Consider the following 72,089-nt stretch of genomic DNA (forward strand, 5'->3'; position numbering starts at 1 on the left):
ATAATGAATATTAGAAAAAATATCATTCCAAAGGATATGAGAAGAAAAACAATCCCGAAAGAGATGCATATGAGACTCCTCAAATAAATCACATCTAGAGCACATAGGAGTGACAATGGGAAGAAAGGAAGCAATTTTTTGGGCAACTAGGAGAATAGAATGCATGCAATTCCATAAAAGCATTTTATATTTAGAGGGAGCTTTGATTCTCCAAATATTCTTCCAAGAAGAACAAAAAGAGGAAACAATACAAAAATCCTTGATGAGGAAGTGGTAAGCAGATTTAATATCGAAAACCCCATTTTTAGATAAAGTCCAAGTAATAAAATCTTCCATATTACCCGATTTAGAGATAGGGGTAGCCAAAATCAAATCAACTATAAACAAGGGAAGCAAATGTCGAATGTCATCAAGATACCAATCCCCATATCTAATGATATCACAAACAAACCAATGAGCTTTGGAGTTAGGAACATCCACATCTAAGTAAAGGTAAAGCGGTTTCTCCCCCACCCAATGATGATACCAAAGAGAGGTAGTTTTCCCATTACCAATACCAATTCTTAAACCGGAAGCAAGAAGATGCCTACCCTTAAGAATATCCCTCCATATAGGAGATTGAGAGGTGCAAGGATTGTAATAAAAAAAAGCAGAGTTTCTCAAGTATTTATCATTGAAAATCCTAACCCACAATTTATCATGCCTAGTAAGCAAAGTCCACCCCAACTTGGCCATAAAAGCAATATTCCACTCCTTAAGCCTTCTAATCCCTAGACCACCAATTTCCATAGGTTTAGTGACATGACCCCATCTAATCCTAGGCGAATAATTAATATTATCCACCTTATTCCAAAGAAATTTTCTGCACTGTTTCTCAAGAGAATTAGTAACTGAGCAAGGGAGAATATTAGTTTGCATATGATACACAGGGTAGGAATTAAGAACTGCTTTGATTAAAGTGTTCCTACCAGCCAGATTAAGAAGCTTGGATTGCCAACCTCTAATCCTATTCATAGATTTATCAAGCAAAGACATATAATGCGCACCCTTAAGCCTGTTAGGACTAATCTCAATACCAAGATACTTACCAAAAGAAGTAGAAGCTTTAAGATTAAAAAAATCACTAATACTGCTTCTAATCACATGATTCATCTTTGAAGGAAAAATAATAGAGGACTTAGAAAGATTAATTCTCAAGCCAGACAAGTCCCCAAACCTGTTCAAAATATCCATCATCACCTTAACATTATCAAAAGAAGCATAACCAAATAAGAAAACATCATCGGCATAAAAAATGTGAGAAATATTAATAGACCTAGAAATCTTAATTGGTTTCCAAACTCCATTATTGACACTAGACTCGATCATATAGGAAAGTCTCTCGAGACATAAAACAAAGATGTAAGAAGACATGGGGTCACCTTGTCTAATACCACGAGAGGGCCTAAAATCCTTAGAAATTTCACCATTCCAAAGCACAGAAATATTCGGGGTGGTAATACAAGACATGATAAGATTAACAAGAGAAGCAGGGAAATTGAAAGCAGTTAAAGTTTCCTCAATAAAGCTCCATTCAAGGCTATCATAAGCCTTGGATAAATCCAATTTTAGCGCAGCAATATTTTTCCCTTTTTTCGCCTTATTAAATAAATGGGCAACTTCCTTAATCACAATCACATTATCCTCAATACCCCTACCCTTAATGAAACTCGATTGGAGTGGATTAATAAGTTTATTAAGATAGGGCTTGAATTTATCAGAAATCAGCTTCGTGATAAGTTTATAAATCGTATTACAAAGCCCTATAGGCCTAAATTCTGAAATATGGGAAGGGGCTTCAATCTTAGGAATCAAAGAAATAAATGATTTATTAATAGAGGAAGGAATGCAACTATCATTAAAACATTTAATCACAAAATCAGAAATAGAATTCCCAAGATTATCCCAAAAATGCTGAAAAAATTTTGCTTGGATCCCATCAGGACCAGGACACTTCATAGGATCCATACGAAAGAGACACTCCTTAATTTCATTAAAACAAGGAATTCTACTCATACGAATTTTATCATCTTCAAAAATACGGTTAAGAGGATTGAAAGAAATATTAGCAGAAATATCCCTTAACCTAGACGAAAATAAATCCTTGAAATAATCCGAAGCTAAATCTTTCAGTTTATTTTCATCATGAATCCAATTCCCATCATTATCTTTTAGAGAAAAAAATTTTCCTTTTGATTTTTTTATTTTTGCCAAAATATGAAAATATTTCGTATTATGATCTCCAAATTTACGCCAATTAACTCCAGCTTTTTGAGCCCAGATTATACGCTCTTTCCTATATATAGAATTAGTATGAGTACTAATTTATAAACACACATTATATATTGCAATTACTGCACACTTTTATTTTTATAACTATATAATGTCATTTATTTATATATTTAGGTATGTAGGGATAGATAAAATGAAACAAAGAGCTTCTCGATCTAAAGCAAAAGGAATGAACAATATAATGATCTATTCATTTACTACTCCACATAATTTTTTTTTAGGAAAAATGTTTACTTCGTATTTATTTTATGTTGCAAGGTTCTAAGTTTCTTATTCGTTTGTGTTTCGTTTAATTAAAAATTTGCACCTCACAACTCTGCATGAGATCAAGTTGGATGCGCCTTGAAAATAATGTTCTTATATTTCTAACCCATTATTCTTAGGAACCTTAACTTGCTATACTGTATATGATGAACGTACTTTTTCTTGAGATAAGCAAAACATCCATGATATTTGATACCATGACCTCTCTCAAATTTTTGTTTTACTACCTTTGACCTAAAGTAATTACGTGTCTTGTGTTTTAGTTTAACTTATTGTAGAAAAGATAAAATAAGATAAAACTAGTTCAAATAATGTATGTGCAATTAAAATAAGTTCAAAAAATAAATTTTTCTTTACCCCATTCGAATAATTAAGTTTGGATAAAAGTTAGTACAATTACAAATAAATTCAGACAAAATAATATAAGTTCAAATTCTACAACCCCAATACTCTTTAGAAATCTCAAATTGATATATAGTGGGCGTACTTTCCCTTGAGATGAGCAAAGCAACCATGATTTGCAATACAACCTCTCTCAAAAGTTTTTTTATACCTCCGTCCTAGAATAACACCTTAACTTTTTTTTTTTTTCTCCACTTAGCAATGTATTAAAATTAAATATTATATTTGTCAGCTATTGTCAGACACGTATTAATATAAAGTTTTGTAACATAAACTCTAAAATAATTTTTCCTCAAAAGAAAAAAAAACACTACAATAATTTTGATAATTGTGTCACATTTATCTGTATAAGCTATTTTAGAGCATGGAGAACGCTTTATATAAATAAATAAAAAAAAAACTAATTTTTATATTACTTAAAATAGTATTAAGTTCGGAATGCATATTAAGTTTGGAATGCATGACAAAATCTCGCGTCAATGGGTGTAATTAATGTTAATTTTACTTAATTTAGGGCATGTTCACATTTACTTAATTTCAGTTCAGTTCCAATCAGTTCAGTTCAGCCCCTAATTTCCCTCTCTCATAAAATATTAATTTCAGCTCAGTTCAGTAAATGTGAACAAACCTTTAGTTTTCGTACCTAACATCCTTGGAGTTGAAAAACAAGGAGAGTACCTTGTATAAATAAAATATTTAAGCTAATACTTAGGGCCTATTCACATTTATTGAACTGAGCTGAACTGAACTGAAATGATTGGAGCTGAACTGAACTGAACAGAATTGAATTGAACTGATTGGAGTTGAACTGAACTGAACTGAGATGAAATGAATATTTTATGAGAGAGGGAAATTAGGAGCTGAACTGAACTGATTGGAGCTAAACTGAATTAAACTGAACTAAACTGATTAGAGCTGAAGTGAACTGAAATTAAGCTGAAGTGAATAGGGCCTTGGTGTAAAAAAAAAAAATCAGAGTCTCTAAAATAGATAAGACTCCTACGGAGTAGTATAATTTGTAGATTACTCTATTTATCTCATTTATTTTTTTGAAAGGACAGGACTATCACTTAATTTTTATTGAAATGAACTATTCAAATTTCCACTTAAAAAAAAGAAAAAAAAAAAAGAAAAAAAAGTACAAACAACAGAAGAAATTAGTAAATAAACAACGTTGAAAATAAAATAAAATAATAATAACAAGAAAAAGAAAAAACCAAAAACAAAAACAAAAACAAAAAAAAAGAAGATGACATGCAGCCGCTTTTATTTGGAGGCAACTCTTTTTCCTCTTCGCACCCCATTCTCTTTCTCTCTCCTTCTTCACGAGAATTTTTTCTTAATATTTTCTCTATACAATTCCATAATTTCCCATAATTTCTCTATTTTAATTTTTTATTTTTACATTAAAAAAAAAACAATTTATCAATTTATTCGTATTATTATTATTATTATTATTATTTTTTTATTATGTTTATTCAATCCATGGAGAATCCATTTTTATGACCTTTCTTTTCTCAAATTTTTATGGGATTAATTTATTTCTCTAAATTTTTTTTGGGTTGTGTAAAGATTTGATTTTTATGTCATTATCTTATTGTTATTAACATTTTTATTAATTTTTTTTTTATTTAATATGATAAGATCCCTGTTCAGAAAAGGAAATTAATAAATGTTGGTTTGGTGAGGTGACCTGCTACCTAGCTGTTGATTGCAAACTTTGTTATTATGAATTCTTCAGCTTTTGATGGTAAGTATTCTAATTCTTTCTACTTTCATTAAATTTTATTCAATTTTTGTATTTTTTACCTTTGTTTTTAGATTATAATGCTGTGTTCTTTTAATCGTAGTGATTAATTTGATGATGGGGTTTTAGTGTAATGTTTTTATACGATTTTTAATTGATCTATATAGTTTGTTTTTAGTTTTCTGATGAATCTAGCTGTTGAGTTTCTGGGTTTGTTTTGTTGGGTAATTCTTTGTTTTATAAATATGGTTGTTTTTACTGAAAATTTTTTCAACCCTTTTCCCCAAATCACAAACACCACAAAAAAATAAAGCAGGAAAAAAAAAAAAAAAAATCTCATATCATTCATGATGTTGGTGTAAGTTGCATTTTAATTGCCTTTTGGGTTATGTTTGTATGTTGATAAAGATGGTGAATCATTCTAGCATCCAGGATGTTCATGGCCCCACTTAAAATTAGTCCAAGTTGTTACATGGTTATGTAACTGCCTAACCATTGGTATCTTGAGGTCAACGAGGTTAGGCCTGGTTGCTAGATTGATTGACCTTTTCTGTACTATATTGTCATGCCATCTTGTTTGGATGTTCTTTTGCTTTTTCTTATGTTGTGTTAATTTGCAGCTGGTACAGCTATGGCGTCGTCTAATGTTAATTCGATGTCGTGTTACTAGTCAAGTTTTTACTTGACTCCCAATAAGGGTTTTAGGATTTTCATGGATTAATCAACGGAAAGTCCTTACGACTATTCTAATTGTAGTTGGTTAATTGCCACTATGCCCGGTCAATCTTCCTATATTTAGATGACTAGTCTTTGATTGAAAAGTTATTTGTCAACATGTAAAGGTTCTTTGTTGTTGCTGCTGGCATTTACTTTTGCTGTATGTTATGATCACGACACTACGACTTATTTTTTTTTGCTTAATAAGCTAATCCTAAATTATGCTGCCTTTGTTTGATATGTCTTTGATTTAGGGCCTGTGCTTGATCCAGTGAAATGCAGTAAGTTGAGTATGGAGGAGAGAAGAGAAATAGTGTATGAATTAGCAAAGTGGCCGAATGGTGCTGCTGAAGTGCTTCAATCTTGGAGTCGTCAAGACATTTTACAAATATTGTGCTCTGAGATGGGAAAGGAGAGAAAGTATACTGGTTTGACTAAGTTAAAAATCGTAGAGCACCTCCTAAAAGTAGTTTCTGAAAAGAATTTAGTAAATCACGACAGTGGAGTTCATGGACAATTGTCTTCACCTGCAATCGTCAACAAGGGTTCAAAGAAGCCAAGGAAGCCTGATAATCCTTCTCATCTTCTTGCCTCTGCTACCAATATCTCAACATGCAACAGTGACAGTGATTTAGGTACTGCTAAGTACTGCAAAAATTCTGCTTGCAAGGCTAGACTGAGCAAGGAGGACAAATTTTGCAAGAGGTGCACGTGCTGTATCTGTCACAAGTATGATGATAACAAGGATCCTAGTTTATGGTTGACATGTAGCTCAGAGCCCCCTTTTCCAGGAGATTCATGTAACATGTCATGTCATCTAGAATGCGCTATCAAACATGACAGGTCCGGCATTGCAAGAAATGGGCTTGTTTCTCAATTGGATGGGAGTTTTTACTGCATTTCTTGTGGAAAGATGAATGATTTGATGAGGTAAATGCTTACTATTTGTTCTGTCTTCACCATTTCTTTATAAAGGTTCTCATCATCATACATTGTAGTATAGTAGACACTGTAAAATCTACTAAATACCCGTGCTTGCTTTCATTGTTATCTGCCCCTCTTTAGGAAAATATATTCTACTTTTAAGCGTTTTTCTATCATGTATGATGAATTTGATAGCCAGGCCGAGGCATGCTTTTACTGTCTGATGGAGAAGTCCTGCTTTCAGACATTTGATATAAATTATTATTTAGTTGACCTTGCTGAAGGAATTATGAGATTTCTGCAAAATTCTTCCCCATACCATACAATACTGTTACACTTACACTCAACCCTTCTAGCTTAAAAAAGGGGGGTGGGGGGGGGGGGGGGGTATGGGAATTGTTGTTCAGATGTATTAGTTGGTCTTAGCCTTGCCCCTTAACCGCGAACATGCTTCAATTTCATAATTGCCAAATCACATCTTACTGTGATCAGTTGGACTTGAAAGATTCAATTTTCCTGCTCAGCATTTACTTGAAGGGTTTTAAAAGCCTTAATTGAATAGACTCTATTTGGTCTGTGAAAGCTGACGATCCATCTTCTCACACATTTTGCTGCCTGTCCAAAATACCCAAACGTGGTTTTGCTTGATTATAAAGGGACCATTCATTTGAACCTCACTTAAAAACAAAAGTACAATTGAATGAAAGGAAAGTGTGAAACTGATGCAGTTAATCAAATTTGTTTGTTTGTATTTTCTGTAGTATATTAAATGATTCATTGCATTACCTTTCCAAGATGTCATTTTGTTGCCACTGCTACTCAAAGTAGTGAAAATTGATTGCGTTAGATCTACAAGAGTGCCAGGGTGTTGAGAGTTTTCATTGAATAAGGCCGTAAAGATTTTCATAGTTAGGTTTAGCGCTCTCGGGTTATGGCCATCTCTAGGCTGTTGATCATGGAAGGTCACAGTGTTTTTTTTTGTGATGGATGATTTGAGCATGGATAGGTTGAAAAAGATCTAATATGCTGTCCTCAACTTTATACGTTTCTGTACCACTTTTGCATCTCATGTAATTCCAATTAATAATTATGTTCCATCTGGTCTACCCCGCTTACAAAGATAAAGGAATCGGGCCAACTTTACCTTATTAGATTACTTACCTAATATTCGTTGTTTGACCACTATATAAAACACGGTATTTGGAATTTTTCATGGATGATACTTGATCTTTAGTTTTAAATGCTGATTCAATGGACTTTTTTACTATTTCCCTGGTGCTATAGATGTCAATTCACTTCTGCCAATGTATGCCTTTATTTGGACAATAAAGGGGCATTTGTGAAGATGAGCAAACCAGAAGAATGCTTTAGTAGGCTGCCTGCTAGAAAGATACAGGCTAGGCAAAAAAGTAATACTACCTGTTGGTGGAGCGGTGGAGGTTCATTGGAAGAATGTAGGTTATGACTTGTGGCGAGGTGGTGTTTGATGGCTATAGTGAATTTGTTTTTGCATTATTCATTAAAACTACAAGCTGGTGAAATAATAAGGAACAAGAAAGTTATGCTTTGAAGGCATCACTTAATCCAGTCGAGCAATTAATCCATGGCACTTCTGTTAGTTCTGTAGCATCACCTACAAAGGGAAGGTTAAATTGAAATGTTTGGTGAATTGTCGAGGAGTTGGCTAAACTGCAAACTTTGTTGTTGGCAACAGCTATATTTCAATTTATGGCTTGAGTTTTAACTTAAGCTCCATTTTCATATATTTTATTTTCTTACTTTTTGATAGAAGAGAGACTAATATGTTAACAACTGATAAAAGATTGAGCAACATATGTGACTCTTGTTCCAAAATGATGCACTCCTGCTAGGCTGCTACAGATATTGAGCTTGCTGTAGTAGGTTGCCTTGCTACTATTAGTGGTTAACTCAAACTTGATAAGGTTGGATGCAACTTTGCTGGCTTCTCTAGGATGAATTTTCTATCCATCATTTTGCTAGGTGTTCTCATGAAGTAATTTGGAATTAAAGATCTTAGGGTCTCATGATTGGACTAAAAACTAAAAGCACCATGGATCCATCCGATTATATTCTTGATAATTTATGCAAATTTGGAATAGATTGGCATTTAGTTATGGGGATAAATGTCGTGAATTCTCTCTGTGTTCACTCATTTGTTATTAGGTGAATAGTATTCTTTGCAATTTTGCCTTAACATGGTAAGAAATCGGCTTTATTATTGCTGCATCCCGGTAGCCTTTTTTGGGCTGATAGTTGATCACATTTAAATGTTTGCTTAACCGCTGAAAAGGTATCAGTTTTGTCATAATCATCTGGAAGGACTTTTATGTCATTGACAGCAATAAATTTTCAAGTAGAATGTATTGGTTTCAATTGTTATTGTTATTTGCTTGTCATCGTTATTTTCTCTACAACTGAACAATATTCTGTGAAAGTTGAGGTGTCTAATTGTTATTGTTATATCTAGCTGTTGGAGAAAACAATTAACAATTGCAAAGGACACTAGACGAGTGGACATATTATGTTATCGTATCTCCCTGAGCCAGAAGTTGCTGGCTGGAACAAAGAAATACTTCAAGTCTTCTGATATCATTGATGACGCCATAAAACTACTTGAAGCAGAAGTAGGTGCCTTAACTGGTGTTCCTGTTAAGATGGGTAGAGGTATTGTTAACCGACTATCATCAGGTCAAGAAGTTCAGAGACTCTGTGCTTCTGCTGTGGAGCTGTTTGATTCAATGTATCATCAAACGCCATTGCACCTAGGTAATCCAATATGGTATACTGTACTTTTGAAGAAGAATCCAATATGTTATACTCTTATTCTTTTGATGGTGGTGATGCGAATTCCTAAGCTTATCTGCGGTTGAATTCTGATGACTAATTAATCGATTTCATAGTAGGCAATGACGTCTTTCTTCCATTGGCAGGTTCAAGAAAAATAGCTTCTAGTATGATCAGAGTTGAAGCTGTTAATGCGACATCTGTCACTGTGATCTTGGGTCCTGATAGTTTATCTGAGAAGAATGTGGGTTACACATTGTGGCATCGGAAGGCTAATGACAGGAAAGGACCAGAACAGCCAACTTGTACATTGTTTCCTCCACAAACAAGGTTCATAGTCTCAGGTCTTTCCCCAGCGACAGAATATATTTTTAGGGCTATCTGCTTTGATAACACCAAAGAGTTGAGCTCATCAGAAGTAAGACTAACTACTAGTATTTCTACCGATGAGGTTGCCAAGTGTTCAACAATGGAAAGAATTCAGAGCCCAGCAACCAACTGCAGCACTCTTTCTAATCCGTCTTCTGTTGAAGATGAAACAAACAATACTGCACCCTGCAGTAATTTGAACGAGAACAAAAACGAGAACTATTTTAATTGCAGTAATGATCAAAATCCTTCTACTGCATCAGATGAGGATAATGCAACAGGGAAATTTGACTCTTCTGATCAATATGATGCCTTGAAAGTTGATATTAAACACTCACCTGATGGTCAAGTGGGAGAAGCCATGAGCATTGACATTGGATCAAATGGTCCTGAGAAGACCAATACACCTTGTGTGAGGCCAGAAACTAGCTTGCCGATAACTCCTTGCAGGCTAGAAAGCTCGAAAGAAGGCAGTGGGAAAAAGTGCCCCCTGAAATCCCATAACAAGGATCAAGATGGCAGGCTGAATAAGGAAGAGGCAAATGAAAGACCTTCATCCAAGAAAAGGAAGGTGGAGCGAGAAAAGGAGGAATGTGTTGGAGACGACTCTTCTGAGAGTAACTTAGAGTACTACATTAAAATGATTCGTTGGCTCGAATGTGAGGGCCATATTGACAAAAGCTTCAGGCAGAAGTTTTTAACATGGTACAGCATTAGGGCTACCCCACAGGAAATTAGGATTGTTAAGGCCTTTGTCGATACCCTCAATGATGACCCTGCTTCCCTCGCAGAGCAGCTTCAAGATACGTTTGAGGAAATCATCTCAAGCAAGAAGTTGCCTGTTGTTCCCCCGGGATTCTGCTTGAAGCTTTGGCATTGATCTGCATCGTGCAAATAGGTAACTTGGGATGAAGGGTCCTAATTTTAGGGTTACCCATTATTTTTGACCTTGAGCCCAAATGGAAAGTCTCGGGTCATACTAATTCTTTTGGACCTCTAGGAAGCATGCTAGCATGCTGCATCCCCTGTCCCTTCATTATTATTGTTATTATTAACAGCCATTCTTCCATTGATGAATTATTTAACAACATTTGTCTCTCATTAATAAAATTATTAGCATTTCTGATTCCATTATGTAAATTTTCCTTTGTAGAAAATTGTACAATTTCTGATGATTCTATATAATTCTGTACTTTAAAAAGTCAACCTACGCAGAAAACTTGATATTCTTGATTTTCAAAGGCTTTTACATACCTTTCTTCCTATTTCTCTCTTCAAATCCCCCTTATCTCTCCAATAGAGAACCTGAGAGCTGCAATGCAGTACAATGCATATATCGAACACCCAGGTGCGCTGGTGTTGGTCCTTCTATAGTTCCACGCCACTGCATGAGTGGCGTGAGTGTGAAGGGGTTCTTATCTTTTACATGCCGGTGTTTGATGTCATGTGCCTGAGATGGAACATGAAGGCAGGAGTTGGATTCACGCACTGCACGCTTCACCGAGGAAATAATCCTCATTGTGCATGCAATAATTATCAATAATCCATCTTCATGAGGCGTAAAATGTTCATTTGCATAAGTTGGCAAGTTGTAAATCAAGTGATTATCATGTTGAAAAGTAAGCATTAGTCAGTTGTAATGTCATGAAAGCTTCACAACCTTGGCCATATAATGTGCTCAATAAGTTCTTCCTTTCAAAGTTTCAAGTCATTTGATAACGGAGTAACGGGTTCCCTGTGAGGGTGCTTTGAAATATTTCATGACGCGAATTACATAACTTTTTATTCCTCAGCAACATACACGAATTTATATTAGCTTTACCTTGACTGTCATTTAAACAAACTTTATACTTCGTATATAAATTCATATACTCTGTAAAATAAAGTCCATATATATATATAATTTGAAGTAATACCAACTAAACACTATGTAATATTGTTTCATGCTAAAAACAACATAATTATTTCGAAGGCAAATACCTGCTCACAACATATTATCTAATTTATATACATAAAACAAGATATCTACTAAAATCATAATATAATTCATATCTATATCTATATTTATATATAAACCAACAATATCCTAGAATGAAAATCCAAGAAAAAGCACAGGAGAAAGACGCTAAAACACTAGTAGTGAAAATGTTTATGTCCTATTGTAAAATAACAGACAAAAAACACTAAAATGTCAGCTTCCTGTCAAAAGCAATATTGTCAGTCTTACCAAAATATTCATATTCAAACTTTCAAACAAACCCATAATTTAACCCAAATTCACCTGCTTTTTTTTGCACTGATTCCCTCACATAACATCTTTTCTTTTTTTCTCTCTCCTAAAATCATTCATTCTATGCCAAAAATTGGTGTCTGCATCACTGATACATTTTGTTTGGGGTTTTGCATTGTATGCATATTTGGTGCAACAATGTTCCAACTATTATTACTATTATTGCTAATAATATTACCACCACTAACATCACCATTATTGTCATTATTGTTGCTAATGTTACTTATACCTTCGTACCCGTCATACCCATTAGTCGCGGGGCTAACACCGTCGTTGCCATTGGTTTGTTGCTGAACATACCCGTAGTTTGTGTACCCTAGTGCACCCTCATTGTTCTCTACTTGCCCAAGGGCGGGCCAATTGTAATTTTGCGACGATGAGTCCGGCTTTAATGGTATCCCTATAAAGTTGTGGTTGTAGGTGGTTGACGATTGGTGGTGAGGGAGGGCCGGTATTAGTGGCAACTCTGGCTTGATGCCTTCGGGGGTTTTAATTTCTTCGTGATCAGGTAACGATTTTGATTTATTCGACAAACCGCCCACGGGAAGGTTGCTCGAAATTATGCTCTTCACGTCGTACCGGCTTATGTCGAAATTTGTCACGGCATTTAGGCCCCGGAATTTTATGGCTGCTATGTCATAGGCTTCAGCAGCCTCCTCTTGAGTACCTAGCAATGACAAAGAACACAATCACGTAAAAACGTGTACTTTGTATCATGTATATACAAAATAAATTGTAAATTAATTAGAGGGCGTATTATTATGTATGTACAAAAAATTCGTAAATTAATTAGAGGGCATATCATGTATGTACAAAAAAAAATTATAAATTAATTAGTTTCGCGAGCTTACTAAAGGTTCCAAGGTACAAGTCCTTGTTTCCGGCTACCCTTCCGATCCTTGCTTGCCATCTTCCATGCTGATGATGCCTAGTACATACACGCATGTTACACGGGAGAAAATACGTACAAATAAATAAACACAATAAATTGTACGTATCCAAATAATCCAATTACAAATATCATATATGTATGGTGAACGCGCGTGCTCTAATGCGTAACCATATTTATAATACTGCGTTTTCCCTAAATGATGTCACATTTTTGTAGTAGACCGTCCAAAAAACAGAGTTTAAATTCTAAATTGAGGAAAATTTGAACTTTCTCATGTTACGCATTTGATGACACCCTCAATAATATCTTATTACGTATATATAAAAATTATAGTTTTATAAACATAAAGGTTATTATAGCTCTAATAAGTAGAACGATATTTAACAAAATGTAACGTATTATTTAGAAACGAACGAAGATGAAAGAATGATTGGCTAATAGCCTAATGCAGAGACAAACAAAAGATGCTAAAAAATATTCATACCTTGTGACTCCTCTGTACATTGATGCTCCTCTAGAGAATCCACTACTTTTCCTGTAAACAAAATCACAATTGGTAAAAATGAGAAAGATCATATGAATTCCTCATTAACACTTAAATCACATAAAAGATCAAAATGGCTAAATTGTCACCTTCTCAGTGAAGCCACAAATTCCTGCCTGCTCATATCCTTCATTTGCTCTAGCTCCTTCTCATAGTCCGATATCTAATTTCAAAAATAGAAAAAATACACAAATTCTTGTATCAGGCGGCCAGTTTGATAGGGATTGTTGTATTCACTCGAGCATATGGTGTAACCAAGGGTATTATTTACTCATTTCGATGATTATTGCTCATTTTATCATCAAATGAGCAAATAAATATAAAAAAATCTTAGGTCTACCGTACACCTGGGTATATATAATAATCTCTCTCAGTTTGATGGACACATCAACTACTCATAATTTAAATTAAGCAAAATAAGTATAAAGTCTTTTGGCCCAATTTATAATGTTATATTTAGTAGAACAAATTGAAAAAAAGAAAAATTCAAGAAATAGGTAACCTCTTATGTATTTCGCCTAAATTATAATGTTATATTTAGTAGAACAAATTGAAAAAATAAAAAACTATGTGATAACATAGTACAATAATTTTTTTAAAAAAATGTGCATACTGGAAAATTTGTGGTTGTAGTTGGACCCCAATATTTAAGGGCAGCTAAATCATATGCTCTTGCAGCTTTCTCTTCCTTATCATATCCACCTAATAAAAATAGGAAGATAAAAGATCAGATAATTCAAAATCATAAGTTGTTAATAAGATCTTATATATTCATTATTCAATTAAAATAACTGAGATTTCATAAAGATTTTGCACTACTTCTTTTGCAGGAAGAACACGCAAAGATTGCTGATCCATGCAAAATTATAATAACTACTTGCAAGCTAAGATACACTTGAAAAATTGATTGATGAATTATTTCTAAACTAAATTATTGAGATGATACAGATTTACGCAACATGCCTTGACATGATCTTTTTCTTTTTAGGAGAATACATAAATCTTTACATAAACGTCAAAACATGTATAGATGCCAATATTGAACTAAAATGCCAAGTATACACTAGTAAATATCCGTAAGACAGAGTTATTACAATAAACCCATATATTAGATTAAAAAAAAAATGATAAGAGACGTAAAAATTTAATTTCCTGTACTCTGTAATTTAATTTTCTTTCAAGGTAAGTCAAGTTCATGTCGTGTCATATCTTCTACTCGGTATCATTCTTAAAGATGTGTTAGCCCAATTTATACCTAAATTAGTAATAGATGATTACGTAATTGAAAGTAAACATTATTATTAACATTATTATTAATGAATATAATTCAAAATGGCAAGAATTAATCTGAACAAATATAAAGTAGAGAAAATAAACTCACCTAAGTAGACTGTAACAGGAAGAAATGATGAAACATGTTCGCCCATATCAGCAATCATTTGGCACGTAAACCACGGCCCCATAAATAGAGAAGCAACCAACAGAAATTAAATAAATATCAGAAATTAAATAAATAATTGAAAGATATTTAGAGATATTTGATTCACATTTAACACAATTGGATCATGTATAGGATAGCTAGCCATTTAATTATTAGGGGTACCACAAATACTAGCCTGAAAAAGGCAAAAAAGATGAAGCCTTTTATTTCCTCAAATCTTTAATTTATTTATTGTATCAATCAAATTAATTTAGCATGTGTTTTGTACTTTGTACTCCGTATATAGTCCATATGATTTTTTTAGTACTCGTAAGTTGTAACCAAGTCATCAAATGGATTGCAAATAATTCTTCATAAAGAGTATTTTCAGTAAATTATACGAGTATAACCTTTTATGTATTTAATTATACTAAGGGCCTGTTTTGATTGACTGAATTGAGCTAAGCTGAGCTTTATGAGAGAAAGAAATTAAGAAAAAAAATTGAACTGAACTTATTAGAATTGAACTGAATTGAAAATAATATGAAAAGAACATACCCTAACATATGATATGGTATAAGTTGTGTAGCCAAACTTTTGTGATTATTATGAAACGGAGAAAGTAACATTTACAAGTACTCCGTACAAATTTTTGACGAGCAAATTAAAGCCAGTTTTCATATTCAATTGTGGATGGGTTAAAACTGAACTAAAGTGATCTTGAGTAAAAATAGGGTTTGGGTTCCAATGAATCGATTTTGCAAAATCCAAGACTACAAATGACCAATCTTGGTATTACTTATTACTCATTATCTTACACACGGTCATGATTTAGATATTACTCATACAGTCTTACTCGTACTCCATACAACTCAATTACACGGTGTAAGTTAGGGCTTGTTCTGATTTACTGAATTGAGCTTAGTTGAACTGAACTTATTGAAGCTGAGCTAAACTGAACTGAATATTTTATAAGAGAAAGAAATTAAGATAAAAACTAAACTGAACTGATGGGAACTGAACTAAACTGAAAATAAGCATGATGTTCTCATGTTCACATAAAATGATAAAAGAGTGCGGTGTATTTCGTGATTATGTCACCTTGATTGTTAATGGCCTAATGAAGAAATTTGAATAACTAATTGAGATTTCTATAACTGGAAATTAAAATGTTTGGTCAAAACACAAACAGGATATAAGCCTAAAAACAATGTGGTCAAAAAAGTACATGCAGAAAATACCCGCTTTTATGCACACAATTTCCGACACATGAAACATAGATTCGGGCTTATTCACCACTTTCATGTTACTTGTACTCGTACTTTTTTTTAAGTGGATTTGTAACAATTATTTATAAATTATACTCCCCTCCTTTCTAAATTTTTGTCCCATTGCAAAAATTTGGATCAACTTTTATAAACTTTGACCATAAAATACTTTTAATCTATAAGTGATAATATAGTCATGTGAGATCTTGTTTGATGCGTCTCATTGTACATTTTATTGATAATTAGTTTTTATAATTTTTACACGTATGAAAATGGAGGTATAATTGTTTTAAAATGTTTATTGGAGACCGCGAAAAGTCAAATGGGGCAAAAATTAGGGACGAAGAGAGTAGTCGATAATTGATTGAGTTAAGACTTATTCTGATTTACTAAACTGAGCTAAACTGAATTGAACTGATTGAAGCTGCACTGAACCGAACTGAAATGAATTGTTTATGAGAGAAAGAAATTAGGAGCTCATCTGAAATTAACTAAAGTGAAATTACGCTGAACAGAATAGCCCCGAATCGTAATATCTTTACTAAATTTAGGATACAAAAAGAAATCGAGAATGACTCAACTGTTACTAACTTACTATACAAGGAGTTTAGAATAAAATCGTACTTCATATAATTTTAAAGGTGAAGGTTGGGACAATATGATAAAATATTTTCGAAAGATGGGAGAATGAAATTACCTTGACGGCCTTTCCTGCTTTGGCCTTCTCTTCTGCAGCTATTATCCCACAAATGAGCTTCATATCTCCCTGTCCACCTATGCCTATAACAAAATATCCAAATATTATCCCAACTCTAGTTTAGCTACATCTAATTTTAACTGTCACATTACTAGTTCAAACGGACTATACATACCATCAATAAGATGATATGCCGTGATTACGAGTACTACAGCGCAAGAATTAAGCCGACATGACTAGGTGTTCACATAAGACACTTAAACGTTTTGGTCCAATAAAACAATTTTGTACACTTATTAAAATGTCATACTTATTAAAATTCAAGATAATGCACCCTCTCCACCAAAAAAATAACCCACTTAGGTAAATTGTAACACACAATTTTAGACTTTTAGTAGAATTAGTTACCGAGTTACCCCACGGTAAATGGAAGTTCTTTGGCCAAACCCTTCAACAGCTTTCCTATTACTTGAACTCGTAGGAGGTGCAGCAGCAACTACAGCAACTTGTTTATTGCTAATATTATTGTTAACTAGGCTATGATCAACTTCTTGCACTTGTTGCTGTTGTTGCTCGTAACCGCCTCCGCCACCGCTACCGGTACTAGCAACGGTCACCGCTTCCGTAGTTGGAAACAACCCCACTTGCAACAACCCGCCACCCACGCCAAGGAAGGATAGCTCGTGGTGATTATCGTTCGTACGAGCACCACTTGCACCATCACCAACTAACCAAAAAAAAAAAAACACTAGTTAGTAAAAAAATTGGATGTAGTCTAGTGTTACAGTAACACCACGTGATACCGGAACAAAGTTATACCACGTTACACGGTGTTACTGTAACACTAGATGAAATAATACTCCCTCGTCTATCAGTCTCATTTTACTTGCCCCATTTAACGACATTATAAATAGAGTAATAGACGAGAGAGTAAAGTTGTTCCGAGACATATATTACTAATTACTAACCAGATTGAGGAGGTGGGATAAAAAGATGAGGGTGTTGTTGAAAAAGGGAAAGATGTTGTTGTTGAGATTGAGGATGATGAGAAGAAGTTGAAGAAGGAGGTGGATGATAATATTGGTTGGAGAGAGAAAATGCAAGCCAACTATGATCTGGGGATGGTGTGCCAGAAGAATCCATTTTTTTTTTTCTTGGGTTGATGTAAAAGTGTTTGTCTTCCCAAAATCTAAATTTTTTTCTAAGTAGTACAACAAATTTTTATAAGCCCTTTTAGTAGGTGAATTTTTTTCTTTTTGAAAATATAATAAAATGGTTTTTGTTTATTGATTTAATTGTATATTCTAGGAAAATGAAGTTGAAAAATGAGGAGAGAGAGAGAGAAAGAGGGAAAGGGGTGAGGTTGAAATAGAACACAGATATTGAGGCGGTGGACTGGGAAGAAGACTGAATTTTTATTTATTTATTTATTATTTTTTTTTTAAGTTGGTTTTGTAAAATGAAACTTTGCAATTGTATGTAATTAGCTCATGCTTCGAGATTATTTCTTCTTCTGCCTTTAGCTTGTTTTTGTATTCTTGTTACTCATATATGTTTATCATTCATAGGCTAAAATGCAAATATACATCCATTTTGTTTGAGTAATTTTTTAATGGAATAATTTATTTAACACGTAGTTAAGGTAACTGTATTTGGCAACAAGAGGTTAGCCATTACTTGTAGTTGTTTGTATGAGCTGGTTTGACTGATTGATTAGCGGTATAAATCAGTTTAACTAATAGCTAATTGTTTGTATTTATTGTCAATTATAACTTACTACTCTCACTTTTACAATAGCAAAAATTCGTTACTATATAAGTAAATGTATTTACTTAATAAAGTAAGTCGCCATATACAGGTATGCAATCTTCAAAGAAAAGAAATTTAAATACGGATTTGATTTTTGAAAAATTCGAAATTTTTTGATTGTTTAGTACTCCGTACTAATATAAGTTCAATTCCTTCATGTTACAATACATGCACCACCATTATTTTTCCACTATTTACATACTAACTTTGACTTCATTAAATGTCATTATATTAATTGTTTTGAGTTACTCGGTACTATATTATTATGTTTAAATATCGATTTTATTAAATACGAAGTAACAAATTAAACTTATAAAGGGTCAAAGATATTTCGTTGGAAATTGTCACACTCAAATTAAGGGCCTGTTCTGATTGACTGAATTGAACTGAAATGAAAATAATCTGAAGAGAATAAACCCTAAGTCTTGTATTGTGAAACAGAGTAAGTACTTCATAACTAAGTCATTTAGATTTTTTTTTTTATTTTATTTTCTTTAGGAAATCATTTAGAATTATTTAAGTACACTACATGTACATCATCTACCCATTATTCAATAAATTAAGCTTTAAATATATTAATCATATGCGAGTAAAATTTTTGCTTTTTAAAAATTAGTTAATAGCTTCATATATAGACCATTTTTGCATGGTTTGAATACACAAGTACACAACACTAAATTCTAAACAGTTCTATTACGTGGCTCCTTACAATGTTAAACTATAGTTGAATTGAACCCTATGTTTGCTCTTTGCACTACATTATACATGCATGATCTCACTTGTTCAACGATTGACCGTATTAGAAATTGGGTGTGTATTCTCACTTTTTTTTGACTAGATTTAATTAATAATTTATACGGTGTATATATTAAGCATCCATCACACAATAACATTAGACATGATAAAAGTATAAAACTCATGTGCAACCTGTATAATTAAACAGCCAACAATAATTAATACTAAAATGAAGATTAAATATTGTTTTACATATATATGTGCTTTTAGCATGACATCAAGAGAGCAAATTCAATCCTTTGTAATTTAATTTGCAATTACAGTATTATTTCTATAACTGCATTTAAAAAAAAAAAAAATTGTATTAATTCTATAAACTATTGAGTAACATATACGGAGTAAATTTTATAATATTAAGACGTGTTTATTAGCATGTAACAAGTGTGTATATATAAGCTAAGTACTGTATATAATTCTTATTTAAGAAGTTGAAAATGGCTTGAAATTTCGAGTAGCATTCCAAAACCAGGAGCTGAATTTTTTTATCAAATAAAATGATTAGTAAGCACTTTGTATATCCTAATTTTTTTTTAATTTTTTTTTTTTTATAATAATTTCAATTGCTTATTACAAGAGTAAATAATTAGCTCAATTTATACATTTAATCATAAACTATTTCATGTTAATTTTAGCTGCTACGTTTTCATATGGTAATGCATCTATTGAGGACTTGCCTCTATATATATAGCTGCTACGTTTATTCAGTTTTCATGTCCACATATAAATATTTATCTCAACAACTTTGTTATCCTTTTAATTTTTTTTTCTTCTTTTAATCCTTTTTAACTTAGAGGTTATTTTATTTTATTTTATTTTATTTGAAAAAAATAAATAAATAAAAATAAAAGAACATTGTCTTGCATGCGGCATATACCTATATACTCCATTTCTTCCTCATGCATGTTCGAGTAAGCTTTGACTTGAAAGGATTCACTTTGATACTCTCGAGATTAGCTTAAAAAAATGTCTAATTAATACATATGCATTCTATTAACCTAAATTGAATTTAATAGAAGTTATATTTCTAAACATCACTTAGTTGAACTAATTTAAATTTATTTTTCCTAATTACTAAACATAGGTATAGTTATTTAGTTTATTTGCAAATTGATTTTGATTAGCCATTATTTTTCTAAAACTGAACTTATTGTAACTAAACTTAACTTATACTACATTATACTTGTATAAGCTTATTTTTCCTTAAATAAGTGAAGAGGCAAAGACGTACAATGGCTTGTCGTTAGGCCGAGGCAAAGTAAGGCAAAACAATAAACAAGGCGATCATGGCAATGCAAGCTAAGACATGATTGTGAGGGAAAGACATGAATGTGATGATTCAATTTTCATTTCTGAGCACCAAGTAGGCCTCTCGGGACCCTTTGGGAACCCGACGAAGGACCTGAATGCAAAATTTTTTTCAAACCCGAAATGTTCTCTAGAGGCTAAAAGTTGAAGACTATATATATGTAATTTGACCATTTTTGGAGATTTCAAAATCTAGTGTCAAAATCTCAAGTGATGGTGTCTAAGAGCCTTTAATGTTGTTTTAAACCATACCATCACTATTCAGTCACATAAAGACCCAATGGAAAAACTTTGGTAGCCTTGAATTAATATAGGGAGGTGTTTATGTAATTAACTGGCTAATTGAATTTATAGGCAAATTGGAAGGTTTTAACGTACTCAAATGGCCTCCCAAGGTCTCATGAAATTTATGGAAAATACCTTATCCTTTTTTTTTTTCGAGCCTGAAAAGGTCGGAAATTGTCTAAAATTGAAGTGAATGGGGGTGTCCCCTTATAAGTTCATAAAAGTTTGTTTGAAACCATAGTAGGCCTACCAATAGGTCTATAAAGTCTCAAGAATGAGTTTGGTTCAATTATATGATTATTTTAAACTTTTGTTGTATTAATAGCCAAGAGAAACAAGAGATTATTCCAATTACCAATTTGGCATCCCGAGGCCATATTAAAGTGTCGTGAATCCTTCACATCAATTAACATTGTTGATGTATGCATGAGGTGTTTATAATTAAATTGGTATAACACACACCATTATAATCAACCCATGACTAAAAGTTTTGACTTCAATATAGTTTTACGTTAATGGGAGTCAAAAAAGTGAAGAATCTACTCAATATTGGACTCAATTGATGATGATTAACAAGTAATAAATTAAACAAACAACTTACAAGTGCTTGATATAATACTCATAAGACTTAGTTCCTACTAATTACACTTTTTGGTCAATTTCTTGTAAGACAACATAATTGATTGACAAAGAAATTACTAAACTTTCTGCTGAATGGGTATTGTGGGCACATGAACTCTGTTACATCCATACGATTTAGCGGCCAAAATGTTTGACAACTCTCGACTATATAAGCAATTGGATAATCTTATTAGACCCTTTTAGGGGACCAATAAATCAATCATAGTTTCCTTATTTTGTTTTCTTTTTTAAGGAAGCACTACCAATAATCATTGAATATTTAATTTATACACTTCTTAAACTTTTTGTTTGATTTAATTTGTAGTATTGGGCCGCTAGCCTACATGTAAATGGGGTTTTGTTAGAATTTTAATTTTAATCTTCACCAAAAAAAAAAAAAAAATAAAAATAAAATAATCACCAAAAAAAAATGAATTTTAATGTTAATTTCTCACTATCCATTCCTTAAATCTATTCGCTTTCCGTGATGACATGATGCCCCTTCTCGTTAAGAATATATTTTATTAATCTTATTTCCACTTATTTCAGAGAAATAAATGCATATAAAGATTTATAAGTTCATATAAACTTTAATAAGCTTGACATAAGTTCAATTTATAACTAAAATAAATTTAGATTAGTTCAAGTAAGATGAGGTAAGATAACTAAAAAATTATATGAATAAATCGTACTCCAACACACTAAAAATCGTGTTAGATATGTAAGATGTATTGGCCAAGGGCTAGAGGTTGTTAAAGTTAAGCGTAGATAAGGGTTGAAGAGGTAAAGGCGTGATTACGTGAAGATTGTAGGCCTTGTATGTATCTAGGGGCAATATTTTTTGTGTTTTGTATATTTACTTTTCACCTGTCAAAACTTATTCAAATTTGTATCAACTAGACTTTACTTAATAGAACTTAATATTTTATCAGAACTTACCTAATTTAAATTTATTTTTCTCCAAATAAGAAGATTAAGGTGAACAGAACAAAACCTTAGTCCGACGACGACTATAGCTTTAAGTATCTCACACACACATTGGAGGATTGGCCTAGACCTTACTGAAACTGGCTTCTCCTGGTCCAACAAAGAGAAGGCAGAAAAGAGAAAAAAAAAAAAAAGGTGAAGAATTAAGGGCAAATTGACAAATGCAAGTGGGCTACTAAATAATGAAGGTTGATCCCATGCATATAACACCCAATATACTGGTCTATTGCAGCGGTGGCATGCTGTATTGCACGTGACGCCCACAATTTCATTCATATCACAATTTCACAATATTATCACACGTATTACCTCTTTTATTTGCCATTACCTCCCAACTCTTTATTTCACACCATTATTTGGACCATTCAACCTTAACCTACCTAATAAGTTGAGTGAAATCTGGTATGTCTTACAACTCTCTTATACTATTGACTCAATATAACGGTCTATCATCTACATAGATTATCAGTTTAATGTAACGAGTTAATTAATATTAACCTAGTTTGTGTTACATGTCAGTATTAGATGGGGAGCGTTAATTAATCACTTTTTAAAGAAGGAAAAATACACAAAAAATTAGGACAATCTTCTCTTAAACTAGACATGTCAAATTAAGGGATACAGAGTAATATTTATGTCACGAGAATGATTAATACATTCCAACTCTGCTAATCCGTGAACAGTCTGCCCGACTCTTGATAATTCTATGGAAAACTATTGTACGAACTATGTTAAAAGAGATTGTTTAGAACAAGATTTTCATATTATAAACCAATTCTCAGTTTCTCACCAATGAAAAATGTACTCTTATAATCTTGCTAATACAGTACTGCATTAATTTTTTTCACTATTATATTTACCTATTAAGAAATATATTTTGCATCAGTCATGCGATTATTGATGCTGCAACATAAACATCATTAACAAGTATCAAGCATCAACATTCAGAAACACCCTTGCAGATATACCAACTGTTAGGGAGAAACATTTATAGGTGAATAATATAGAACTAGCAGTACTTATCATCATACTGAAAACTCGACTGTAAGTACATCTTTTCCCATATCCATTTTTACAACTAGCTAACCTTGAACTAAAATAGGTAAAAAAAAATGTTTCAATGACAAATTTACAAGGCGATATGCAGATAAAAAAAGGATAAAAGCAAACCCTTCAGACTGTTAGAACCCCCTTCCAGTGTGAGCATTCAGGGATATCAAGCATTTCCAGTTGATTTGTAGTGTTCATCATCAACAGTTGAGTAGACAAAACCTTCAACCTCGAGAGCCTTTATTGATCCCCTGTCAGTTGCCCATTATGCAAGATGTATATGTTAGAAATTTTACAGGAGCAGCAAATCACATTTTCTGTACATTGCAAAAAACAAAAATATAGAAACAGAAAAAGAACACAGTACATGATCTTATCAAGTGGAAGATTTAGTCGCTGCATGAGCTCTTTAACATGCACCCCTTTTTCCTGTGCCCTGAAACGAGTAAAGTATCAATGGATCAGCCATAGACAAGTCAAATACAAACATGAATATTGACAAGGCAGGTTAAAACCTACCGGCTGCCAATATTCTATCACACAGAAAAAATAGTAAAGAAGCACATATTAGATAACATGATGTAGCTTAGACTCTACTGCACCTTCCGGATACAAACTTCAATGGCATGAGCAAGATCCTAAAGTTCAGATAGCATGATGTTCTTATTATAAATTACCAATCAAGCACTAATTGGAGCACAAATTCTCTAAATACACGTGTAAACTTAGACTCCACTGAAGTAATAACAACCTTGAAAGTCAATTTCGGTATCACATCCAAAATTCCACTATAATTATCAACAAACCACACTGTGAAGGACTACATTACTTCGATGAACATGGCAATATTTCTTCTGAACATCTTTTTCAGACATTGAAAATAATCTTACGAGGATAGCTATACAGGGCAAGCTAAGCATTAATAAAACTTCTCATAATGTTCTGTTCCTTCTGTAATGATTAATATAAAGAGAACCTAATCTTTTAGCAGCCATCCTGCACCCATACAGCTGATTCTTACAGATTGGGATGTCCAAACCACCTTGACAGCACAGTATTGAAAATCTAATTCAGGCAAAAGCATGGTTGCTTAAATATGCTTTGCAAGTGTAACAGATTAAGTGTTGCTGAAAACAAACAAAATAGTATTTCGGCAGTGAATGATGGCTGTATACACTGCAAATGGAGAGGCAAAACCCACTCAGAGACAAATTTTCAGACTACAGGAAGTTACATAGATGCATTTCTATTCCAAATAATGTATATTCCTTAGCTTGCTTGTCATGTAGTCACAGGTGTGTTTGATTTATGTGTTATACATATTACTTATTGATGTGTTCATGGACATGTAAGCAATGCCAGTAGAACATGATGTTAAGCTTGGGAGAACATCCTTCCTAGAAAACCAGTCTCCCGAGCTTTTAAAACTATTTAACTGGAATACTTGTGAATACTTTCGAGTTTCGACTGCATAGGGCTACTGTCAATGCCCTTTGTCCAAAATGTCCATTTAAAGACTGATAAACTGATAGTACATAAATCAATATTGGTATGTACTTTTTTCAATTACTCCCTATGCTTGCTTTTTAAATCATAGTCAGGCCATTCTGCCCCTTTCAGTCACACTTAAGACAGGATTTTACACATCAACACAGACAGAATAAAAGGGTGAAAAGCAGCATATAATGGAACAGAAAAAGTGAAGTAGGCAATAGATGATATTATGACAATATGGAGTGATAAAGAAAAGGTAGCTAAATTCCAAGTTGAACTCACAGGCAAGCAGGTTGCTGCAGATACTCCATCACCATTTGGTCAACATCCTTTAATTCGGAAAATTGTCCAGGAAACTGTAACACGGCAAATAGAAGAAACTTAGAAGTTAAAAAAAGAAAAAAAAAATTCACAAAGATCAGACTATCCAGTGACACTGAATTATACTTGATTTTGCTGGGTACCCTGGTATCCTCTGATGGGCGTACCATTTACCGAAGACATCATTTGAGCATCAGCAGGAACACCAGTTGCCTGCAATGAGAGCATAGAAATGAGAAAAAATACAAGTGTACTCATACAACCTTAGAAACAATAGATATAATACGCCATTACCTGCAATTTGGTACTGTACGTGTGAACATACATGCACTCTAGGTAGTGATAAGTAAGTTCATTGAAGTCAGTAACAGGTCTGCAATTACAGAAACACCACAGTTCAATCAAGGATTCAGACTTCAGAGAGAGCATGATGAGATGAAATAGCAATCATAAAACCCTTTATGAAAGATGAGGAAATTGTTGTGTACAAATAAAAGTCTTCAAAATCTTGTGCTTGAGACTTGCCATGCACCTTTTAACATCAAGAATCAATCGCACAATCCTTCCACCCACTCCTCACCCATTAAAAAAAAAAAAAAATGCAAATTTAAAAAAAAAAAAATCATATTTTATTTAAAGGCACCTTACAAAAGCAGAAAAGCATAATTGGTTGTGAGGCAATTTAGAGCACAGAAGCAGAAGAAAATGCTACAGATCAAATGAAAAGACATACATATAATCTGTTCTTCAACATATAAGGACAAAGCCCCAAAGGTGGCAATATAATTGTTCAAATTGACTAGACAAAATCAAGGCTAGAAGTTAAGTGACAATAACAAAAAGGATAAAATGATACGGGCCCTATGTAATCCCTAGCCTCTTCTTTATGTCTCTCCAGCCTTTTTAACTTTAAAACTAATTAAAAAGGGCAGAAATTAAAGTCAGCTTGCCCTAAAATTTATTTCCTATAGTTGACTAAAATACATCTAGGATTTCCCAGATAAATCCTTGATCTGAAGATCTATATGGGAGTTAGAAATGACTGAATATCAAATACGGTATTTCAAGCCATCGGTAAGAATTTGTTTTTCTTTTCATTCTTGAGGCCTATAAATCTATAATTTGCAGATATGTTCTGTAAATCTCAGTCATTTAGACAATGTTTTGTACCATTATTTTTGGCATTTTTGTATGTATCATGAATCATAGAAATAACTTACCAGCTTACCACGGACCTATGTGAAAGAACCAAATTAAAAATGAGCATGTCAAATAGGTCACTTAGGTATAATCCAGTTGTTCCAACACATGTATATGTTAGAGGATAAAACATATTTCTGAGCTTCAACCATCAGCTTAAGCTTTTGGTTGAGTTGGTCTACTAACATGGTATCGGAGCCAGCGTGACACAAAGGTCACAGGTTCAAATCTCATCCATCCCCCCCCCCCCCCCTTCACACTTTCAAGTGGAACATTTTGCGCTAGATATGAGGAAGGCTCATGATGCATCCACACTTCAAGTCTAACGGGCTTAAGCTGCTTTTGGTTGAGTTGGACCTAAATAGTATAGTATTTTTTTTTAAAAAAAAAATTGGAAATAGTTACATACCTTGTCATGGTTTCAGGTTAGTTTAGAATAGAGATGGCAATCTAATTTGTATCCGACCTTGTCCGATCCGATACGATCAGAAGAAAAAAATCCAAGCTTGATAACATTTTTATGTACTTCCATATTTTTTTATCATAAAATTATGGTTTTATAGGTCTTTAGCATTGGCTAATGATAATTGGGTCAGAATAATATTAAAAGTCGGAGTTAGATGCTGGAATTTTTAGTCGGATCGAGTCAGATGTCAAGTCAGATGTCAGAGTGAGGCAAACCAGAAATCTAACAGCTTATAGGGTAGAAGTTGGATTATGCATAATCCGATCTGAATCCCACCCGTTCCTAAAACTCCAAATGAATTTTATTAAAAAATAAATAAATAAAAAATAAAAAAAAATATTATGCAGCAATAATGAAATATTAAGCTAATACAAAGGTGTCATCCCCATAACTCCATGCGTACCTCACAGAGATCATTCAACTATTCTAGTCCAATACAATACAATCCAAAGACTGATGCTTCCATCTCAATTATCTTCACTTTCCTATATTTAAATCAGGGCCATGTTATTGTTAGATACAATATCATACACCACAATCGATTTGCTTTCACCTAATTTTACACAACTATCATTCCAACTCTAAATTGAATAATTTCATCATAGATTCTAACTCTTCTTGTATTACTAGTATTAACTACACATCCACCTTTCAAAATTTTATTTTCGTCACATATATCTTCCAAAAATGATCTTCCTAAAGAGCCCAACATATCCGTATAGCAAAGTTGGCTGATTGTGGTCAAACTTGATTCTAAATGCTCCTTTCCAATGTAGTTGAGAAAAAACATCTGGGTAAACCACTGATAAGCAGTTCTCTACCACCTTGTTCACAATATTGAAATCAAAATCCTCATCTGTACAAAAATCACACCCTAAATATACCATTTACTTCATCTCAAGTCCAACCTTAGGTCACTACTCATGAGCTTCCAACCCTACTCCTCACAGTACCAAGAATACTTATCAATAGTACTTGCTCTAGATCCTTCCATTAGAACAATCTCATCTACAAAAACATATGACAAGGATCTCATAGTGTAAAAACTGCCAACTCATCCATCATTGTGGAAAGATAGAAATAGAATTTAATGCAAATTGGTGCAACCTAATGGTAATTAAAAATTCTTTTTAACACTTCTGCACCAAATTAACATTCCTTCTCACACATCTATATATCCTTTCATCATAATTGCATCATACACCCTCCTTTGTTAATGCCTCCTAAAGTACTTAGCCTTTAATAATAAAGCAATGACTAGATTTAAGAAATTGATTTCCAAATTCCAACAATTTTTGGAGCACTAAGTTAGTGTTATATCATATTGCTTTCATCAACCAATACCTAATATATTAAAAAAAAAAAAAAATCTTCAGTCATTAAGGTTAACCCAAAAGAGCTTTAGACTACGGCAGCAGTTCACACCTTGATTACAAATATCTATACCTCCTGTGCTGCTGTGCATACCCCACAAGATATATCATTCGGAAAAATAATTGCAGGCACATTGACAAACTGCAGCCTCAGCCAGTGCTTAAAACTGTCAGCAACTAAATCATTATAGGCTATGATCAATTTGTTTCAGTGATGACATTACCTTTATGAACAAGCTAAAAGATCAGCCAAAGGACTGAGAATTTAATAATTTCTTGTACTAATCTTAACTGAAATCTGAAACCAACAGCATGACTTCAACCATAACAAGTCTCAACTCTCTCAAGCTTTGTGCAATTGTGCCTTTTAATTTGAAACTGAGCTAGGCAATTGAACCAAATAATGCAAGAAGCACACCCCAAAATGATCAGAACCTGGACAAAAAGACTTTAATTTCGAGTTGTTGACACTAAGGAAGCTCTGCCCAAAATGATCAGAACCTGAATCCATTTATATAAGAAATCAAAAAAAGAAAAGCTAAACCAAATACATTTTAGTGCCCCTATACCCTAAATACTTAATAAACAGACCTGCATTTATTTAATTAATTTTCAAATACATTTTAGTTTCAAATTGTAATTGTTCATATTTTCAAGTGTATCAGAAAGTCTAGCTGCTGGAAAGAGGCCTAGTTCACAGGGGGTATACAGCATGGAGGCAAAGACTTAATCCAGAAAACAAACATCGTCAAATACCATCTTAGTCAAGCATCATTTGTACCTCCAGCCTATATTTGAAAACTCTCCAGCCCAGTAACCTTACGAGAGGAAATAACTGATCCATGAGAATCCATCTCTCAACACTATGACAATGAAGATATGAGATACTCAGTGCAGAAATGAATCATTAAATCCACTTCTTGTACTATATGGAGTATATTGTAAGAGCAGAAAAAAAAGGCAGCACACCAGTACCTCTGTGCAGTAACCATACTCTATACACGAACCAATTTCAACAAAATAACTGTATTTTTCCAGTGTTCCAAAATAAAAGTGCACATGCCTCACTGAAAGCTTCAAAGAATAGACAACATAGATATCCAAAAGTAGAACTTGATCACTTCCAAAACCTAAAACTATATCCAAAACATCTCAGAACTAGTCCAAATGCTACTTCCACTCAATATCAATGCTGAAAGTACATGATTCCAAATTTCTTGAGAAAATCAGCCAAAAAGGATAACTACACTCTCATTTCCACTAATTTTGATATAAGGTTAGCATCAATAACCTAAATACTTAACTTGTCAAAATAATTTTGACACAAAAAACAAGATTCATTATGTCTCACCCTTCCATCAAACCATGAATATATCTCTTTCAGCTAAAACTAAAGGGAAAACTAACATACACAAGATCTCATGAGCTAAATTCATTTTTCATCATTTACAACTTCATCTGTCTATTAAGTGTTAACAGTCCCCGAGATGACTCATGGTTCACCACAATATACCACATATACATCACAGAATTGGATTAACACAACTTTCCAGCAAACTAAGGAGTTCCGCTAGAAACCTGACCACTATACTCCCTCCATCATTTTATCTTTTCATCTATCTCTATAGCCTCTACCTCACCCTCACATACTACTTCCCCATGAAAAACCAGGGAACCCTTTCAAACTGTCACAAAGATGAGCAGAAATGAGAACAACTGCAAGTCAAAGATTTTTTGCATACAACATACAAGTTCCAGAATTTTTTTCATATTTAATGAAAAAAGAAACAATAAGAATTTTATACAAGCATACCTGACAGAAAAGGCCATCAATTGCTTTTTACCTTGAAACCCTTTCAAGTTTGCATAAATACGTACATACATGCCATCCCTGTTATATAAAAGAAAAAAGTGAACAACTACCTATTGTGTTACAGCAACCAATGTCATTATCAGATAGAAAACACCAATCAGGAAGCTAAATCCAAAACCATTTTCCAAAATAAATATTCCTACAAAGTTGGCAACACTATACAATCATACCTCCAAAGAGAATGGTTTCAGCTTTCGTAACACTTGAAAATAGAACAGCATAAGGGAACATGTATATTGTCTTGACTATCACAATAACTTCTCACGTTTTTTTTTTTTTTTTTTTGAAACACAATAACTTTTCACATGTATACAGCATATATCAATATATGCATAACTCAAATGCATAAAACAAAATTTCAGGACACCAAAATTAGGAAAAATGTTTCACGCTTCATGAAACGGAGGGAGTGCTACGCAAATTACAAGCAGTCAAGCAGTGCATGTCATTAAAAAAACGCATATGACCTCTCATAATCTAGAATCCTAACGAAAAATACTGCAAGATTTAAAAGATCAAGTAACTCACGTAATCTTTTCCATTTCCTTCGTGTCGTAAGGTTCATTAACCCTGTAAAGCCACAGATACAAATCCATAAAATTAAATTCATGCTGTCATACATGTCAAAACTCACAGAGCTTACAAATCAAAACCTCACCATCTGTGAACATTAATTCTCCCAGTTCCATCATCGAGGGCAAAACCGACATCAGTAACCCTTTCAGTCTTGTTAAACACCAGCCCAATTAGCGTCACCTAAATCAGCCAATTGTCCCAACTTAACACTCATTATTAAACTCAAAAATTCAAAAACTTTAACAAAATAATCAACAAAAAGAACAACATACATTGTTAACATCAACACCATCAACAACAAAATTGTTGATATCATTTGAAGCTAAAAGCGCTTCGTTAATCTGCTTCACCGTTAACGGCACTAATGCCTGAGCATCACGAGTCTGTAACAAACATTAATTGTTTCAAACAAAAGCCCTAATTAGTCAAAAATCCCAAATTTTCACCAATTAACATCATAATTAAATAAAATAAAAAAATTAGCATAAAATTGAAATCAACAAAATTAAGGAAATGAAAGAGAAAGAGTACTTTGGAAGTAGTATAAGATGGGTCGGCGGACTGAGTAGCTTGAGAAGGCATGAAACCACCGCCGGAAAAAGCGGCATTGCCGTCGAATTGGCCGGAATACATTATTGCCGTAATCGGAGAAATTGAAATCTGGAAATGATGCAAGAATTAAATACCCTAGAAAATTGATTTGATGAATCGGAGGATAGAGAAAATGAGAGGTTTTAGCAACTGTATGTGTGAGTGAGTGAGAGTGAAATTAGCATTTCCCGCCTTCTTTGAAGAGGGAAGAGGGAAGTTTTGGGCTTGCCCAACACTACAAAACCCTTCAATTCGTGTTATGCAAGTTTTGTAAAAGATGGTTGACAAAAATTTTTGTGCAAAATATGTATTTCCTCAGCGGATTTTTCACCGAATACCACTGAGTTAAATCTTAATTTATCATATACCATCGAAAACTTTCTAATACATTATATACCATTCAGTTTAACAAAAATGTCAAAACTTGGCATTAGTGACTAAAGCCTTATTTAGTTCGCCTTATATTTGCTTATCTGAACTTATCTGATCTGGTCTGGTCTGATCTGATTTGATCTGGTCTGATCTGAATGTCAGATTTGACTAAACTTTAACCTTAAATATACGATAATCTATACTAAAAAAATGTATCAAGTGGGGTCTTGTTAGATTCGTAATAGTGTGTATTTTATTGATATGTGATTTTCAGAATTTTTTTCATTACGAAAATAAAGATATTTAGCAATAAAAAACTGCACATAAAACGATGATATGATCTGAACTTATTTTTTCTGATCTGATCTGATTTGAACTTATTTTTTCTGATCTGAACTTATTTTTTCTGAAATAAGTAAAAATAAGGTGAACTAAACAAGGCCTAATGGACGTTAACACCATTAGTCATTAAGGTTAATAATGCCACGTGGCAACTTGTGATTTGTTCCCTTCTAAATAATTTAATTTTAAAATAATTATCTAATTACTTATCGAAAAAATAAATAAATAAACCAGCCACCACCAACGTTCCCCCAGCCAGCCACCACCAACGACACCCCCTGCCAGCAAGGAAGACCAGAACCGCCTCGACGGTGCAGAATCCGACCAGGACCTCTGCTAGCGCTCCTTCCCTTCCCCTGAACTGTCGTTCCCGGCTGCCCGCATCTCCCTCGAAAACCCCCTACCTTAACCACCGTGCTAGCATCACCTTGAAAAACCCCCTACCTCCCTCGAAAAACCCTCCCCTGAACACCGGCCGACGCCGAAACCCCTCTCCCCCGCGTCGGCGAACGAATTCGCCTCGTCCCGATGCCATCTCCACCCCCATTGAACCACCACGAATGCCGAAACCCTAAAACCAAAATCTAGGGTTTCGATTTTGGTGTTTTGGGGTTTCGTTGTGGTAGTTTTTGGCAAGTTGGGCGACGACGACTTGTGAGAGAGGGTTTGGGCTGTGGACGAAGGGGTTTCTGGGTTGGGTTGGGTTTTCGGCTAAGGTGGAAAGGTGGGGAAGGGTTGAACTCGGCGAAGGTGATGTCTGGAAATTTCGAGTAAGGTGGTGGTTGGGCTCGGAGTTGTCGCTGTCAGGGGAGGAGGATGGTCGTCGGACAGCCGGAAATGGTCGGGTCAAGATTATTGTCGGTTGGTGGCAGCGGTGGCGGGGGCACTGGTGGTGTTTTATTTTATTAAAATTTTTAAAATAATTTTTCTAAAGTTAATTAAATAAATAAATAAATAAATAATAATAATAATAATAATAATAATAACCAATTACAAGTTGCCGTGTGGCACAATTAACATTAGTGACTAACTAAGTGAAAGGAAAGGGCATGTTGTGACAATTTCATAAAATTGAAGGTTATATGGTGTATTAGAAAGTTTTCGATGGTATATGGTGAATTAAGCTTTAACTTAGTAGTATATGGTGAAAAATCCAATTTCCTCAGTTTTTTTAACTCGTATTTTGAGCACTTTGACATTATTCACAAAGTTCATTTTGATCAGCTTTAGTGATTTATATTCTGTAATTTTTACTTATTGGTAACTCATGATATTTGTAATTGAAATTTTACATTGACAAGCGTGAAATAAGAAGTGTTGCTAATAAGGGCGAAGTCAAGAATAAAAACCTAAGGGGGCCAAGACTCGATAAAGTTAACAAAAAAAATAAAAATAAAAATAAAAACAAAAACAAAAAATAAATGCGCTCAAGTAGCCAGTGGGGAGTTGAACTTGAGACCTCTCTCACCATGCAAAACTCAAACAACCAACTAAGCTATCATTGGCAACATAGTGTATAAGTTAAATATTTGCTATTTATTAGTTTCTTTTGGGGGGTTAGACTAGAAAATGCACATGTCAACAAATGGGCCACAGGGGGCCGGGCATCCACCAACCCCTTGGCTCTGCCCACGGTTGCAAATAAAAAAGAAATAGATATATATTCTTATACCATGCAAATGACACATTGATGCCCTAAAGTCCTACATATGAGTAGTATGGGTTAAGACTTACGACCTTAAACTTGAGCATGCCCAACAAGTTGCCAAAGTGTTGGTCATGAGGAAAGAGACGTGCATAGAGGCGGGACTACAAGTACTAAAACTAAAAGTGGTCTGGTGCAATTTTGTTAAATTGGGCCCTAGAACCGAAAAATAGATTATTGATTAACAAGTTTTCTCTTTACTTTGTATAAATAAATTTCAAAATCTGGGGACCCTTTTATAGTAGTGTCACTTAAGGGCCCTGTGCGATCGACCACTCTGCACATATTCAGAATCACCCCTGCTCGTGCATATTAGCATATATTGAAAAGAAATAAAAATGACGAGATTAGGCGATGACCAGGGCTTGGCCATGACCAAAACCAAGCTGTTAGAGCGCTACGTGGATGTTGAATGGCTTGCATCACCAAGTTGTCAGGGGACTTTGTGGTAAAAGACAAAATGACGATAAAATGCATGGGGTAAAAGTAGGAGAGAGAAAGTTCATGACCAAACTTTCTTGGGTAACCATTGGGGATATTAAAATGAGAGTGATCGTAAACTTCGGTCATTGGTGAGGTGAAATAGAGAATATAATAAAAAATTTCACGACCAAAATATTTTGGTTACCTAATGGCCTTGCTCTTAGGAGCTCAATCCCCATTATAGACACTTTGAGAATAGGGATTTTCCTTACCCTTACCCTTCCCCCTTACTCTTAAAGTGTCTAGGCCATAAAATGAATCAGGTTGATTTGTGAGAGGTTTCAGTTCAATAGAACACTTCATCGTATTTTTTTTTTTTAAATGCGTTTATTTTTTGACATATATGAACATTTCCACACAATATTGATTTTATCAAACAAAATAGAGAGCAGGATTTCAACACTTGAATTTTGTAGGCAATGCCTCTGTAAACTTGTGCTTGACCTACAAGATATTGACATCATTCTTCTATTGTCTATATCTTCAATGTTGAATCTTGATTTTGCTATAATCTCCACTTCATTATGTTTTAGCTGTCCATATGAAGTATAATTTGAGCACGATATTTGACCTTTAAGGCTTCAATTTCTTTATTGCTATAGGTTATAGTGTTAAAGAAAATGCAATTCTTCTATGTGAACAAATAGATGTTTCAATGATATAAACATAAAGCATAATAGTGTATTAGTGTGTACTAACTTATCATACAAAACCAAGCAGTATTAACATGCATGAAAGGAATATATAAATCAACATAATACTTATTCTAAATGAACATACATGATTTATAAGGAGAATATACTACATCAATAATATGAAGAAAAGAATATGTAAATCAACATAAACTTGATGGATGTAAATTCATTCTTCATGAAGTCCTATGATTATTCAACATAATTATCCAATGGTTTCAAGTTTGTGAATGTTTCTCTTGAGTTAAATGACAACTATCAATGTTATTTAACCACTGTATTCTCTTATATACCAGTTCATACTTCTTACTAATCACGTACCTCAACTCTCACAGTTTTTTTGGTCCGGTATTTGCAGGTCAGACACTTTGAGAGTGAGAGGGAAGGGTAAGGAATCCCCACGCTCAAAGTGTCTCTAGTGAGGATTGAACCCCCAACCTCAAGGTTGGAAGGTGACAATCTTATCACTAGACCAAGCTTAGCTTGGTAATTAGTGATCTTGATTGGTATAAGATAACTTGTACATTATACTTTTTCCGTTTTTTTAGTTGACACCATTAGACTTTTACACTATTCACAGACTACACTTTGACTCGCTTTTGTGACTTATAGATCTAATAAAATATAGTCATGTGAGATCTTATATGAATCATTTATATGTATATTTTATTAATATCCCCTTTTCATAATTTTACAATGTTGATATTTGAATTTATTAAGCGTTAAAAACATACGTTGGCAAGCGTAATAATAGAAAGGTGTCAACTAAAAAAAATAGAGGAAGTATATTATCAAGATTCCTTATCATAAGACCGATAACGCGTAAGGGCACACTCATATGTAGGGTGTCAATGTGTTATTTGCTTCTTTGCATAAATAAATTATAGAAATAGGTTTCAACAAAGTGATGTCTAAGAGACCAAATTCGTTAATTCCACTTCTAAAAGTATACTTTTAATATTTTTAATTCGCTTAATTAAACTAAATTCTTAATTGAATCTTGGTTTGTTTTAGCTAATGGTGGAAGAAGTACATTGATTTTTATAAACCTTTGTCTTTTTTTATATGTGGTGTAGTAGTTATGTTTCGACAATATTTTCTATTCATAAATAATTGGATGTATTAGGTTAATTACTTTTATCACTATGTTTTCGTTGAAGTTTCAAAGCGTGTTTTAAGTACGAAAGAGGTGATGAAATGTCAATAAATTTTATGAATAACCCTTTTGATCGGATGAAGAATTTTCTCAAACAATTTCCCTTGTGTATTATTTATGTTATATAAAAAACGCAAACTATTGGGTGCGGGCTAACCAAGGTTGATTAGGTCCAATCAACTAATCAAGTGTACATTTAATATGAAAATCAAGGATAATCAGGTCTAATCAAGCCTGAGTTCAGGTGAAATGAACACAACCTCTTTGTTTCACTTGCTTGTTCTGTTTCATTGAAAATTAAAGTTCGCCTAACGATTAGAGGAATAAGAATTCCCAACCCTCCCCTCTAATTTCCAGGATATCTAGCTATACTACAATACACGACTCTAAAAGACTAGCTAAAAGTACATTTTGACGTACATGCATGCTATATTATGTATAAGCTACGGAATTAGTCGTTTATTATATTAAAAGTGAAATTTGGAAATTAAAATGTATCCATTATCCATAAACACATAATGAAGTAGATTCTTAGTTGGGTACAAGATTGAAAAAGAAAATAAAGATGTATGTCAACATTTGAAGCATTAGTGAACATGATTATATTGCTTGTTTAAAGCACATAAATTTGATTATAGCTTGTTATATGTATTTTATACACAATACTACAAATTTCTAACCACAAAAATCAAGATTACTTTTCTTATTAAAAGCAAGAATACATAAGTTTTCCCATAGTTGACTTTATTATTAATTATACAATTATACATACCTCCCCCTTTGGCTTGGTTAGGTAATTAAGGACACTTTTTAGTCGTTTAGTCAACTCAATAAACAAGGTGATTAGATAGAAATTACATTAGCATATAGTGTATGCGAAGGAAAGTTAACCTTACTTTGTCTTAGAATTATAGCATGCTAACACATGGCCCCACCAATAGCCAATCGTTGCATAGTAATATAGTATTAATCTACGTCCAATAGTCCAAGTAGCTAGCAAATCGTAATCTTAAGAAAAAAGATAATTTTTTTTCTTTCTTTTCTTTCCCTATATTTTCCTTACTTGCTTGCTTCAATATATAAAAAAGGTAACACACCTATTCAAGAATATTAAGAGTAAATTGCAATATACTAAAAAAAAATATCTCAAAAAAAAAAAAAAAAAAAGCAAACAAACAAAAAATCAACGCAATCTCTTGAAATAATGCATGCTAGCACCATGTGCTCATATTAAATTATCAACATTTTCCTTCACTTTAGCTTGTTATTGTATATAATTTCTTGCTTATATATACATAATCTCAATCTATATATATGTATGTACTTTACAATATACACACCTTAATTCCCTTACTCTTATATTGTTACAAAGAAAATTTATCATAAAGTACTAAACTTTATTTCAAAGAAAAATGGATTATGACTTATCTTCTTCTAGCAAAATCTTAGGAAGGCAATCAACCGTAGGCTCATGCTCTTCTAGGCTCTACTACGGGCGGCCCCCGGAAGGGAAGGCTTTCGTATGGGAGGCACAGCCAGGGAAGCCCATCACACCACCGCCGGATGATATCTTACCACCCCTTAGCCCACCACCCGCGGTGCTATCAATGAACCTTCCAAAACCCTACTTTGATGTCGAAGATGATGAGCCTAAGGCAAAGAAGTGGACTAGTGCATGGCTAGTGAAGAAACTCAAGAAAACAATGCAAGGTCATTATAACTATAAAGTTGTAGGAATTATTCCTAGAAAGATCATCTTTTGTAATGAAAGGAAACATCATCATGAACAAGAACAACGAAATTTCGAGTCACAAAGGTATGATCATAGCGAATCAGCTCGTTATTCGAGCTCTTCGTTTGCATCAACGTTGACATCTTCATCGGCTAATTCGTTTAGAGATGATAGAAGTTCAAGCAACGTTAATAATCTAAGTACTAAGGCTTTGTTTCGTGGGAAGGCGTTTACTTGTAACCCTAAGGGGTTGAGTGACATAGTTGTATTTTTAGGTAAAAAGTCTTGATTAATTGAACCTCCTTTTTTACGTTTTGAGATGTATTTTTTTAGCTTGAAATTTGTGTCATGCAATATGATATTTGACGTAGAGTTTCTAATTAATTTAAATATTTAGTAATATTTGTGTTTTCTTCTTTGATTCATGTAATTTGTGATTACGAGATTAATTTATGGGAAATTCTCAATGGTAGCTATATACTTTTGCTCATTCTCAATGGTAACAAAATATTTGGCAAATTCTCCCAAATAGCATTATTTTTTATAAGATTCTCTACCATGACAATATTTTAACAATTAGTAACTAATTAGCTTAATTAAACACAATAATTAACAACAAAAAAGATAAATTACAAAAAAAAAAAAAAAATAGTGACCCTCTCTTGTCAACCACCCCACGTCACTAGCTAGGCACCAGAATCCACCACCACCATCGCCTAAACCCCGTGGATCCACCTTATCCTCGGCCCTCGCCGGAACCCTAAAAGCCCCCATTAACAATGGCAGCAGCCAACCGACATCGACACTTCATAAACTATAGCAAGACCTAGAAGTTTCTGCAATCAGCGATTGTTCGACGATGATGAAGGAAGTTGGATAGCCTTTAATGGAGTCTTTGAGAAGCATGGTGGCTTTGAGATTATAAAAAAAAGCAATCCCTGACCCTTGCCGTTTTCACCCCCTTTCCCCCTTACGCATCAACCCAATTCGAAACCCTAGATTTTTAATTTGGGGGTTAAGGGTTTCGAGTGGTGGTTTACAGAGGGACAGGGAGTGGAGACAGCAGAGGGTGGGGCGAATGGTGTTCGTTGGCGCCGGGGAGGGGGTTTTAGCGTCATCGGGCGGTGGGAGGAAGTGTTTTTCGAGGGAAGGGGAAAGGGGTTTAGAGAGGAACCAAGGTGGTTCAGGGGAAGGGGAGGGTGGTTCGGTGTTCAGGTGGGTGTTGCTGACGTCGGCTCGCGCTTTCAAGGGTAGTAAGGCTCCGGCGGGGGTCGGTCGGGGTGGGGAGCAGGGTGGGGGTGGTGGAGTAGGGTGGGTAGTTTTTATTTTTGTTAATTATTATGTTAATTATTGTTTAATTAAGGTAATTAGTTGTTAATTACAAATATATTGTTATATTAGGGAAACTTATCAAAAGTAATGCTATTTGAGAGAATTTGAAAAAAAATTTGTTACCATTGAGAATGTGCAATTTTACGTAGCTACCAATGAGAATTTCCCTTAATTTATTTTCTAGAATTCATTATTGATTCTTCAATTTAACCTTTTTCAATTCAATTTTATGAGTTATATTATGGAGAGTGAGATTAGGTGCAATCAAGATTATTTGGAGTGATTTATGGATCTTCCAAATATATATGCATATTGTAAATTTGGATCATGATACAGTTGATCAAGTATTTTGTCTCCCATGGAAGTATGGAATTAACCTCTAATTAACTTTAATTTGTCCCTAAATAATGCTATATATGGTGAATTTGTGATCGGTCAAATTATATTGACTGTGTCTGTTAATGATCACAAATTCACAATGTATAAATCTTAATCAAGTTTATTTTTAATCGGATTGTGTTTGGTTAAAATTTTCATAAACAACTTCAAATTTTTTTTTTTTCCAATACGTATTACTTTCTTATAAATAAAATGAATTAGTCCACGCCTTGATTAAATGACACAATCAACCATTTTTTTCATGGATAGAGAAAACACAAATGTAGTGATATAGAAATCTTTAATCTTGGATTCCACCCTCTCAGAGTTTACCACAGTATTATCAACCAACATACTCTAGTTATCATCCATTAGACTAAGAAATGAGAATATTGTGACAAATCCACTTAACAGATTTTAAAGATAACGAGACAATCAATTTGATCGATTACATATATACTCGATATTTATACAAAAAAAAAATTGTATACTTGCATTTATTTAGCTCATCTTTTATACAAACATACATGTTAAAGATTTTTACAATGCCAGTTTTAAATTTCTTAAGCATTGGAAGGGTGAAAAAACAACCTATCCTACAATACCTCATAGCCGTTGCATATACGTAGCTTAGATCAACAGATTTTCAAATTTTAAAAAAGTCAAACACACTAATCCTGTAATCTTACCTTGAACCAAAAACTTTACAAGTATATAGGTCATTTTCTTATTAATCAAAATTAACAACCCAAAAAAATCGTCTTTAAAGATCAATAACAATGCAAAGCAAAAAGAAGAAGCCTAGTTCAAAGATCAAATCATTTTACCTATCATGTCGAAATCATATACCATGTTCAAACTCGTCATCAATATCTACTAAGGTAGTTGTAAGTCCAATTCCTATTTCGAAAGAAGTATCGCTAGCTTCTCATCGTAAAAAGATATCATATGTGAACTATCCCTCCTCCCTCGGAGATGATCATTGTAATGCATTATTGGTTGAAATGCAATGGCAACGAATGCACAAATTGGAGAAAGAATTAGTGGAGTTAGAGGGTTGGCTTAGCACTGAATTATCGCGATTAAAGAGACATTTGAGGAGTAACAACACCAATTATGAACGAAATTGTGTTCATAAATTTGATGGTGATCAAAGGGATATTAGGTTTGGAAGATTAGAAGGCGATGGAGGTTATATTTACTCATTGAATGGTAATAAGAAGGCGCTTCACGGGACTTGCAAAGATTTGGTCATCCAATTTTCTTCTCCATCACTTGTGCCACACGATATTGGATCCAATATTCCAGAGGTAGAAAATTAAGGGCATGTTTGTTATTGTTAGGGTTATTTTTATTTATCTATTTATTTTTGTTTACTTTATGGTTCAAATTTCATATCCTTGCTAATCAATAATCATGTTAATTTTCAAAACTATCAAGTTTAACAAGAAATCACTTTTTCTATTTTCCAAAACATATCGAAATGATATTGAATAGTTTGGTCAATTCTACTTAAGATAGTTTGCATTCTACTACATACAAAATTAGTCACATATAGTGAGCAGTATTTTATTGCTCCTCTTGTAACCAAATGTTAAGCATAACTTGTGCATAAGACAAAGGAATCTCTTAATAAAAACAAATTGGTTTTCTTAAAGCAATTAGATGAACTAAATTAAGCTTGAATCATACTTTGTTACAGGTATTAAATCAAATGGCTGCAATGGGAAAAGAAAATCTAATGACTTGGTTACTTAACTCGATTCCAATGACCGACATTTCAATAAAGAACACACAAAGATTGACCTTAAATAAATGCAACACTCCAAATGATATATTGGAAGCTATTCTCTTAGAAGCAATTGAGAAGCTAGGAAGCCTTGTGATTGAAGGACTCCTTATTCAAAAGGGTGTCAAAGAAGTGGTAAAACAGCAACAAGGAATAACTCGACGAAGAAGTGAAGATGGTGTAGAAAGGATTGATGATCATGGAAGAAAAGGCGACGCGGTTATAATCATGGCAATGCTTTTACAAGCAAGAGATCCTCACAAAGGGTATGAAGCAGTGAATGAGATGATGATTGGTTTTGTTGAGGCAGTAAAAAGTGAAGAAGATGATGAAGAAAGTGGGTTTGTTGTTAAGGGTGTTCATGTTGCTGGATTAATAGCTAGAAAAAGAAATGGGGAAGCCATTCACAATTGCTTGTGGCATTTGACTGCCTGATTAAGGTTATGATTGTATTGTTAATTAATTTCTTGATTTCAATTATTAATTACACAACAAAATTTTGGTATGTTTTTATACGTCTCTTTTTCCATTTAGGTTGTAAATGAGGCCTAGGACCCAACGAAAAAGCAAATACTTTAAAACTAAAAACGTGGTCTCGCCACACCAACTAAATCTAAATCTTCATGTAGAATATGATTTGGATTCAATGATGGAACTTAAAAACGTGGTCTCGCCACACCAACTAAATCAACGAATCTTGAATAGCCCATTTGTGTGCTAACTAATGATTTAAGACAAGTTACAGGAGAAAATAACAGCAATTACTGCATGAATTCAGAGTACTTAATATTAATCTCACATACGACTGAATACAGCCTAAACATACAGCTGAATAATGATCATATTACATGAACGACTGATATTGAATGGAATCTAATAATATAGACGTTAGACATAAATCATTATATAAACAGCATGCTAACCTACACTAAATCGATGGACTAATAGAATAGTGTATTCATTAGTTTCGAGCCCCTCTGCCCACATGGAACAACATATATTACACAGTTTCTACACGAACAACAGCCTCTTCGCAGATATTTTACATGGTCAAGCGGAAGTCGGTTGCAAATATAGCCGACGGTTATGTTAGATGGTTCTTCATTAACCCAGAAGTTCTGGTAGTACATACGCGATCAGATCAGATCACTCTATAGCCTGAATTGCTTGTCTTCGGTTACTGCTGAAGGCAAATTGATAACAATCATCTAACAGTTCAGCCAAGAAGCAAGAAATACAACAGTTACGTAACCGTTTAAACCTGGACCAATTACAGGTAATTTACCTCTGGTGTCGATACAAGTGATTCCCTGAAAACAGAAAAATAAAATAGGCCATCAGTAACGTTGAATTGGTTTAACTAAGCAATCAACAAATATACTTAGGCAGACAGAGTTAATTTTAACTTACCTACGCCTTTCTGACTTAAGCTGTTTGGTCATTATAGATGCCTGCAAGGACAAACACAATATAGATTCAGCATTTGAGAATAAAGAAGGGCGGGAGGCTGGGTGATAAATTGACTCCAAATATTATCATATAGACAGGTTACGAATATTTTGTAAACTGAGATATAATTAAGCACAATGGACCAACAATTTATGACAATGAACTGAAAAATTCATAAGCAATTAGGTGTAAAATTTCAAAGCCCTGCGCCACACTGCTGAGGAAACTTCCCTAATACCCACATATAGAAACTGTTTTATATGAAAAATACTCTGGCGCACTTTGGAGGTAACATCAAAAACTTGTTTTTTTTTCTTTTTTTTTTTTTTTTTTTTGAAAGACAAAACCTTCTTTTATTTAAAAGATATTGTACAAATTCATTTTGTAAGAAGAGGTGAAGCCAAGAAAACTTAATACACGACAGCACCCCACCTCTCACTCGAGAAAGAGAATACATGAGTGCTACAGTACCTGCTCTTGAATTATGCTTCTTGCTTCCACAAGTTGTGCTTCAAGTTCAAGCTCCCTTTCAGTAACTTCAGAAGTAACATCAGTTCCTTTTTGTGCATCTTGTAGCTGACATAAACGCTCCTTCAATGATCAAATAGGGAGCCAACAATTATAAACATGTCAGACAAGGCAATACTAAGAATATATCTGCAAGATGATGGGAAAAAAGAGAGGAGATGCCAGAAGAACCTTTATTGAAGACATCTTTGCACGAAGGTTTTCCTCAATTTGACCCCTGCCCATGTGGAATGGAAGATCAAAGACATCCTGCAACAAAGACAAGGACAAAAATAACAATTACTTTCAATGACACTGAACAATAACTCATCTATTTTAATTTCTAATTTCAACAATTTGAAATACCGTCTTTCCGCCAAAAGGAGATTGTGAAAGATCATTATCATGCTTTTCATTGGTGGTCGGAGGTTGCTTGGTTGAACCATTAGGGGCATTTAGGAAACCACGCATATCCTCCTGTCATCATCAAATTTTTAAAGTCATTATCAACTTCAATAGAAGTATTATTTTCTGTGCATAAACACCAAAATGGAAAAGATAGATGAAGGCTGATGTTACGGCTTCCCAATGCTATTCAATCAAAAATAACTATCTTTAAAGTTGATTAACTTGTTAATTTGGGAACACTGAGCTCTTTTACTTCTTGTCAAAAAAAAAAAAAAAGAGCTCTTTTTACTTAAACTTGTTTCTTCCTCTAATCTGATTTCCTCTCCCTTGGACAAGCCAAGTTTCCTATATGAAGCATTTCTACTTGCTCGCTAATTTCTAAACTGCACATTCATTTCTCAAATCACAAGCAGACATGTTTGAATAGACCACTAAATTTTCTACATTACTTAAAGGGAAAAGGCATATTATGGTTTATTTTATCTCTTTGCCCCCAGGAATCATAATATATGTACACTATCATCAATACTAGAGTAGTTGAGGTAAGTAATCATCCTCATCAGAATTCAGAGATGGACACTCCATTTTTTATTGACATGCACCTTTCCAAGTAACATAATTTCCTATAGCTATAATTTTTCTAACCATAGTTAACTGGCAAAAGAAGAAAACTAAAAGTTGATTTAAGATACAGTACTTCTTTATATTAAGAAGATTACATCTACAACAATGTGGACCTAAAAGAGTGACATGTTGACAATGTCTATCTAAAAGTCTTGGAATTTAACTTGAATTCAACACATTTCACAAAGTTTAGTCAGTTGAAAATATTATCAAATCCAGCAAAAAAAGGAGTTTTGTGTAAACCATTGTAAATCAATTTGAGAACAAATAAGTCCCTAGAACAGCAGAGAACTGGGATAACATTTTTGAAAAATGCATAAAGACTGATGCTTAGAAGAAAATGACATCAATATAGATGGAAACTTACCTGCATTGATCTCAACAAGGCCCTCAAATCGTTGTTCTCTTGCATCAGTTCTTGATTTTTGACCTCGTAAGCATCAACCTGCAAACATACATAATTAAGAGTAAATAAGCCCTTTTGTTTCCCCAAAGTCGGCATGTGAAAGTTAATGAATTCTGAGACTGATTTGCACAATCCATCATTCAACATACAATCTTTTTATAGAAGTCATTGTCTGTCTTCTTTCCATTCCATGTGCCACGCTGCCTTCCTTCTTTCTGCATACAAGTGCCATGACAATTACATTAAACAGCTAAATCTATAATGACAGCATAAGGGAACCTAACCAACATTCCACCAATAATTTGTCTATCCATACCTGCAGCAAATTCATTATCTCCATGCCAGATCTAGATTCCTTCTTCTTCTCATTCACAACTTGGTTAAGTCTCTCCTGGAAGTATGAAAAAGTCAGTTATGGTCTGAGTGTTCCCAACTCTAGGTCCCAAATATTTAAGTAACAAAGCAATAATAGCATGAAAATCCATTCATTCTGACGCAAACCATACCTGCAATTTTATGTACTCTTTCTCTCTCCTCTTCATTTCATGTAGTTGTTGAGTTTTCACTTGCTTTCGATGGGGAAAAAAAAAATCGGTGTCAATAAAAGAGCTTGAACTTAAGCGGGGAGGGGGGTCCACCTGCCAGAAATGGGTTCTAACCTGGTTGCCGATAACCATTTTCTGGAATTCATCTCTCTCCTGCTGCAACTTCTCAATTTGTCCTTTAAATCCAGCTCTTGCCTTGGCTTCCTAAACATATGGAAAGCAGAATTCAACACAATTGCAAGCAAATTTTAGCAGAGTATCACTTCAGTTAACATAATCATATATGAGCAAGCTACCAACATGCTAGCAAGTCGCATTAATATGCACTCTTGAATTTGCAGCCATACAGCTTTACTAGTATTGCACCACCCTAGCTATAAAAAAGTGTAAGTCTAGAAATATCTCTATATTATTTTTTATCAAAAAAAAAAAAAAAAAGTTCCTCATATTCCCCCCCCCCCCCCACACCCAACGGTTGTTCATTTAATAACATATACGTAGTACAAAGTATAATACTTCAGATCTATAATGTGAACCTCAGTAAGGCAGTTAGTGAATGAAAAAATTAGATCTATCAATACCGTTCGGGTAATTGTTGCTATCTCCCTATCTTTTGTTGCTAGCTGCGATTCAAGCCTCTCGATCTTGGCTTCCAACCTTGATATGTCTGAGTTAAGTCTGTAATAGAACCCACAAAAGCACCAATAAGCATGTGTCTATACTATGATCAGATATCGCGTTACAGTCACAATCAATCAAACAATAAAAATCCTAATAATTCCAACTTCATGTAAAAGGAATTTATAAAACAAAGTTTCCATTTTCTATGTAAGCTTTCGTTATTTGCAAACAATGCCATGTGACAGTCAGTACAAGATCACCTAGATCAATGCTTTTGCAGCGTAACCTATTCTGTCAGTTAAGTTTATTAGAAAGGCTTGGCTAACATTCCAGATTAATATAATATAATAATGGTCTTTCCCAAATCGAGATTAAAATCCACAGGCCATTTCGAGGAATAAAAAACACAACAGGGAACACCAGGTTCAGTGGGTTTCACTAATATAGACATGTGTGTTTTACTTTATATTCTTCTCCTCTTTTTAACTTCTTCTTTACAAGACAGAGCAGTGTACCTGAAGCCCAATGCCACTTTCTGCATCCTCTCTGCCATCAGTTAATCTTGACATTACCTACTTCTTTGGTATCTAAGGATTAAAATTACTCTACGTACCACTTAATTAATCTCCCTGACTCCCTCTCAGTCCAAAATAAACCTTCCTTTTCTTCTCTCTTTTTTAATATTGCACCCAAAGAATTCCCCTTAGCCACCACAAAAACAGCTCCTATATGTCCTAGCACTCCTCTATATGAAATCCCACAGGTCACAGCAACCACTCCAAAAATTCTCTTCCCTACATCAATAATTATGCTTGATTTAAAGCATCCATGGCTTCTGTCATGCAAACTCCTTAACCACCATGAATGTCATGTAACACCAAATACTTCACTTCTCCCTGCAAGAACCACCCAACCTCTAGAATTGAGTAAATAAACATAACAAAAATTTCCCAATGATCTTGAAGGGAAAGGCCCCATCCTTTTGAACACCCACAATTTATGGCTTCTCAACAAAGCTCATATCTACTTTGAAATTCCCACTCATGTCCAACCGTCGAGGATCCACACAGATACTTGAGGTAAAATGAGTCTGAATAACATATGTTGGCAGCAACCGTTAGAGCCACCAACAACCTCCACAAACTATATCTAAAGTGCGAACACAACGTAGGCTAAAGAAAATAAACAAGGAAATGAGATAAACAAAGGCAGTAACACATGTGCCCCATTTAATAATCCAACTAGATAAATGCTTCTGTATGTACTCAGCCGATTTTTTAGGTACCTTTGCAGGCCGATTTGTTTACAACAATAAGGGAAAAGAATTTTATGCCAACCTGGTAGCTTTCCCTCATAAAGAGTTATGCAGAAACAAAGATAATTTCACTGAAATTTTACAGCCATCTCCATGTCATTCTTAATAAAGTAGTTCCATTACAGAGTCGTGGGTGATGACAAAAACTTGGAGAACATCTAAATTTGGTTAATTACTTGCCACCTCTTCCATAAGTTAAGCTCAACAGGTCAAAGAAATAGTAACTATCAGGGCAGAAAGGCCCACAAGGTAGAGCCAAGAATTTGTATTAGGCATACCAAGACCCCCAAGTCCCAATAATTTGAAGCAAAAGACGGTGTCATACATCCCAATAATAAGGTCTCAGTCACGAAGCATGGCTTCACTTTGTTGTTTCAGCATATCATAACATGTGCAATCCATACATGATGTATACAAAGTATAAATAAGTTTATGGGAGAGAGGAAAAAAAAAAAAAAAAAAAAAAAAGGTACTCTAATACACCACAGCCCAAGCTTGCAGTTGTTTCATATGCCTATTGCAATGAAGCAAGTGAACTCAAAGTCAAGTAGATAAAGCCATTTAAACTATTCGAAAGCTACTCAAGACAGCTTGTTAAGCTTTGTGCTGGTTGGTTGAAGTTCAGGGATCAAACCTTATAGTTGGATATGTCCGTGCGAATGAACCTAAGTTTTAGCTAAAATACTAAGCGCCCAATGCTATATTAGCTTGATCCATTCTGGTGTTGTTATTTGACTATTTGAGATGATTATGCAAGAAAGGTGGAAATTGGTACTATTGTAGGAGAACATTGGGAGGTACAATATAATTATCCGTCCTATGCTTGCAAACATACTCAACAGCTACAAAGAAATGACTAGCTGGAAAGACACAATTCACATTGCTACAACTGCTGCTTAAATGGCAGTAGTCAATTAGCTAGCCAGATTATGAGTGATCTGAATAGAATCAAAGGTAATCATCAATAGATAACATTAGAAAGTCCAGAAATGCAGACATTTACAATACACTCTTGTCCATACACAATACCAGTACATGGAAGAATCAGCCTCAAACATCCTATTTAATCCACGGTCCATTTAGGTAAATATTTAAAACAAACAGCCATGTAAACACTGATGAATATCACTGGAGAGACTTCTAGATCAAAATATTACAGAAACAAGAGATATAAATAGATGAGAGAACTCATTTTCGTGCTTAAAATATACCATTAGGTTTTCATAAAATATGGGTAAAGACCATAAAAATGACAAGGAAGCTCAAACAATAACAATTACCATTAGTCAAACAAAATAAAACGACCTAATGCCTAGGAAATCTACATCTTCATGGATGGAAGTATTGAAAGCAGCCTAAAATCCTAAATAGATCACAACTAAGTGAAACTTCAATATGAACTCATTTCAATTAGCACATGAAAATGGTCGATTTTAGAGCAAATTACACATTCAAGAGACAAACCAAAAGGCACAGCATTATCAGAGTCACACTCTTCTTACAATTGCATTAAAAATTGATAATAGGACCACAAGATGATCGGATTCAAAAGTCAAAACAACAAATACATCTAAAATCCTTATCCAATAGATCATCAATTCGAGTATCTCCAAAGATTTACTACCAAAATCAAGCAACAAATTAAACCAAAACCAGCTACAAAACATTCTAATTCAGCAATTCATACCGCTGTCTTTGCTCATTCGCCGATTCTCGGAACTCGATATCACGCTGCCTCTGCTGCAACAAAGAGTACATACAATTACAAGTACGAGCCACCGAAACCTGCCCAAACATCACAACACAACACCAATCCAATCAAAATAACACCTCACATTACAGAAATTGAACACAAAACACACAAATGAGAAAATGTACTGTACTGGATCATTAGCAAACAGATCAAGCGAAGCCGAAAATCCGAATGTAACAAGCGTCTGATTCAAATACTTTATACAATGCTCCAAATTGTTTACATCCGCAAAATTCATCTCACTGCTACTATCACCACACCAAAAAATCAACAAAAAAATCCAAAAAAAATGAAAACCCTAAGTTGAGTTCAAATGTAGTTAGAAATTGATGAAACTGACCTCATTGCGAATCCCGAGGAAGGAGAAGACTGAAAAAATCAACAACAAAAATATCAACAAAAAATGAGAGAGTTTCGAGAGAGAAAGAGTTAGAAGAGAGAGAAAGCACGTACAGGAAAGGCGAAGTCAGTGTCAGAAGACGGCATTATATAGTGATGTTGACAGGTTCAATGGAGGAAGTCGACAATGGAGAGAGAGAGAGAGAGAGGAGGAGGAGGAGAGAGAAAATGTCTGTAAATTGTATTTTAGGGATGATAGATCTTTGAAGGAAGAGACAAAGGTAGGGAGGAGAGAGAAAGAAGAGAGAGAGTGAGTTTGAAAATGGGAATTTAATTTGGAGGAAAAAAAAAAAAAAAAAAAAAAAGTTTAGAAAGTGAAGAGGAAAGAGATGATTTAGTATTTGAAAAAAAGGGGTTTTTTTAGGGGATTAATTATTAATAATGGTGGAATGGGAGTGAAGAGGGAGTTAATTAGGGAAGATGACATTCCACGTTTTATTCGTAAATCAGAATAATCAGCTATCAGTCAGATTGTTAACCATTGTTGTTGTTTACGTATTCACGTGACTGCCCTGACTGCTTTCTTCCCATCAACCCCCCCACCCAACCCAACTACATGTGTACTCCCTTAATTGCCTTCAAAGTTTTTGTAATGAGTATAAACTTTGTTTGATCAATTTTTTTTTTTTCCAAATGAGTCTGTAAACCGTAAAAATTTAAACCTACTATACATAATTAAAGAGGTAGAAAATATACTGAAATAATTATTTTCATTGATAATTTGTGATTACAACTCTCGTATATCTCTTGAAACCTCTCTCTAAAGGGCTAGGATCTAGATATTTATTTATAGTATGGGGCCTTGTCGGTTTAATCCATACTATGTACCTACAATGTTTGGTAATAAAGAGGAGATGGGATCTTTGTGACTTATTCCATCTGAGTCTAATTAAACCCTAAATTCGACCCTCTTTATATAGAGAGTCGTAGAGTAGTTTACAAGATAATAGTCATATATTCTACGAGATCTTGAATATAAATATCTTATATTTTTTGATATTATCTCCTTATTTACATATATCTAACATCTAATAATTAACAAAATTTCGATATCAAAAGGGTATTATAGATCAATTAATAATAAAAGATTGAGTTTGTAATTAATCAAATACAAACTCTAATTTTTGTTTTAAATCAATATTTCATTTGCATATATCCAGATGTATCTAAGAGGAATTCTCAGCCTCTACTAAGTTGAGTCTTCTGTAACTCTAATAACATAACCGATTTGTTTTGTTGAATATAGTTTAATCACAAGTATAGGATATATATATAGAGAGAAATGGGATCATATGAGACCACATCCCTTATGTGAGAACCCTATTATATGTGAGGACTCATTATAGCCGTTGGATCAATTGCATCCAACGGCCACAATTAAATCCCGGTCAAACAAAACTCCTGCGTTTTTTCTCTCTCCTCCTTCCTCTTTCACGCGCTATTTTCTCTCTCCTCACTCAATTTCTCTGTTTCTACTCTCTTTCTCTCTGCTATTCTCTCTGATTTTTCATCACTACTTCTTCAATCTTCATCAATTCTTTGTCAAGGTGAGTTTATTGTTTATATTTTTGTGTTTTTCAATTAATTTTAGGTCACATTCAGTTACATTCATCGTTGATTTTCGTTTTGATTTTCGTTTGATTTTCGTTAATTTCAGCTCACATTGTTTATCAATTTGTGTCGATAATGTTTTACTTTGTTTTTTTTCATTGATTTTAGTTTTATTTTCGTTTTTTTGAGTAGTTATCAAGTTGATTTTGCCTTATTTTCGTTATTGTCCAGTTTTTTCGTTTTTTTGGAAACCTAGAAATCACTGATAATTTGTGCTATTATGTTGATTTTAGGTATTTTAATTATTTTGTGTATTTTAATTTGATTTTCGATTTACTTTAGTTCTCAATTATGTTTTATTTTCTGGTTTTATCTTATTTTTTGTTTGATTATAGCTTTATTTGAGTCATTATTAGTTGATTTTAGTTTTAATTTTGCTTCATTTGAGTAATTATCTTACATTTTCTTTGTTTTTTTTGGAAACCTAGAAGTAATTGCTATGGATTCTGCAAATGCAAATGTTCCTCAAGAAAATACAATGTATGTGTTTCTGCTCACTTTATTTTTATTATTTGAGTTATTATTATTTTTGTTGTTGTTGTAGATTAGTTGATGAGTTGTATTACTTGTATGGGAGTTCTTGTAGATTAGTTGATAACTTGTTCATTTTATGTTTTGTTGTTCATTTATGAAATATTAGTTTTTTAATTGACAGTTTACTGTGTGCTTTAATGGTGATGGCATCACATCATCTATTTACATTGTGTATACATTGAAGGCGCGTTTATATAGAGATAATATAAGATTCCTTTTCTTGATAAGATGTTTGTAGATGTTGGTTAATTGATTGTTGTTAATGCTGGTGTTTGCAGACATTTCTCAAAAGAGCACATTCACTTAGTTTATAACATGATAAGTGTGACACAATACTTCTTATTTGGTGTATAGTGTGTTTATTAATTGATGTTTACCAGAAGGCATGGTCATTAGTTTATAACATAATAATTTAAAGTGTACCACTGTAAAGAATAACAATTTTATATAAGAGAAATTTCCACTAGCACAAGAATTCTTTGAAGTTTTGGCTCAAGAGAGTATTGGGAGAAGGTGCTACGACACTGTTTCAGGAAAATAGATTATTGAGTCTAATTTGTAAGAGTACCTCCGAAATTTCCACAACTTACAAGCAATAAAAAGTTGTAGATTATGTTGGGAAGTAATTTTCAATACATCTAAAACTGCCACAGGTTAATACTTGTATGTGAAAGCAAATAGGAAAAAAACTGTTTTAGATGGGAGTACAGGGCTCTCATCTCTTTTGTTTGTCTTAGAAATTCTCACAATCAAAATTCCCTGTGCAATGTTATTACTATCGTCACCACAAAGCTACCAACTTCGTCGTGTACTTAGTTCGGCTTTTCACATCAGAAGCCAAGAAGCTGATAGTTTGAAGGGGTTTTACTGTTCGGCTTTTCACATCAGAAGCCTAGAAGTTAGTTCATTATGTTGCACATCAGGTCTTAAAGTAGATATTAGTGAGAAAGAATTTGAGTTTAAAAACAAGTTCTCTAACTTCTTCACAGCTTTGAAAGTAGTTGATAACTTGTTCATTTTATGTTTTGTTGTTCATTTTAGCACTAAGTATTTGCTCATTTGACAAATGAGCATTTAACTATTTGCTCATTAGAGAAATGAGAAATTAACTATTTGCTCATTTGAGAGATGACCATTTAAGTTTTTGTTCATTTTGTTAAATTAGTAGCTAAGTATTTGCTCATTTGACATCAAGGATACCTATTTTGTTAAGCAGGACATCTGTTGAGACATATTCTGCTGTTAATGTTGGTGAGCAAGATGCAGCAGGGGCAGGACAGTTAGGAGTTATTGGTGGTGACCAAGATGCAGCAGGGGCAGCACAGTTAAGAGTTGGTGGTGACCAAGATGCAGCAGGGGCATCACAGTTAGGAGTTGTTGGTGGTGACGAAGATCCAGCAAGGGCAGCCGTTGTTGGTGGTGACCAAGATGCAGCAGGGCCAGCACAATTAGGAGTTGTTGGTGGTTCTACACATCCACAATATAAAGGAAGGAGTTTCAAGACAGGATCTTCTAATGACAAAGGAAAAATGGTTTTAAAGGACACATTAAAGAAAGAAAAACAGATGATTAAGGTAGTGGAGATGAAATCCAGCAATGAATTGCAAGGTTTGAAGTCAGGCAATGAAGTGGAAGGTTTGAAGTCTCACATTCATGGGACATTGCATAGTCGGATGTCACCCTCATCCATTGTTCAAGTTATGGAATCAGTTTTACTTTCACAAAATCAGTTGAAAGCAGTTAGAGATATAGGATTTGGGTCAATGGAGTTTTTGAAGGTGACCCAACTGCCTTTGCGGTTGGGTTTATGGTTGATGCAGCACTTTGATGCTAAGATGTGCTTATTAAATATTCCTGATTCTGATCCTTTCCGTATTACTGAAGACCATGTGCATGAAGTTCTTGGGTTGCCAATAGGGGGCATAGAGATTGATAAAAATAATTTTTCCAGAAATAAAAAAAGTCATTCAGCAATGGAAAAAGCAATTCCAAAGCAACTCACTCTCTATCAAAATAGGGGAGCTTAAAGAGTTTTTGAAGGAGCATAAGTCAGCTGGTGCTATGTTCAAACGGAACTTTGTAGTTCTTTGTGTGTCTACACTGATGGATGGTAGTCTTCTTATTTTTATTATGCTCATTTTACTTTCAATTTGCTCATTTTCAATTTAGTTTGCTCATTTCTATTTTATTTTGCTCATTTAAATTTCTATTTGCTCATTTCTCTTTTGTTTTGCTCATTTTTTTGTCAGGGAAACAAAACATGAATATTAATTCTGATATTCTTACATTTCTTTCTGATGTTGATAAAATCAAGGACTTCAATTGGTCAAAGTATATCCTTGATTCTCTCGTGAAGGGCAAGCTTTTCTGGGAAGAACGTCCAACTCGTTCTTTTCCTGGGTCTTTATTGTTTCTTATGGTATTACTATAATTTTTGTTTATTTTTAATGTAGTATTTCTTAATTATTTGTTGATTTTTAATTTACTAATTTTTCTTTTCTTACTTGTTTGTAGTTATTATATGTTGATCAAGTTGTACTTGAGGAAGTTCGAGCTGCACGTGAAATTTCAATCTTGAAAGGGTGGACAACAGCTATGTTGTCAACACGTGAGAAATTGGAACTCTTTAAAGGGAGGCTTGGAAATATTCGTGCTAAAAAGCTTGATGCTGGTTCTTCTAGCATGACACAGCCTAAAATGGTGTTTAACTATAATTTTCTGTTTTATTCTTTTCCTTTTTATCCTACATTTTTAACTTTTTTATTTAGGAAAAATTCATTCCTTCTCAAGTGGAAACTCAAGTAGTTGCCAATAAGATAATCATATATACTGTAATATTCTTTGTTCTTTTTGGAAATGACCAACTAATTTTTGCTCATTTTTGAAATGAGCAAATAATTTTTTGCTCATTTGACAGATGAGCAAATTATGCAATTGGTTATGTGTTATAAGTAAGCTTGGTTTATATTTGTTAGGATATTTGCTTTCAACTTGTTCTAACTTTCTTTTTATTTTATTTTTTTGTTTTGTTTTTGTTTGATTTTAGGAACAATCTGATCCAATTTGTACAAAAAATGAAGAAAGTGAACAAGATCCAAAGAAGGTATTTGTATGAGTTTTCTGGAAACCAATATTAATTCTTTGTTCATTTTTAGACATTGTTTGAACAAGAGTATTGATCCCTTCTAAGTCTGCACTCCCCCCTCCTCCACCCCTTAAACACACACACACACAAACACACACAATTATATGAGTTCTTCTCAGTATGATGCATAGAGGCAAGTGGCCATATGTGTGCTTTTGCATTACTCATATGCATCTCATGAATATAGAAAAAGTATTTTATGTAAATGTTGGTCTTTGGTTACTGCAATCTTGTGAAACTCATTTATGATAAATATGTGGATATTTCTTATGAGCAGGAGCATTATAGTTCTTAATTTTTTTGCTCATTTGTCAAATGAGCAATTAATTTTTTGCTCATTTGTCAAATGAGCAAAAACTTCAATGCTCATATAAAGTTCAATTTGCTCATTTTTATATGACTTTGCTCATTCCATATCCACTTTGCTCATTTCATATCCACTTTGCTCATTTCATATTTACTCTTCTCATTATTTATCTTATTTATGTATTTTATTTTTATTTTTATTTTTTTACAGAAATTCCTTATAGAGCTTGCAACAGCATCTAAAAACCTGGTCTTGGCATACATGGATTTCAGTCAAAAACATGAAGCTGCCATCAAGTATTTTCCAAACAACGAGAAGATACAAAAGTTGAAGGAAGATGCCATGGGCATTTGTGATGAGCATAAGATGAGCTCCAAAACTTTGACTGAAGATAATACTCTTTCATTTAGCCAAGATGAAGAGTATTGGCAAGATCCGGCAGTAATTAAAGCTTGGGATAGGTATTCTGAGATTTCAAGCAACAAAAAGCATGCTGAATCTTCAATCAATGCAATGGTTGTTCATCCAAATGAATCGGAACCCATTGATGTTACTAAGATTGCTTCTGAAAGTGTTCAGATAGCAAGTTGTATTCCTGATGTTGGATGTTCAGATAGGGCTGCTAAAAATGTGTTCAAAAAACTTGGAGATTCAAGTTTCAAATCTGCTTCAGGACGTTCACTTGCCAAAGGATCTGGAACTCCTACATTCAGTTTAGGAGTCTTTTCTCAAGAAACTGATTCTCCCCCTAGCGATGCGCCTACTGAACCTGTAGTTGCTTCTGTCAGTGCACAAGTTGGTGCTTCTGTTGTTGATGCTTCTCAAGCTGTTGGTGATACTCTAAATGCTAATCCTCAAGATCTCATTTCTGATGCTCAAGAAGCTGCAATTGTGCATAAGAGAAAAGGTGATACTGAAAAGAAGAGTTCTATTCTAAAGAAACGCAAACCTTAGCCATCAGTGCTTCTTAGATCACCTTTTAAGTCCCGCATTATGATAATTTACAATCCATTATCACTAGTTCAGGTGAGCGTCTTGAGAGCAATGTTTGCTGATGATAAAAATCGTTTGTAAGTATTTTTTTTATCTATAGAATTTATTATCTTGTACATTAACTTCCATTTGTTTTAGTCATACTAACTTTCTCTATTCTTTTTATGCAGTGAACCAGTATTTAATGGAGAGAATGGTCTTGAAATTTTGAGATTACATCTTGAGAAGCTTTATAATAAAAATAAAGTTGATACAGAGATCATTAATGCTTGGTGTAGCATTCTGAATTATAATGAGCAGTTTAGAGATCCAAATTCTCCTGCTCGTTTCTTTTGTGACCTTAGTGCTACCGTAAGTTCAAATTCTTTCATTTATTTTGTTTTATTGAATTATTTTGTTTTTTTGTTGTAATTAATTTTTTTTTCTTTAACATGTAGGACTGTCTTATTCACTATGAGATAGATTCTGTTGCCCATCGGAATAAGATGTTTTTTGAGGTTGCTGAGAATTTGTACATGAAATCAGTTGTACCACACAAGGATATTCAGCTTTTTTTCTTCCCAGTTTATGAAGAAGATCATTACTATTTGGTATGTTTTAACACTACCACACTGAATGGTAATATCGAGCTTTTTTATTATAACGAAGATGCTGGAGATCATAAACAGCTTTTAAAACATTTGGTATGGCTTAAAAGTTAATCTCTATTCACATTATGTTTGTTTCTTTTACTTGAATGATCAGATTTTATTATGTTTGCTTATTTGATGTTTTTATTTTCAGAGAACTGCTTTTTCAAACTTTATTCAATGTAAAGGAAATGTACAGAGTTCTATTTTGGCAAATGATATCAAGCGGATGGAAATTTCTGTGATTAATGGTTCATGGAAGTCTTCGGATAAAAATCATTTGCATTGTGGAGTTGCAGTGATGAGACTCATGGAAACATACATGGGTTGTGCAAAGTGGGATCCTGGTTTGACGAAAAATAATGTAAGTCTTTCAGATTAGTCTCATTAATAATATGATGTTTTGGTCTATTTGCTTACTTGTTCATTTCATAAATGAACAAAGAAATGTTTGCTCATTTCACAAATGAGCAACTAATTCTTTGCTCATTTAAGAAATGAGCAATTAACTTTTTGATTATTTGCTAAATAAGCAAGAAATTACTTGCTCATTTATCAAATGAGCAAAGAAATGTTTGCTCATTTGACAAATGAGCAAGGATTTACTTGTTCATTTCATAAATGAGCAAGGATTCCTATCAAATGTTTACTTTAATTTTGAGGTCTATGGTTCATTAATCTAGCAATACCTTAGGCCATTGCCTTACAAGTTACAACTGCAACTTGTGGTGTTACTTTTACTGGTCACTGAGGAAACTTGTGATTAGGTTGTTGGACCTTACGCAGTTACGCAACTTGATTGATTTTAAATACTTAACGGGTTCATATTTCTGCTACTGTATATGGTTTGGCTCATCAGAGAATGATGATTTACATCTGAATTTATGGAAAACTTGATGCTTTATTGCTCGAGGGTGTTGTTTGTTAGTGACATTAATGGTTTGGGCATGCACTTTTGTAGAAAAACTTGAACTCCTTTGCACTGTAGTTTCTGGAGAAGTTTTTCTTGCCCAGAAAACAGTTTTGCAATAGATTGAAAAACAGAACCTATTTTCATAGTTTTTGACTTCAGTGCCTTCAAATAACCGACAAAATCTTTGTACTCCGACTCATTAAGTTTTTGTTGGACCTGCAAGGTCAAGAGAAAGCATTTGCAGTGAGCATTTATTCCATCTTAGATCATAAACCAAATTGCTTCGAGCCCATTTGTTGTGTAGAGAAAACATGAGAATTCCTGGATATTACCAATGGTTAGCTTAGCCTGCAATAAAGCATGATAAACGATACAAAGCAAACAGGAAATCATCCTTTTCATTGCTGAACTTTCAAAATGCAAGCCTAAAAAAATACACTATTGCTCATTGTTGTGGGTTAATTGAAATTAGTTTGAGCCCTTAATCCTTTCAGTTACTGTCTTATAAATGTTAATTGAAATAAATGTTTTCTCATGTTATTGAAATCTCCTTAATTGTATAGGGTTTGATTATGTTATTTGTTTTGCAGCTAATAATCTTGGCTAAACTTCGTGAAAAGTACACCCTGGGAATAATTACAAGTGAAGTGAACACTATTCAATTTGTTAAAGAAATTCCTCAGAAGAAGAAAAAGCAAAGTAAAGTTTCTGTTGCTGACAAAGAAGAAAATGCTGAAAAAGAAGAGCCTGAAGAAGAAAAAGTTCAAGGAAGAAAGAGCAAAAGACTGAAGAAAGCTGAATGTTAGGGAATTAAATAGTTAGTAGTGATGATTTGTCTTTTTTGGTTTAGGGAATTGGGAAAATTAAGATTTTATCTACTTTTAAGTAGTCTTTGAATGATGTAAAACTGATTTATAAACAGATTTTACCAACAGAAGCCTACCCTTTTTTATTATAGTGATGATTATATTTGAATTAAAATTCAATCTTTTATTTGTTTTTACTTCACATACCTTGTTATATACAACCAGTGTTCATTTGAAATATTCGTTCATTTGTTAAATGAGCAAACAGATGCTTGCTCATTAAATGATAGATCAATGAATTCTTGCTCATTTGATAAATGTTCAAAGAATTTCTTGCTCATTTGATAAATGAGTAAAGAAATGTTTGCTCATTTCACAAATGAGAAACTATTTTTGCTCATTTAAGAAATGAGCATTTACCTTTTTGATTATTTGCTAAATGAGCAAGGAATTACTTGCTCATTTGATGATTGAGAAAAGATATGTTTGCTCATTTGACCTGAGGAGAGCTGATTTTGGACTGGGAGCTGAAACAGGAGTGCAATTGTTCCAAGTTCATATAATAGCTAATTTGCTCACTTGCCAAATAAGCAAATAATTATTTGCTCATTTGACAAAATGAGTAGTTAACTATTTGCTCATTTGATAAATGAGCAAGGAATTATTGCTCATTTAAGAAATGAACAAATATTTAGTCACTTATTTGAATATGTTCTATTTTCAATTCAACAATATTTGCAAAGCATTAAACTATGATTAGTACAAAATTAATAATATATTATTAAATATAAAAATTCAACAAAATCTCATATGTATATAAAAGTACCATTACACTTTTTTGGACAATTTCTAATATCATGATGACTCAATTCACCACAACCTCTACATAATCTCTTCTTTTTTTTGGTTTTGTTTTACAGCCTTTTCTTTTTCTCCCTTAAGCCTTTTTGCACTTCTACCTCTTGTTTCAACATTTGACACATCAATCTCAGTCGCTTTCTTTTTTGAAGTCTCTTCATTTGATACATGAACTCCAGTCCCTTTATTCTTTGAAACTTTTGGAGGTTTGACAATTATTTCAGTTGGCACACTAGCTCCAATCAATAGCTCAATGTCTTGCTCTTTGTTTTTTGCACTTCCAACTGTTGTTTCATTATTTCTTGCAATCCTCTTTGCTTCCAAATCCTTTCTTATTCCTTGAAGATTTATCACAAGGTCTTGAATATCTTCATCTTTGCCTTCTGCCAAACTTACACAAGTGTGTATCTCTGACCATAAATCATTTAACAATTTTTTCTTGTCTATTATAATAGCACATTGCTCCAACGGGTTTCCTCCCAAGTCAAAAATTGGTTTCTTTAATGCCATAGTAGTCCACCTGTGTAGCATATACTGCTCAGGAATGGTTTCAAACCTTTTTGCTTTCCAAACCCAAATCATATGTCTACATGGAATTCCTTGCCTATAAAATAGCTTGCATGAACATGTGGTGTCATAGTTAGTTGGATTAAACACAACATCAAATGTTCTAGTCCGATTTCCTTCACTTAATATTGCAACTTCCAATTCATTTTCTTTCTTCAATTCATCAACACCACAAGAAAAACAAGCAATTTCAACCTCGTATTGAAATTCATAAAAGACAGAGTTAGTATATAAATGTGAGGCATGCTTTTCTATCCCTAGTGGTGTTTTGCACTCAGGATATTTGTGCTTTGAATCATTATCATTCTGACCTTGAGTGTGTCTCTGGGCATCAATTGCAGCTTCATATCTCAAGTAAAACTCAACAAGTGACACATGAGGATTGATAAAGGAGCAGAAAAAGTTGTTTTCACTTTCGGATCTTGATGTTGTACGCATTATTCCTCCAAGGAACACATCTATGAAATAGGCCGGAATCCACTTGTCTCTTATCTTGTACATATAACCTAACCACTCATGTTGTTCCAAGTGGTATTCAATCATCACCTTGTTCCACCTTTCTTCAAACTCAGCGGGTTCAATTTCAAGGTGCCAAACGCAAGCACATAATTTTTGTAGGAAACCAGTTTCTTCTTGCATGATTGATTTCTCCACCTTATCTGGTAACTTTTTCATTATGTGCCACATACAGAACTGATATTCAGTCTTCTTAAACACACTTCTAACAGCAATTTTCATTGCTGGATCCTGATCTGTGATCATACAATTAGGTTCATTCCCACCCATTGCCTTGAGGAATGATCTGAACAACCATTCAAATGATACGATATCTTCCTTTGCTATGAAACCAGCAGCAAAATTAATGCAATTCTTATGATGGTCAACCCCTGTAAATGGAGTAAACACCATGTTGTACCTGTTTACACATACAAAATAAAGTTTAAATGAGCAAATAATTTAATACTCATTTGAAAAATTATCAAATAATCGATTGCTCATTTGTCAAATGAGCAAATAACTCAATGCTTATTTGTGAAATAAGCAAACAATTCTTTGCTCTTTTGTCAAATGTGCAAATAATTGAATGCTCATTTGTCATATGAGCAAATAACTCAATGCTCATTTGTGAAATGAGCAAACAATTCAATGCTCATTTGTCAAATGAGCAAATAATTCAATGCTCATTTGTCAAATGAACATGCAATTCAATGCCCATATACATACTCTTATCAAAGAATATTAGACTTATGGGGATATTCAATTTTCACATAGAAGTAATGAGCAATTAAACTAATTTTATTTAAAACAAAGTCATTAATTTAAGCCATAGCTAGTAATAACACATAAATGAATTACCTATTGGTTTGGTATGTGGTATCAAAGGATACCATATCACCAAATAGAGCATAACTCTTTTTACAAAGGGGGTCTGCCCACAATGCTCTACAAAGGCAATAATCTTTATCCATCTCAAAATCAAAGAAAAAAGCGCTCCACATTAGCTTTTTGTTGGTAAAGTTATCCACGAACATTTGAGCATCGCTTCATTGAATGTATGCTTTTAAATCTCTATGAAAATTTTTGAAATCTTCCTTAGATGCACCAATGTTTTCATATCCTCCAACAATTTCCTTCATCATTCGAAAAGTTGTAACAGGACCAATATTCACCTATTTAAAGAACAAAACAGTTTGTCACATGAGCAAATAATTCAATGCTCATTTTTAAAATGAGCAAACAATTCAATGCTCATTTGTCAAATGAGAAAAAAATTATTTGCCCATTTGTCAAATGAGCAAACAACTTTTATTAGAACATACAGAGAATTCATGAAACATAAGAGAATTTGAAACATAAGAGAATTCATGAAACAATTCAATGCTCATTTGGCAAAAGAGCAAAAAATTATTTGCTCATTTGTCAAATGAGCAAACAACTTTTATTAGAACATACATAGAATTCATGAACATAAGAGAATTTGAAAGTGTTACCTTAGAATTATTCACAATTATTTTTTTATGTAAAATGTTCATTTTCCTTCCTTCTTTTTGGAATAGATTGCAGCTAGGTATATAAAGTGCATGAGTATGTCCCTCATGAAATTGTTCACTATGTATGTGTTATCATCACAATGCTTTAGGACAATATGTGCCTTGCACCCAACACGAGTAACGAGTCTCTTCCTTTTGATTGAAGCTTTTTCTTCATTGTTTTCCCCTTCCTTGTTATTTAAATCTTTTTCTACAGTAGTCTTTCTTTTCTCTTTGTATCCTTCCTTATTGCACAAGATATACTGATATTTCAATTCTTTGCTTCTTCTTTGTCTTTTAGTTGTAGACTTCCTTGTATTGAAACCAGAAGCAAATGCATAGTCTTTATAAAATTCAAGGCCCTTTTCAAGATTATTAAACTTCATCCCTATAGCTAGTTTCAACTCATTGGGGCATATTGGATGCCATTCTTTTGTTTCTCCAAGAGTGATCAAAGGTGCTACTATTGTAGGATTAGTTGGCACATTTGTGATGGTACTTGATTGACTCTCAACTTGTTCGTTGTTGCTCATCATTTGTGAATATGCACCTCCTTAAACACACTTAAACACACACACACACACATACACTCTCAATAATTAGAACTGAAATCAGATTCTTAAACAAACTTACACACACACAGACATAGATACACATTTACACACACACACAAACACACACACACATACACACACACACATACACACACAATAATTTCAGAATCTATAATTAGAACTGAAATCAGAATTGCAAGCAGAAAGAGGAGGGGGCAGGGGGGGATAGGTTTGCTCATTTGTCAAATGAACATGCAATTCAATGCCCACATACATAAACTCTTACACTCACTCACTCTCACACTCACACTCACACACAGACACACTGTTACACTCACTCACACTCACACACACTCACGCACAGACACACTGTTACACCCACTCACACTCACTCACACACACACACACACACATACATACACAATTCTGTATACTGAGTGTTTTTACTCGAAACACTGACTACTTATAGATCCTTGAATTACTTATGAATGTCATTAATATTTGCTCATTTTAATTGTAGTTACCTCATTTTAAATGTTCTATTATACATATTTAGGTTTGCTCATTTTAATTTATTTTCTCATTTTAAATTTGATTGAAAATAAGAACATAATAACAACATTGAATTGAAAATAAAAACCTACTAACAACATAATAAGAGCATTCAATTGGAAATTTCAGAACATTTTTTATCATAAGTTTAATATGACGTCATTACAATCACTATCAAGTTTAATCTGATATTATTAAAATCTCTATCAAATTAATCAAACCTAAATAATTGATTCAATTCAATCAAATAAGAATTAAACATTCAATTCGATTAATGTAATTCGAAAATTAACATGTAATTCAATTCCAAAATTAACATGCAATTCCAAAATTTTCAAAGATGTAAAATCAAAATATTTTGAACATTCAGATTAACATGCAATTCAAAATTAAAAGTACAAACAAACCTCAATGATGGATGAAATTGCGACCGTTGAAATTTGCAAAAAGAAACCATTGAAATTTGCAAAAAGAAATCGTTGAAATTTGCCGAAAGAAGAGCATACTCAGTGAATCGCCATTGATAACTAAATCGCAATTGATGAGCTTTGATTTGCAGACAGAATAGAGGAGAGAGATAAAGTAGAGGCTGAAGGTTAGTTTGTTAGGCAGGCTTATAATCTCAGCAGTTGGATTTCATCTAATCTAGCGACTGAGATTTGTCCTCACATAAGGTGTGGGTTCTCACATAAAGGGTGGTTCTCACCGGATCCCGACCCTATATATATATATATATATGTGTGTGTGTGTGTATATATATATATATATATATATATATATATATATATATATATATATACACATATATATATATATATATATATAGTGAACGTTTGTGAGCCTGCCCCGATTTCACTCACTTCTTAAAAAGCGGTAGCTACAAACTTGAACAAGTTGGAAGGCTACAAGTAGCCTTTAGTAATTAGTAACTAAAACATAAAAACATAAGTTGCGAAGTAGCCAAACAAAACCCAATACGCAAACCTAATAATTTATAATCAAGCAACTCATAAATCATATTTCAACAACCATGCTTGCACTTAAAATTCGTATGATCTTCCCCTGCGTAAACCAACCAAATTGTGCAAACTTGTGGCAAAACACGTTGCCACTTTGACTTAAATGAACGAGCCAACATTTTGCCTTCAATGCATTTGCACCCTTTGGCGACTTAAATCATGGTTTACACGCCTTTATTTGCACCTGTAAAGTTGTGCAATCCAACACATGCAATTTATAAGTGCTTATAAGCACCAATAAAATCATTAAGAGACTCGATCTTAGCTTGAAACACATGATCCCCTACTGCCCTACATACTCCTTTCTCTCCTATCTCCATCTTCAACGTCTTAATTCTCAAATAGGTTGACAACAATAATTACTTTAACACATACTCCTTTTTTTTTTTTTTTTTTTAAATGCATCACTTTGATTTTTGCACTATTCACATACTATGGTTGACATAATTTTTTCCACTTCTATTATCCTATAAAATAAATAAATATTATTATATAATATATCATTAGATTAGTCATAATGTCTAGTTTCATAATATAATTTTCTTATAATTTTTACTAATAGACAATTAAAGATATTAATGGTCAAAGTTACGTCTCACCAAATGTACCAGTCAAACTGATGCCCCCCCCCCCAAAAAAAAAAAAGAGAATAGTATTTATTTGCAACAATAAAGACGATGTCCACCCTAATTAGAATATTCAAAAGTAATGTGTACTATGTTGTGACACATACAACACTTCTTATTAAGATGATCAAAACTCAATGTCATAGGTTCAAATTCATTGGTTTAAATAATTTTTCTACAGAGCAATACCCGTATTAGTTATTGTGGATTGATTTAGGCTTGGCGATTATTGAGGACTAGTTTATATGAAGTTATGAACATGACATTTCTTTTGTAATAGATAAAAATATTGTCACTACTAATAATAATTGAAGATAAGGTGTAAAAAATTGACTCGACCTGAAAGAAATCTAATTTATATTTCATCTTATAAGATGTATAGGCACAATATTTGATAGCAAGATTCAAACTCGAATTATGCCTGATCTAACCCGACTTAATCAAACTCGACCCAGTAATCAAACTCGACCCCAAGGTGTGTTAATTAATTAATCAAACAATAATTACCAAGCCTAAATCATTTGTTAATTTTTTCTTAAAAAAAACTTTAAAAAAAACAAAAAAAAAACAAACAAACACAGGAAAAGAAAAAGAAAGAACAATAGATCAGATCGAAATCAACCCCCAAAACCTCTCTTTCGTTAATCATTCAATTTCTCTCTCCTCCCAAAATTCCATTGATCAACCCCAAAATTCCAGTTCAATCACCATTTTTCTGATAGATTAGATCCAGATCTTCAATGTCCTGCTTAGCTCTCTCTCTCCAACCCGTCAATGGGCCCGACATCCTCCTCCAAACCCGGGAATGGTTTCCTCCAGCTCGAGCTCTCGTCGCCGTTTCCGCCTTCCGAAACACCCGTCTCGCCTTCTCCTCCGCCGCCGCCGCCGCCGCTTCTCTCTCCTCCAAACACCAAAACGACGATGTTTCCGGCGACCCCACCATTGTTGGCGATGACCCACTTGCTGCTTACAGTGGTCAGGTAATTGTTGGGGTTGAATCTCGATATCGTGTTGTTTATCGTTTGGTGAATTCGATTTATGTTCTGGGTGTTACAACTGTTGATGATGATGATGATAATAGTACTACTACTAATAATGTTTTTGAGTGTATTAGTATTGTTAATCAAGCTGTTAGTGTTGTTGTTACTGCTTGTAGAGGGGTTGACGTGACCCCAGAGAAATTAGGGAAGAAATATGCTGAGATTTATATGGCATTGGATATTGTTTTGAGGGGTGTTAGTAATATTAGGTTGGCGGCGATGTTGGCGTCGATGCACGGTGAGAGTATTGCTAAGATGGTGCATTCTGCTATTGATACTGAGAATAAGGTTAGAGGGGCAGATAATTGGGTTGGGGCAGCGGAGAGTTTGGCTGTGGAGCATGAGGCGGGGGTGGAGTCGTTTTCGAGTATGAGGTTTGAGTTGCCTAGTGAGACTTTAACGGCGGGGGATGAGGTGGGGGCGAGTATTGCTGTTGTGGGGCAAGCGGGTTTAGGGGAGCAGGATGGTGGGGTGAAGATTGAGGAGGAACAGGGGGTGAAGGATCCGTTTGCTGCTAGTGATTCGATTAATAAGCCGGAGTCATTGGTTGGTGATTTTAAGAAGGATAAGGATGTGGCTTCGGATATGACTAAGGCGTTGGTGGGGCTTGAGGTGACACCGTTGCCTCCTGCTGAGGCTGCTCAGCCTACCCACATTGCTGTGGAAGGGTTTGAAGGGGATTATGGTGGGATTGAGTTTGGTAATGAGGAGGCGTCACTTAGAGAGACGTTTGAAGGGTTTAGTGATGCATTTGGTGGTGGGCTGGATGCGTCAGAGTTTGTGGGCACTACTAAAGCTGCGAAGAGGGAGGGTCTTGGTGGACTTGAGTTGTTACAAACTGGGCCTGATGGGGCTCCTGTTGCTGCCAGTGGTGCAGCTGCCACACCTCTTGAAAATCTCTTGGTGCAGAAGTCAGAGATGAAGGGCCCTGAGATGTTCATTGTTGAGGAGATCAGTGCGGAATTCAGGGAGTCATTGCTTTCTAGAGTGGGATTGATGGGTGTGATTTATTTGAGAACATTGCCTCCAAAGATGATGGGTGATAAAGAAACCGAATTCTCATTTAAGATTGATGGTACAACTTCTGTTAAAAGAACTGTTATGCAGAGCTCTCGTGTTAGCAGCCTTGGCAATGGGATGTTTCATGTAAGAACGGCAGCCTCTGAAGAGCCTTTACCTGTTCTGAAGTACAGTTTGATGCCCCAGATGACCCCCATTCCTTTGCGTGTTAGGCTTGTGAAACGCCATGTTGGGACCTTACTCTCTGTCATGATTCAATACATTTCAAACCCTGATTTGCTGGCACCACTCACAGATGTTACATTTATTCTCAAACTGCCAGTTGATCCTACACTACTGAACGTCTCTCCTAAGGCTGTCTTGAATAGGAATGAGAGGGAGTTGAAATGGCATATACAAGAGATCCCATTAAAGGGTGCTCCTGGGAAGCTTAGGGCGCGGATGCCTGTTGATATAAATGAAGAGGATACTGAAGAAGAAATTGATGTTGTATGTCATGTAAAGTTTTTGGTCAAAGGGGCTAAAACACTCTCTGGTGTTTCACTTTGGCCTGCTTCTGAAGCTACAACAGACTTTTACGTGGTAGATCACAAGGTTGAAAGCGGGACTTACATCTGCAATTGACCATTTTGACCTGGTACCATCGTCACTGCCTGTAGATTGTATCTTCTCGATTCTTTTTATGAATGGTTATTCTTGTATAAGGTTTTGTATCATTTGCCTGAAGTAGTGAGCATGTAGCTTTTGATGTGGTATATTTTATCTGGTGTGGAAGGCGTGTCTGTTCTTGCGGCTGTGATCTTTTCTTGTTATAATTCTTTTTTGCCTTCGATTTGTTTTTCTTTGTTATTGATGGCACTTATCATAGAATTCATTGAAACTTTTATTCTGGCGAGTGAAATTGTACATTATATTTACCCAACATATATTTTTTTCTGAACTGTTGAAATAGAGCTAAGTTGCTTATATTTTCAATTCTGTTGCAAATCAGCTTCAAGATTCATGCTTTTGATATAGTTTGAACTGGCATTATAATATTTTTTGAGGATTTCTAAGTATCTTTACTTATGTCATTGCTACATCAAATTGTTGGCAAGGATCATGTGAGATGTGACAACAAATGAAATATGGCATTTGAAAGTAAATGAATTAGTGAAGAAATGTTATGTACAATTTGTTGCTCATAAGTCGTAATGAACGGCAGTAAGGTAGAGATCACAGAATGGTAGATACTTCCCAACTTTAAAATTTGTCCTGGACATACTTTGGGTTTTTGTTGTTCATGACTACAATCTTGTCCATTTCATGCTTTGTGATGTATCTTCCATAGTTCCATGTAATATCCAATTCTGGAAGGCTACATTCTCTATTGCTTTGGTTGTCTAATTCATCAGTTGTGCTTCTTTAGCTTTATAATGGGCTATCATACTACAATTGAAATCCTTGGTAAACAACTATTTCTATAATTGAATTCCATATGAGGCTATTCCTGTTGATATAAAGTATGTGTGATAATTACACATCCTAGATTTTTATATATTTTTTGTGTCGTGAACTGAAAGGTTACATATTGAATATACTTTTTTGACCAAGTTGATATACTGTATGATTCTGTGATCAATCTCTCAATCATCTTTAAGTACACTGTTTATTTCTGGTTGATATGAGCAATCAACTTGGGAACTGTTGGAGGGTATTGCTCTTAAGAAGAGAGATTATGTTGAAGCAAGATAAGAAAGAAAGGAGTCTTGATAAAATATTAGGGGAAGGGGTCATTTGGCATTACAGAGAGCCGCAATTAATTGCTTTCACTTGGCTTCTTTGAACATTGTCAAAGAGGAAGAGGCCAAGAGGGATAGAATAGAAAGAGCTACTTTATGTGGTATAAGCCTATGACTATTATTGGTCGAACTGTCAGAAACTCTTCCAGGGAAACTAGCTACTTTCTGTGGTATAAGCCTATGACTATTATTGATCGAACTGTCAGAAACTCTTCCATGGAAACTTCTGTGGTATAAGCCTATGACTTTCAAAGATTTATTGAGTTTGAGGTGACGAAGCAGTTTGAACATTTTAGTTAACTACTCTTCCATGGAAACTTCTGTTTATGTAGAACTCCATTTACGTAGTTGTATGATGAGGTCATAAGGTTACCTTGTTCCCACAGTCAGCTATCTTGTGGTCTGTGTGGCAGAGTTTCTGTGCTATAGCTGTTCTAGGTCTAAGGGCTAGTAGAGTTGGCTCACCCTCTTACCTCATCTCCCAATCTCCCATAACATTGGCCATGGATCAAACCTCGTCAAGGGAGTTTTGGGATTAGTTATATTAGGGACCCTGCTTGAGGGCAGTAATGAAATTTACCTTGCCAAGAAAATTAGAGTACAAAGTTTAACTAACTAAATTTAGAAAGTAAACTATTAGTTAGGGATGGAAGAAGTTTTGGTTTATTCTAGGGGTATTAGGGGTACTAATGGTGGCAGCAGCATGGCATAATGCTAATCAATCGAACACAAATTGTTTATGTCGCATATGTGCTTTGCATGGTAAATGATTCTGGTGGTTAATTTTTCAAGATGCCATTACTTTTGTCGGAATCTGAGCTTCATGTTGCCGGAGTTGTGAGTTGCATGTACATTGCAAATGGTAGATGATCCTGGACTCCTAGTGATTAAATTTGATGCTATTACCTGTTTGTTTCTGAGCTTCTGCATGTAATCTGGAAAGTTTCATTTTAGAGCATAGATGCAGTCATATACTCATATGAACACTATCAGTGAAATGATCTGAGGTGGTACTTTTAGCAAGACTTATATGATGTATCGGCACAATTAATGAGAGGATAGAATCTCATCTTTTAAATGGTTACGAACTTATGCTAATGTTACAATGCAGAATTATCAGCTGTCTTATGAATGTTTTTTTTAATAGATGAAGAACATTTGCTCCTTCTCTTTACATTTTCCAGATTCATTGTCATTCTTCTAGAGCTTTTATCACGGTGAGAAAATTATGTATTTTCGACGATTTCATTATTGTAAGTAGTGAGAAGGGGTCCAGAACACTGGAATCAGCTGTGAAAATAATTTATATTATGTTGCAGCTCGCAGAGTTGCAGATGGTAGCCTTGTATCTCCTATGTGAGACTGGTTGTCTTTATTGTAGCTTAGGGTAGGAGGGCAGGGTATAAAGTGCAAGCATTTACCTTAACAGTTGGTATTTTTGAATCCTAACTCACCGGTATAAGGTGTATTTCAGGTTAGGTTATTGGATTGGTTTGAGTTTTACTAGATCCACCCACAGTTGGCTACTGAGCCATTTAAAGGCGAGTAAATTGGGCAAGGGTGACACAGGATTGAATCAGGTCGGGTCGTTCATGGACTAATCCAAATTGGGTTGGGTTGTGGGTTGATCGGGTCGTGTGCTGTGTTGTCTGGGCAGTTAACAAAATTTAGATGGGTTTTAGTTTTATTAACTAGAAAAAATTGTATGTAGTAGTGTAGTACTTCAGAAGCAGGTTTAGGGTGGTCCACAACCACCACAGGTTAGGTGGATCGGGTTCATGGTGGGTATACCTATGTTGGATAATGGGTTATGGACCATAATTTCACCCACAGTCTACTACCCATGGATCGGGCTGGTTTGGGTGAGTTGTGCTTAATTCGGCTCCGACCTTTCTTCCTCAAAACTAGCTAAATCAACCCTAGCTTAAGTTAGCTCAATCCTTGTTGTGTAAGTAGGGTTGGACATACCTTTAATATTAATTCACTATGGACTTGTACAAATGTCTAAACAACTACGTCAATTTAACTCCCAAAGAACATAAAACATCAACACTAAAAATAAAATCTCCCAAAGAAAAAACATCCCACTTCTGTTAATATTTTCGCATTAACCAATTTAAAAACATACGTATTCAATAATCTATGCCTTTACTTTTTCTTTATTTCCCACTAAATTTGGAAGATTCTGGATGTATTTGGGGCTAAGGGAAGGTATATTGTAGAACCAAAAAATTTCTATTTGCTAAAAAAACTTGTAATATTTGGCGAAAAATGTATAGTTGGAATGAGAAGGACGTATGCAATATGTCAATATCATATTTATATTTGATCCGTTTAAAAAGAAAAATTCATAAAAAGAGAAAAAAAAAAAAAAAAAAAAAAGTGCAATTAAAGTGGGAGTAGTAATTGGCTCGTAGCAGATGCCATAATGTCAACCAACGCATCACCCGTGATATCTTGATATTCATTCAATCCTATGTCGTTTTACATGCATATACCAAAAATATAAACTTCTTATAGAGTCTTTTAAGGGTTACAACATAAACTTGAATTGATACTCTTACGGTCTACCCGTTATTTTGTAGAACTTTTAAAAATACTACCTCGGTTATATATTATTTGCAACGGTTTGACATAAAGTAGAGAGGAAAAATGTCTAATTGTTGCAAATAATATGTAACAGAGGTAGTAGAAAATACTAGCTTAGCGTGTATATATGCGTATAGGTGCGGTGTTGTAATTCTGTAAAGCAACATTCTTATGAGGTAAAAAAAAATGGAAATGTGTAATACTCACAAGAAGTGTAGGGAATTCTCGACGACCTGATACTTTTATTAAATCTTAGACTTAGAAATTAAAATGTTCTTCTTAAAAACTTACATTTTTCAACTTGAATATGATGAAAAGTATTGTAATTTATTTATTTATTGTTTTTTGGAATAGAAATAAATTGAGGAAGCCAACTAAAACCAAACTCACTCCTTTAATTTCCTCTATCTTATTACTTTTGGAAAATTGTTACGATTAACATAGCTTTAATTTATGTCTTCTTCAACCTCATAATGTAAAGTTGTTCTATAGGACCACAATTCTTTAGTCATTTATCCTTGTTCCGCTTCATAGAAGGAGAGCACTCTTTTGTAAGAAACTAAATTACATAGTAGTATAGTACTACTATAAATAGACGAGATTTGGTTTTCACCAAACAAAAACTAATTAAATTTGGTCTACATAATGTAGAAGAATTATACTCCGCACTACCTTATTTAATTGGGCCAAAATAACCTAATTATTCATCATATTCATACATTTATCTTAGCTCCTTACACTATACAAGTAATAATTACGAGTAATAAGTACTACGTAAATAATAATGAATAAATTAAACTTGTAACTAAAATCTCATAATCAACAAATATATCATCAAAAGAAAAAAAAAAAAAAAAAAAAAAAAAAAGCTTCTTTTGAACAAGTGATGACAAATATAGGAAGGGGGCACATAATAATTGCCTAAAATTTAGCATGATCTTCCACTAATAACCACTACTCGTACTATACACTATATCTCTTCTTCCTTACGCTTCTAACTCTCGAACACTTGCATCATTCTTTCTCCTCATGCCTCCTCCTCAATCTCTCTACTTTTTTATTTTATTTTTGGTCTATAAACTAATAGTCGT

At 33.9% G+C, this 72,089-nt stretch overlaps 5 protein-coding genes across 8 annotated transcripts; 2 read left to right on the top strand and 3 right to left on the bottom strand.

The window, feature by feature from the left end:
• The first annotated feature begins 4,350 nt into the window (after positions 1–4,350).
• LOC145579941 (VIN3-like protein 2) lies at positions 4,351–10,673 on the top strand. The gene is made up of 4 exons (XM_081637249.1): positions 4,351–4,747; positions 5,716–6,391; positions 8,874–9,172; positions 9,337–10,673. Exons 1-4 carry the CDS (start codon positions 4,726–4,728, stop codon positions 10,437–10,439), a joined length of 2,100 nt encoding a protein of 699 aa, XP_081493375.1. The 5' UTR covers positions 4,351–4,725; the 3' UTR covers positions 10,440–10,673.
• A 931-nt stretch (positions 10,674–11,604) lies between these two features.
• LOC145578699 (AP2-like ethylene-responsive transcription factor AIL5) lies at positions 11,605–14,873 on the bottom strand. The gene is made up of 6 exons (XM_081635994.1): positions 14,667–14,873; positions 13,899–13,987; positions 13,375–13,448; positions 13,226–13,276; positions 12,701–12,777; positions 11,605–12,516 (listed from the first exon to the last, which is right to left on the bottom strand). Exons 1-6 carry the CDS (start codon positions 14,746–14,748, stop codon positions 11,906–11,908), a joined length of 984 nt encoding a protein of 327 aa, XP_081492120.1. The 5' UTR covers positions 14,749–14,873; the 3' UTR covers positions 11,605–11,905.
• Positions 14,874–23,389: 8,516 nt separating this feature from the next.
• LOC145578700 (replication protein A 32 kDa subunit B-like) lies at positions 23,390–31,649 on the bottom strand. The gene is made up of 10 exons (XM_081635995.1): positions 31,357–31,649; positions 31,098–31,208; positions 30,908–31,005; positions 30,778–30,819; positions 30,190–30,267; positions 25,632–25,710; positions 25,464–25,550; positions 25,299–25,372; positions 23,890–23,958; positions 23,390–23,773 (listed from the first exon to the last, which is right to left on the bottom strand). The coding sequence occupies exons 1-10, from the start codon at positions 31,456–31,458 to the stop codon at positions 23,689–23,691; spliced, it is 825 nt and encodes a 274-aa protein (XP_081492121.1). The 5' UTR covers positions 31,459–31,649; the 3' UTR covers positions 23,390–23,688.
• Positions 31,650–42,137: 10,488 nt separating this feature from the next.
• LOC145578701 (uncharacterized) lies at positions 42,138–49,710 on the bottom strand. 4 transcript variants are annotated; one of them, XM_081635996.1, is made up of 16 exons: positions 49,479–49,710; positions 49,366–49,394; positions 49,156–49,273; positions 48,960–49,057; positions 45,918–46,014; positions 45,451–45,540; positions 45,298–45,360; positions 45,108–45,182; positions 44,941–45,006; positions 44,753–44,830; positions 43,720–43,830; positions 43,546–43,623; positions 43,318–43,437; positions 42,808–42,848; positions 42,683–42,707; positions 42,138–42,580 (listed from the first exon to the last, which is right to left on the bottom strand). In XM_081635996.1, the coding sequence occupies exons 1-16, from the start codon at positions 49,509–49,511 to the stop codon at positions 42,575–42,577; spliced, it is 1,128 nt and encodes a 375-aa protein (XP_081492122.1). In that variant the 5' UTR covers positions 49,512–49,710; the 3' UTR covers positions 42,138–42,574. The 4 variants fall into 4 exon arrangements, with proteins under 4 accessions (XP_081492122.1, XP_081492125.1, XP_081492123.1 ...); XM_081635999.1 differs by having other exon boundaries at positions 49,156–49,267; positions 49,479–49,709; XM_081635997.1 differs by having other exon boundaries at positions 49,156–49,270; positions 49,479–49,709.
• A 15,428-nt stretch (positions 49,711–65,138) lies between these two features.
• LOC145578702 (uncharacterized) lies at positions 65,139–67,579 on the top strand. The gene has a single exon (XM_081636001.1). The coding sequence runs from the start codon at positions 65,309–65,311 to the stop codon at positions 67,250–67,252; it is 1,944 nt and encodes a 647-aa protein (XP_081492127.1). The 5' UTR covers positions 65,139–65,308; the 3' UTR covers positions 67,253–67,579.
• Positions 67,580–72,089: the final 4,510 nt, after the last annotated feature.

The sequence above is a fragment of the Chenopodium album genome, chromosome 14 (genome assembly GCF_948465745.1).
Source record: "Chenopodium album chromosome 14, dcCheAlbu1.1, whole genome shotgun sequence".
NCBI lineage: Eukaryota > Viridiplantae > Streptophyta > Magnoliopsida > Caryophyllales > Amaranthaceae > Chenopodium > Chenopodium album.

Bases quoted from the DNA above. Each gene is read 5' to 3' on its own strand.
- LOC145579941 (XM_081637249.1), top strand. From the start codon at position 4,726: ATGAATTCTTCAGCTTTTGATG. The intron at 4,748-5,715 runs GTAAGTATTCTA...TCTTTGATTTAG, and splicing joins GAATTCTTCAGCTTTTGATG to GGCCTGTGCTTGATCCAGTG. The intron at 6,392-8,873 runs GTAAATGCTTAC...TGTTATATCTAG, and splicing joins AAGATGAATGATTTGATGAG to CTGTTGGAGAAAACAATTAA.
- LOC145578699 (XM_081635994.1), bottom strand. From the start codon at position 14,748: ATGGGGCCGTGGTTTACGTGCCAAATGATTGCTGATATGGGCGAACAT. The intron at 13,449-13,898 runs GTATGCACATTT...TTTTGAAATTAG, and splicing joins CTACAACCACAAATTTTCCA to ATATCGGACTATGAGAAGGA. The intron at 12,517-12,700 runs GTAAGCTCGCGA...TGTCATTGCTAG, and splicing joins CTTGTACCTTGGAACCTTTA to GTACTCAAGAGGAGGCTGCT.
- LOC145578700 (XM_081635995.1), bottom strand. From the start codon at position 31,458: ATGTATTCCGGCCAATTCGACGGCAATGCCGCTTTTTCCGGCGGTGGT. The intron at 31,006-31,097 runs GTATGTTGTTCT...TGGCTGATTTAG, and splicing joins ATGGTGTTGATGTTAACAAT to GTGACGCTAATTGGGCTGGT. The intron at 25,711-30,189 runs GTATGCTTGTAT...CTGTAATTGCAG, and splicing joins TTGATGGCCTTTTCTGTCAG to ACCTGTTACTGACTTCAATG.
- LOC145578701 (XM_081635996.1), bottom strand. From the start codon at position 49,511: ATGCCGTCTTCTGACACTGACTTCGCCTTTCCT. The intron at 46,015-48,959 runs GTATGAATTGCT...GTTCTATTACAG, and splicing joins GCGAATGAGCAAAGACAGCG to ACTTAACTCAGACATATCAA. The intron at 43,438-43,545 runs GTTCTTCTGGCA...TGATCATTGAAG, and splicing joins CAAAGATGTCTTCAATAAAG to GAGCGTTTATGTCAGCTACA.
- LOC145578702 (XM_081636001.1), top strand. From the start codon at position 65,309: ATGTCCTGCTTAGCTCTCTCTCTCCAACCCGTCAATGGGCCCGACATC.